Source organism: Zingiber officinale, chromosome 4B, assembly GCF_018446385.1.
Source record: "Zingiber officinale cultivar Zhangliang chromosome 4B, Zo_v1.1, whole genome shotgun sequence".
NCBI classification, from domain to species: Eukaryota; Viridiplantae; Streptophyta; class Magnoliopsida; order Zingiberales; family Zingiberaceae; genus Zingiber; species Zingiber officinale.
The window spans coordinates 91,827,600-91,898,543 of record NC_055993.1 but is presented as its reverse complement, the minus strand read 5'-3'; the positions used below and the strand labels follow the sequence as shown (position 1 = coordinate 91,898,543).

General features: G+C 41.0%; 6 protein-coding genes across 9 annotated transcripts in view; all 6 read right to left on the bottom strand.

The window, feature by feature from the left end:
* Positions 1 to 458, bottom strand: part of LOC121975515 (treacle protein-like) — a 10,586-nt gene extending 10,128 nt beyond the window's left edge. The window contains exons 1-2 of one of the 2 annotated variants that reach the window (XM_042527214.1): positions 284 to 458; positions 51 to 181 (exon numbers count right to left, since the gene is read on the bottom strand). In XM_042527214.1, coding sequence (XP_042383148.1) covers positions 51 to 149 — 99 coding nt within the window. In that variant the 5' untranslated portion in view covers positions 150 to 181; positions 284 to 458. The remainder of the gene's footprint in view (positions 1 to 50; positions 182 to 283) is intronic. The other variant, XM_042527213.1, reaches the window with a different exon arrangement.
* A 22,639-nt stretch (positions 459 to 23,097) lies between these two features.
* Positions 23,098 to 25,928, bottom strand: LOC121975514 (temperature-induced lipocalin-1-like). The gene is made up of 2 exons (XM_042527212.1): positions 25,442 to 25,928; positions 23,098 to 23,447 (listed from the first exon to the last, which is right to left on the bottom strand). Exons 1-2 carry the CDS (start codon positions 25,814 to 25,816, stop codon positions 23,262 to 23,264), a joined length of 561 nt encoding a protein of 186 aa, XP_042383146.1. The 5' UTR covers positions 25,817 to 25,928; the 3' UTR covers positions 23,098 to 23,261.
* A 199-nt stretch (positions 25,929 to 26,127) lies between these two features.
* On the bottom strand, positions 26,128 to 27,594 carry LOC121975512 (class V chitinase CHIT5-like). The gene is made up of 2 exons (XM_042527207.1): positions 26,438 to 27,594; positions 26,128 to 26,360 (listed from the first exon to the last, which is right to left on the bottom strand). The coding sequence occupies exons 1-2, from the start codon at positions 27,582 to 27,584 to the stop codon at positions 26,341 to 26,343; spliced, it is 1,167 nt and encodes a 388-aa protein (XP_042383141.1). The 5' UTR covers positions 27,585 to 27,594; the 3' UTR covers positions 26,128 to 26,340.
* Positions 27,595 to 28,216: 622 nt separating this feature from the next.
* On the bottom strand, positions 28,217 to 34,755 carry LOC121975513 (transcription factor TGA4-like). Of its 3 annotated transcripts, none has more exons than XM_042527209.1 (10): positions 34,604 to 34,755; positions 34,313 to 34,392; positions 31,676 to 31,844; positions 31,520 to 31,594; positions 30,677 to 30,736; positions 30,514 to 30,591; positions 30,381 to 30,444; positions 29,637 to 29,908; positions 29,163 to 29,399; positions 28,217 to 28,675 (listed from the first exon to the last, which is right to left on the bottom strand). In XM_042527209.1, the coding sequence occupies exons 2-10, from the start codon at positions 34,363 to 34,365 to the stop codon at positions 28,523 to 28,525; spliced, it is 1,161 nt and encodes a 386-aa protein (XP_042383143.1). In that variant the 5' UTR covers positions 34,366 to 34,392; positions 34,604 to 34,755; the 3' UTR covers positions 28,217 to 28,522. The 3 variants fall into 3 exon arrangements, with proteins under 3 accessions (XP_042383143.1, XP_042383144.1, XP_042383145.1); XM_042527210.1 differs by having other exon boundaries at positions 34,616 to 34,665; XM_042527211.1 differs by lacking the exons at positions 34,313 to 34,392; positions 34,604 to 34,755 and adding an exon at positions 33,426 to 33,707.
* Positions 34,756 to 35,848: 1,093 nt separating this feature from the next.
* LOC121975510 (elongation factor 1-alpha-like) lies at positions 35,849 to 39,253 on the bottom strand. Its single transcript, XM_042527205.1, has 3 exons — positions 39,160 to 39,253; positions 37,101 to 37,576; positions 35,849 to 37,014 (listed from the first exon to the last, which is right to left on the bottom strand). Exons 2-3 carry the CDS (start codon positions 37,560 to 37,562, stop codon positions 36,133 to 36,135), a joined length of 1,344 nt encoding a protein of 447 aa, XP_042383139.1. The 5' UTR covers positions 37,563 to 37,576; positions 39,160 to 39,253; the 3' UTR covers positions 35,849 to 36,132.
* Positions 39,254 to 39,604: 351 nt separating this feature from the next.
* Positions 39,605 to 42,560, bottom strand: LOC121975511 (TLD domain-containing protein 2-like). Its single transcript, XM_042527206.1, has 8 exons — positions 42,355 to 42,560; positions 40,882 to 41,390; positions 40,709 to 40,781; positions 40,398 to 40,478; positions 40,237 to 40,300; positions 40,062 to 40,149; positions 39,879 to 39,963; positions 39,605 to 39,785 (listed from the first exon to the last, which is right to left on the bottom strand). The coding sequence occupies exons 1-8, from the start codon at positions 42,463 to 42,465 to the stop codon at positions 39,702 to 39,704; spliced, it is 1,095 nt and encodes a 364-aa protein (XP_042383140.1). The 5' UTR covers positions 42,466 to 42,560; the 3' UTR covers positions 39,605 to 39,701.
* Between the last annotated feature and the right edge of the window lie 28,384 nt (positions 42,561 to 70,944).

Genomic DNA, 70,944 nt, shown 5'->3' with positions numbered 1-70,944 from the left:
GGCAACTTCATTGTTATTTTTTAAATGAGAAGGAGGCATCTAGGGCTTACGTCAAGAAGCGGTAGGAGCTCATCCACGGCGGAGGGAGGAGAGGTTAGCCTGTTCCCAACATCACGAAGACGATCCTCCAGCTCCTTGTTATCCATCATTCTAAGCCTCAGATCCCAGTGCCCTCGAAACCCTAACAGATCCAACCAAAAACATAAATGTCGAGAGGATGATGCCAGTAACAGGTTGGATGGATCGGATGACCAAAAACAGGAGGTGGGATTCGGATTTTTGCCTCTATCGTCCGGCTAACGGGAAGGCGGGGGCCTGTTTCGCGTCGGTGCGTTCGCCTCGCAAAGAAGCGACGGGTGAGTCGAAGCGGCTCGAGTGCTGGAGCGAGCGCGAAAGATATAGTGTCAGATGCAAGAGAGAGGAGCGACCGTGATGCGTGGAGAGAGAGAGAGACGCAATAAACGATCGATACGTTTTCAACCGGTTCATTTTACGGTGTGACGGACCGATTTTATTTTATCCGTGTGGATTGGCACCTGTTTACTCAGAAGGAAAATAATGAAGAAGCCCTAGGGCTTGGTGCGAGATTTACCCGGACGGAATGTGAGGTCGGTCCAAAATTAATCGGGTACTGAAATCTGAATATATATATATATATATATATATATATATATATAGTTTATTTTCTAACTTGTTTGCTTTTAGGACCCGTGCTCCATTATTTGTGTTTGGGATTTCATACTTATATATATTTAGTTTATTTTCTAACTTGTTTGTTTTTAGGATCCGTGCTCCATTATTTGTGCTTGGGATTTCACAGTATGAAAGCGGTTTTTAGCCCTAAATTTTCACAAGAAACCATGCAAAAGCAATGGATATTCATAGAAAATAAACTGTAAAGACTACAACAAGTGAACATTAAAGCGGAGAGGTAAGTTATACAACAAATCTAACAATTTAGCAAGTAAAAAGAGGAAAAGGAAGAGCAGGCCACGAGTTTTGGCTTAGCTAGAGAGCGGTGGTAGGCTAGGTGAAAAGTCAAGGAATTGTATACAGTGAAGGAAAAAGGATAAGCGTAGCTCATCGTCATCGCTGGGCCAAAGCGAGATGAAGGAAGTCGAGCACTTGTATACAGGTTGATATGCAAACTTGAAGTAATTATGTGAGGTCAGCAAGTAAATGATCCAAATTCTTATGGGAAGAAACAATAGGGGGTGGATCTTCTGGACCAGGAATTCTTGGTCTCTCCCTGGACCACATAGCAAGTATAAAACTCTCCCTCACATACAAAGCGCGCGCACGCGCCAACGCCCAAAAGCCCTAGCCGCTCGAACTCTCCTCCCTCCAACGTCGCCTGCGGCATCCCTCCGACGTTGTGTCCCTCCCGCATCGCCAACCTTCCGCGGCCTCCCTCCAACATTGTCGCGGTCCCGCAGCCTCCACCACCCGCGGCGACCTCCCTCCCGCGGCCTCCCTCCAGCAGCTCCCCTCCGGCGGCCTCCAGCATCGCGGCGACCTCCCTCCTGCGACCTCAAGTGACCTCCGCGACCTCCCTCTTGCGACCTCCAGTGACCTCCGCGACCTCCAACGTCCGCGACGACCTCCAGCAGCCCCTCCTGCGACCTCCCTCTCGTTGCCTCCAGCAACCTCCCTCCAGCGACTTCTAGCCGCCTCCCTCCCGTGGCCTCCAGCGACTTCCCTCACCTCCAACCGCCTTCCTTCCTGGATTAGGTAATAGTGGTTGAAAACTTCCCATATCAGTTAGTTGCAAACCTAAATTTTGTTTGCTTGGAACATTATTTAGTAGCACAACAATAATTCTATTTTACCTAAATTGTCTATATTTAAAATTTGATTTTGTATATACAAAATGTCACCCACCAGTATGAGTATTGTCGAATTCAAACCCCTGAGAGTTATTTGGGGGAATTGGTAGAACAATGGTGGAGTTAAAATGTAATTGGGACGACCATGAGTTAAGAATCTCCTGCTTCATTTTATGATCAAGAGACTTTTGTACACTATAGTGCTTTGTTTTCTTTCAAGGTCCACTCAAAATACAACTAGTTGCAATTTGTGTGTTAATTATTTAGGAAACACTGTCTGGTTTTCTGCTACCAAAAGTTAAATGTAGCAATATATATTCTGTAAAATACCGGAAAAAAATGACGAATAATGATGAGGGAATTTTCCAGAATTTTTGGAATTTTACGGAGCTCGTATGGACGAGTTAATGGGGATAAAAACGGGACCCGGGAAAGCCTGTTTAGGTTACCCCATTTAAGTGAGGAAAAGTTGAATTTACTTATTTATTTTCCTATTTTCTTCAATTTCTTTCTCCCTCGCCGAACCACCCTCACCGATCCCTCCTCGCGCCGAGTTTTCTTTCCCCCACCGAACCCGTGCCCTAACCGCACGGGGCGGTTTTCTTCTCCTTCTTCCCCTCTGCCTCATCGCCTCCTCGCCACAGAGATCTGCCTCCGTCGCTGAGATCAGGATGCGCCGTTCATCCTTGTGAGCCGACGTCGACCGTCGGCCCTACTCCTTATCCCCGACGCCTTCTTTGCCCGAGGGTATCTCGGGCGATCCACCTTATCTGTGCCTAACTTCCTTCGGTGCCGACCCTACTCCGCCCGACGCCGTTGCCTCCTCTGTACTCGCTCACTCCGACTTTTTCAGTACGAGCAGTGGGGTTGGGAGCTAGTGTTGGTGGTTGTCGAAGATTGTGATGCTGCAAATAGTTTCAACTCTGTTGCCACTGCCAACCTCCGCCAACCTTTTCTTTCTCTCTCGCGGTTCCACAGCCGCCGCTGCCGACAACCTCAAACAGGCTGACTTTGTTGCCTCCGTCGGCCACAAGACTCTGGCAGCAATTTACTCCGACAGAGAGAAAATAGCTAGCAAGGTGAGCAGTTCTATTTCTGTGTGATTTTCGGCCTTGGTACTCAATAGATCTTTATATGGATAACAAAATCCAATCTATAGTACTATAGTCTCGTTGAATTCTATATAGCATATGCTGATTTAGGGGTTCTCGACCTAGAAGGAAGTAGCTCCAATTGATACCGGCCAGAACTTTTGACAGCAACTCCTCCGGCCGAGAGTCTACAGAGATGACACTAGTTTGGGGTAAGTGGGGTTGTGAATCTATATGATGCTTGGATTTGCTTAGTAGATGATGGAATTAATTAATTTATGATTTATGAATAAACCTAAGTGATCCGGATATGAAGGTGGCATGGGAGGAATTAAGGGGAGGTAAAAGGGCATTTGGGTAAAAGGGGGGGATGTTGAGGGTTAGGAGGGGGGAGGGGCGCCGCCAGGGAAGGAGGGGGCTTCATCTCCCATCTTTCGCCGCCATCCTCGAGCATCGCGTGCATAGCCCGCCACTGGTAGCTTCCTCACGAGCTGCGCCGCCGCTTCACGCACGCAGCCGCTCCGGGCGTAGCCTTCCTTCTCCTCTCCCTCCGGCCGCAAGCACCTCCTCTTCTCCTCCTCGTGGTGCCGCCACCGGACGGGCACGACGCCGCCTCTCGCGGCCATCGCCGCCTCCAGCGGCCGGCGCCGCCTCCAACGGCCGGCGCCGCCTCCTGCGGCCTTCGCCTCCTTTCCTAGCCGCTGTCACCTTCTCTCCCAGCCACTGCCGCTGCCTCCGGCAGGCGCTACTACCTCCGGCGGGTGCTACCGCCCCCGGCGGCCATCACCGCTGCCTCACGCCGCCTCCTGCGGCTACGGATGCCACTGCCGAGGCCCCCAGTGGACAGCAACATTTCTTCCAGCAGCACCTCGGATCCTAGTCATCGACGCCCCTAGTGGGCACCGCCTCTGGCGGTTCTCGCTGTCCCAGCGGCAGTAGCCGCCGTTGGCGGCAATCTCCGCCCTTAGCGACCTCCGTCGCCTCCAGCAGCCATTCGCTGCCTTCGGCAGCCACTGCCCTAGCCGCCTTGGGCGGTCAGCGCCTCTGGCGCCCAGCGCTGCCACCTCTGGATGCCACTGTCGCAGTCGCCTCCGGCGACCAGCATCCCCCACAGCTAGTTATGGCATTCCGACATTCCGCATCGACGGCTGTACATTTGTTGTCTCCACTGCTTTTGGCGTAGATCCGTCCCTCCGTGGTGATATGGACATCCATTGGGTTTTATTCTGCATCTTTATTATGATTATTAGCTATCTGTGCTATCCGGCCTGCGTGCCGCGTATCGGCCTATGAGCCATTATGTCTCGGCTTACATGTCGCCTTGTGGATACATGACACACCGGACTCCACGCCGCTGCTACTACATCCAACTCCGTTACTGATTCATATCCATCCTTCCGGCGGGACCGTGACGACTCGATCAGTAGCTCGACCAGCTCATCCATCCATCCGAGGGCGCCCCCCTGGGCCAGGGTACGTTCTCGTACCTTCTTTGCATTTATTTCAATATTCTATTATTATCCGGATATTTATGCATCTGTGGGATTCGCCTCGAGCACCGAGGTACTAGAGACCGGGGGAACCCGGTCGCTGGATACAGGTACAGTTGACCGGAGGAGGACTTCTGACGATCTGGTCAACGCAGCGGATAGATCACCACCGGGTCAAGAGGATGCGGTCAACCCTCCAGACACGTCACACCGGCAGGTTCGTCTCCTCAGCTTCCAGACAGGATCACTAAGATTAAGGTTAGTTTTGGGGATACTCAGTCATCGTGGTTGATTACAGTCACCCTAATCAGATTAGGGATTTTATTTAGCTTGTAATTAACTAAATACATTATGTGGTTACAGGACTTTGATTCGAGACGGTGTCTCAACGAGGGATCTATTTTGGATTGAACCTTCCTATTGGAGGCGGGTACCTCTTGACTTATCTTTTATGATATTGTCTTTGGATATGCATAGTATTTTATAACTACAAGCAATGAACATGTTTGCCTTTGGTATGTCACTGTTTGATATCCATAGCATGTTAGGTTTATTGCATGTGACGTATCCGTGCTTATATCATGTGATTTATTGCCATGAGTACTGTATTACCATGAGTATCTTAATTTCTAGAATAAGTGACATACCATGTTTTACTGAGGTTAGGACTGGGTTCTGGACTTTTGGTTTCAGTCATGTATATCGAGATTGTCTGATACTTAGGTTTTATGTCATGACTGGCTTGTGTACCTCTATTTGTATATCGTATATGATTCGTGTACCTAGACCTTGATTCTTGATATGTGCATATTGTTGGTACATATGTTATGGAAGGAGATATGTTTAGGATCTAGGTTGCTATACCATAGAGGACCTGTATGTCCTAGATCCGTGGATTGACCTACTGATACTGTGGTACCCATATTATGTATATATGGATTTTTCTATGCTGATCAGGATATTCCATACTTATTATGTTCAGGACATAGGTTTTTGATATTCTATCTGACCTGTGTACTATAGATTTTGGTATGTGACCATCGCTTTTACAGTACCCATTTTGTATATATGGATATGGTTATGTTGATCAGTTTTTGTTATGTATAGTGACATGCATCATGATTGCATCTTTGTGCGATTATCGGCTCCACTATGGTTGAGCCCATCGCCATTTACCACACACCCCACTCATGGTTTAGTGGTATATCGGGCGTGTGGCGGTGACTCTCTTTGGCTCCGTTGGTCATATGACCCAGCGTGGTAGCCGTGATCGCTTCTGCTTGGCGGCATTTAGTGTAGCAGTAGTAGCCAGACGGTGGACTCTGTTGGCTCCGTTGGTCGGTGACTCGGCGTGGTAGCCAGAGATACTCTCCGTCGTGTACCGGAGTTGAGAGCATTAATCTCCCCATTTATGATTTGGGGTCACGGGACAGGAGTACCGACAGCATCCCGTCCACTCGGTCACTCATCGGGAGTAGTGACGACAGAGTGCAGTCCTACCCACTCGGCCTCACCATTTGTGTGTGAGATGGCTGACTGGGGGTGACCAGGACGCATCATTAGCATCATATGCATTGATGCATTTATATTCTTATGATTGTGTTTGCTGCATTTGGTTGCTGCATTTTGGTTGGATGCATACTTGTGACCTGCATACAGGATTATTGACACTTTTGGTTTGACGACCCTTTTGTCTGGATAGGAGTTCCTGGTGAGTACAGCTTCCTCAGTTACCTTTCAGTTTTATATATTCCCTATATATGATTAGGAAGCTGTATTCCATGTTTGTTGCTGTTAGATATATCTTACTACTCATGACCATTGGTATTCGCTGAGTTGTTGAACTCACCCCCGTTGACACTATCTTTTTCAGGTATCAGGTTATTTATGGTGTCGCTTGGAGCATCCTGTCTGCTGGTCCCCACGTCACATCAGAAGACTTATCGGTTTCACGTATGTTTTATTTGTTTTATGTATCAGTTTGTTTAGCTCTGTACTCTGATTTTATTTTTGGAGTGTTGACGTTGTTATATGGTATTTTGTATTTATGTTATTGGTTGTGTAAGTCTAGGCCTAGCTTTTGTGTTTTGGTTTTGTAGTGGGTGCTTTATTTTTAATCGTGGTTGTGTCGAGGTGAATTTGATATTAATGCGTGGTGTTTGTTTTCTTTATTGTTATTATTCCAGCATGTGGCCGAGGTATATAGTGCTTGTAGAAAGTTTCAGATTGTGCTGCCGAAAATTTCTTCGGACAGAGACTCCTCCGGGCGTGACAATTAGTGGTATCAGAGGTATTCGATACTTGCTATGTGTTTTGGATTTTCGAGATTTATCTGATATCAATTTATTTGGTATCGGATCGCCTGAGTCTTATTTTCCCGGTGTTTCGGATATTCTGTTTTGGTCTTCTCGATGTGACTTTTCGGGTTTTGGGACCTGGCAGCAGCAGGACATCTCCAAGCTATAGGAGGTATGTTGGTATATACTGTTGTCCTACCTCTCTGTTAGTATATGCCCTATATTACAGTTTATCATCTGTATTAGCATTCTTTATTAGTATCTGTCTGGTTGATGTAGCACGTATTATATGTGATGTGATAGCCACTGATCTTTACCGACCTTAATAGAGATTAAGGAATATAGTCTCTGCAGATCTTTCATATCATACCATTAGTAGTATTAACTTCTGTTACTACTAATTGGTTAGGAGATGGAGGCATATACCAGCCTCTGTTATTATTAGTGTGTAGTAGATAGTACCTTCATATTCATGTTGACTAGTCAGTAGAATACCGATATACTTTAGTTAGTTTTCGTCGGTAGATGATTATTGTACTCTGGTTAGATCGGTCAATAGAAAACTGATTTACACATATTGACTTGGGGTAGTCGTGGGTTGATTTACCTTAGACGTTTGTAGAGGCTTTATTTGTTCTTGATTAGTTAGTAGATGATTTATTTAGTTTTGTTGGTTTGATCAGTAGAGGACAGTTATACTCTATTTTAGAGGTTCGAATCGCTGGATTATTTGTGCTTAGTATGGTATTTAGAGCACATTTGAGTACATGTTTTGTACTGACGTGGAAAAGATTGAATTGACAGTATACCATTGTCGATTTAGGTCAGTTTATAGAGGATCGATGTATCCTATTCCATGTGGACTTTAATTTTTGACTGTATGTACCTAGTGGGATAACTTAGATGGTAACCCTACCGTTTCAGAATGTCAGGTTGATTGGGTCAAATATGTTGATTATCCCTAGCTTTGTTTCGTGTACATATGATTGTAATGAGTTATAGGAGTTCTCTGATGGTTAGTTCATTTGCAGGAAGTGTGAGTATTCACATCTAGATATGGTTATTGTATATTCCTTGTGGATTATAGCTTCTTAGTTAGCTGTACGTGTCTGATTGACATATTGGAGGTATCTTGTTGATTATGTGTGATTTGTGAATGCACCTGGTTTTTAGTATGCCTTATTGGAAGTATATGTTGATTATACTCTTGGCATATGTGTATATTTGTCATGTGAGTGTTGTTTGAGGGGTATTGTTGATTTTACCTACGATGATATATGCACACGGGTTCGGTATACATTGTTGGAGGTATCACGGTGATTTGTACCTATGATGTGAGTATTTTTGGTGTGTACCAATTGGAGGATTATGTCGATCATACATATGTTGTGTGTGCATGTGTGTCAGATGTATGGTTGGTAGCATCATGATGATTCTACCTATGTTAAATGTAGAATATTAAATGTCTACATTATAATATTGGTTGTTTTACCCTGTCAACTAATTCTCCCATTAGTGGGTGACCGACCCACTAGGAGGATGATAAAGTTGACTATGGCTTTGATTTGCTTACTGGGTGGTTATACCCTAGGCTAACCACATTGATCTGTGGTAGAGAGATCTTGTGCAGTCTTTAGTTAGATAGTTAGGTGCTTTGGACACTTATGTATAGTTGTGGTATGTTATAGATCGTTTGTGGTAGAGCGTAACTTCCACATATTCTGGATTCCCACATATTTAGGGATTGTTTGTAGTGGAGCGTTGCTCCTACATATTGCGGATTGTTTGTAGCGGAGCATTGCTCCCATATTTATATTTTGGATTATTTGTAGTGGAGCGTTGCTCCCACCTATGGAGGATTTCTTGTGGTAGAGCGTTGCTCCCACATATGTGGTATTCCGTGTGATAGATCATTGCTCTCACACCGTAGGTTCTATTCTTTAGTGATTATATATCGTTGGTGATTAGATCTGTTTATTGTTGGGGATCTTATTGTTAGGAATGTCTGTGATACGGACATTATGTGTCTTGGTTTTACCATTAGTGCTTGCGGTGCCCTAGATGTTAGCATGGACTCGATGATTTGGGTATCCCTAGAATGTTTGGATTGGTTTCCATTGTCTTTGTTGACGATGTTGTGATTTATTTCGGATCCGCGGTGAGTCACGTACACCACCTTTGCTTAGATCTAGAGATGTTTCGACGAGAACATTTATATGTGATGATCAGTAGTGCTTATTTGGATTGTCTTATGTGACGATGATTAGGACACACGGTCACCAGTAGGAGTATACCGTGGTTCCACAGGAGATCGAGGTTGTTACCGTTGGGAGTAGACGGAGTCGATATAAGAGGCTCGCAACTTCTTTTGTTTGGCTCGATATTTCCAGAGATACGTTGAGGGTTTCTCACGGATTGTTATGCTACTTACACGCCTGATCAGGAAAGGCGTGAAGTTTACTTGGACTGTGGAATGCAAGACCAGCTTCTAGGAGCTGAAGTGGAGACTAGTGTCGGCTTCGATTTTTTGGTTTTACCTTCTGGAGAGGACGGATATGTCCTCTACATCGACACAACTATTCAGGGTTTGAGCACTGTTCTGATGCAGCACGATAGAGTAGTCTCCTATGCTTCTCGACAGTTGTAGGAGCATGAGTAGAACTACCCAGTATATGACTTGTGGCTGGCCGTTATTATTTTGTGCCTTGAAGATTTGGCAGCCTTATCTATACGGTGTTACATTTGAGATTTTCACGGACCATAAGAGTCTCAAATATTTGTTCACTTAGAAAGGAATCTAATCTTCGACAGGGAAGATGGATGGAGTTCCTGAAGGATTTTGATTGTACCATTAGCTATCATTTGGGGAAAAGCTAATGTGGTTGTCATTGTACTTAGACGGAAGTCTAAAGGGACTTTAGCTTGCCACCGAGTTGTGGTCACAGACTTGATTCAAGGTTTCTCCGATTTGGGCCTTGAGGGTAAGGACAGACAGAGCAGGGTACTCTGGTTACCATGGTTGCTCAGTCGTCGATCAGGACGAGGATCCGAGAGCCCTAGGCTGTTGATCAGTATTTGCAGTTTATTTGCAGTAAGATAGCTTCCGGGCAGTAGACCGAGTTCACACGAGACGAGGAGGGTATTATATACTTCCGAGGCAGTTTATGCGTACCTCAGTCTCATCCGGTCTTACAGGAGCTACTTCAGGAGGCTCATCGCTATCGATTTGTGGTCCACCCAGGCGGGACCCGCATGCATCGAGATTTGAGACGTTCCTACTGGCGGAACGGTATGAAGAAGGACATCGTGGAATTTGTAGCTGGATGTCTTGTTTGTTAGCAGGTGAAGTATGATCACCAGAGACCTGCCGATTTAATTCAGCAGATTCCTATTCTTGAGTGGAAATGGGAACTTATTACCATGGACTTTGTGGTGGGTTTGCCGAGGACACGACGAGGGCATGACGCGATTTGGGTAGTCGTTAATCGATTAACCAAATCTACACACTTTTTAGCGATCCGGAAGACTGATTCTCTGGATCGATTGACAGATCTGCATTGCCGAGAGATCATCGGATTACATGGTGTTCCTTTGAGTATTATTTCGGATAGAGACCCCCAGTTCACGACTCGTTTCTATCAGAGTCTGCAGCCGGTGGTAGGTTTTGTCGGACACCCACCCTCTGGGATGAGGTTGGGAAGGCCCAGTTGTTGGGACCTCATAGAGCCCAGCATGAGGCAGAGTTGGTCCGTACTATTAGATGGAGGATGGCAGAGGCGTAGGACCGCCAGAAGGGTTATGCAGACCGGAGTCGGAGACTCTTAGAGTTCTCTGCAAGTAACCATGTATTTCTGCGAGTTTCACCCACGAAAGGGGTGAAGAGATTGACCTCAGAGGTAAGCCAGCTCTGCGGTACGTTGGACCTTTCCAAATCTTGGAGAGGATTGGAGCGGTAGCTTACTGGCTAACATTACCACCGTCCTTGGTAGGCGTGTACGACGAGATCTACGTGTCTATGTTGAGGAGATACTTATCCGACACGACGCATGTGCTGACAGATATCTCAGTTTCCGTACAGCCTGACGTGACCTACAAGGAGGTTCCGGTACGGATTTTTGACCGGAAAGAGTATTAGTTGCGGAACAAGACTATCCGACTGGTTAAAGTCGGATGACAGTATCATTTGGACGAGGAGGTTATTTGGGAGCTCGAGGATACTATCCGAGCTCAATACCCATTTTTTTCATTTGAGATATGTGATTTTATTTACCGTTCAGCATTTATACTCGTTACCTGTTGTTGGTATTTGCTGATGGTAGATAACGAAATTTGGGGACCAAATTTTTATAAGTGGGGGAGAATGTAAAATACCGGAAAAAAATGACGAATAATGATGAGGGAATTTTCCAGAAATTTTAGAAATTTTTCTGGAATTTTACGGAGCTCGTATGGACGAGTTAATGGGGATAAAAACGGGACCCGGGAAAGCCTGTTTAGGTTACCCCATTTAAGTGAGGAAAAGTTGAATTTACTTATTTATTTTCCTATTTTCTTCAATTTCTTTCTCCCTCGCCGAACCACCCTCACCGATCCCTCCTCGCGCCGAGTTTTCTTTCCCCCACCGAACCCGTGCCCTAACCGCACGGGGCGATTTTCTTCTCCTTCTTCCCCTCTGCCTCATCGCCTCCTCGCCACAGAGATCTGCCTCCGCCGCTGAGATCAGGATGCGCCGTTCATCCTTGTGAGCCGACCGTCGGCCCTACTCCTTATCCCCGACGCCTTCTTTGCCCGAGGGTATCTCCGGCGATCCACCTTATCTGTGCCTAACTTCCTTCGGTGCCGACCCTACTCCGCCCGACGCCGCTGCCTCCTCTGTACTCGCTCACTCCGACTTTTTCAGTACGAGCAGTGGGGTTGGGAGCTAGTGTTGGTGGTTGTCGAAGATTGTGATGCTGCAAATAGTTTCAACTCTGTTGCCACTGCCAACCTCCGCCAACCTTTTCTTTCTCTCTCGCGGTTCCACAGCCGCCGCTGCCGACAACCTCAAACAGGCTAACTTTGTTGCCTCCGTCGGCCACAAGACTCTGGCAGCAATTTACTCCGACAGAGAGAAAATAGCTAGCAAGGTGAGCAGTTCTATTTCTGTGTGATTTTCGGCCTTGGTACTCAATAGATCTTTATATGGATAACAAAATCCAATCTATAGTACTATAGTCTCGTTGAATTCTATATAGCATATGCTGATTTAGGGGTTCTCGACCTAGAAGGAAGTAGCTTCAATTGATACCGGCCAGAACTTTTGACAGCAACTCCTCCGGCCGAGAGTCTACAGAGATGACACTAGTTTGGGGTAAGTGGGGTTGTGAATCTATATGATGCTTGGATTTGCTTAGTAGATGATGGAATTAATTAATTTATGATTTATGAATAAACCTAAGATTAAGGTTAGTTTTGGGGATACTCAGTCATCGTGGTTGATTACAGTCACCCTAATCAGATTAGGGATTTTATTTAGCTTGTAATTAACTAAATACATTATGTGGTTACAGGACTTTGATTCGAGACGGTGTCTCAACGAGGGATCTATTTTGGATTGAACCTTCATATTGGAGGCGGGTACCTCTTGACTTATCTTTTATGATATTGTCTTTGGATATGCATAGTATTTTATAACTACAAGCAATGAACATGTTTGCCTTTGGTATGTCACTGTTTGATATCCATAGCATGTTAGGTTTATTGCCTGTGACGTATCCGTGCTTATATCATGTGATTTATTGCCATGAGTACTGTATTACCATGAGTATCTTAATTTCTAGAATAAGTGACATACCATGTTTTACTGAGGTTAGGACTGGGTTCTGGACTTTTGGTTTCAGTCATGTATATCGAGATTGTCTGATACTTAGGTTTTATGTCATGACTGGCTTGTGTACCTCTATTTGTATATCGTATATGATTCGTGTACCTAGACCTTGATTCTTGATATGTGCATATTGTTGGTACATATGTTATGGAAGGAGATATGTTTAGGATCTAGGTTGTTATACCATAGAGGACCTGTATGTCATAGATCCGTGGATTGACCTACTGATACTGTGGTACCCATATTATGTATATATGGATTTTTCTATGCTGATCAGGATATTCCATACTTATTATGTTCAGGACATAGATTTTTGATATTCTATCTGACCTGTGTACTATAGATTTTGGTATGTGACCATCGCTTTTACAGTACCCATTTTGTATATATGAATATGGTTATGTTGATCAGTTTTTGTTATGTATAGTGACATGCATCATGATTGCATGCTGTGGGATTGTCGGCTCCACTATGGTTGAGCCCATCGCCAGTTACATGTACTGCACACACCCCCACTCATGGTTTAGTGGTATATCAGGCAGGTGTGTGGCGGTTCTACTGTTTGGCTCCGTTGGTCATATGACCCAGCGTGGTAGCCGGCAGTCAGTTCCGCTCTGTTTGGCTCCGCTGACATTTAGTGTAGTAGCGTAGTAGCCGGCAGACGGTGGACTCTGTTTGGCTCCGTTGGTCAGGTGACTCAGCGTGGTAGCCGGCAGAGATACCTCTCCGTCATCGTGTACCGGGAGTTGAGAGCATTGATCTCCCCCATTTATGATTTGGGGTCACAGGACAGGAGTACTCCGACAGCATCCTGTCCACTCGGTCACTCATCAGGAGTAGTGACGACAGAGTGCACGGTTGTCACAGCCCTACCCACTCGGTCTCACCATTTGTGTGTGAGATGACTGACTAGCGTCAGGGGTGACCAGGACGCATCATTAGCATCATATGCATTGATGCATTTATATTCTTATGACTGTGTTTGCTGCATTTGGTTGCTGCATTTTGGTTGGATGCATACTTGTGACCTGCATACAGGATTATTGACACTTTTGGTTTGACGACCCTTTTGTCTGGATAGGAGTTCCTGGTGAGTACAGCTTCCTCAGTTACCTTTCAGTTTTGTATATTCCCTATATATGATTAGGAAGCTGTATTCCATGTTTGTTGCTGTTAGATATATCTTACTACTCATGTCCATTGGTATTCGCTGAGTTGTTGAACTCACCCCCGTTGACACTATCTTTTTCAGGTACCAGGTGTCGCTTGGAGCATCCTGTCTGCTGGTCCCCACGTCACATCAGAAGACTTATCGGTTTCACGTATGTTTTGTTTGTTTTATGTATCAGTTGTTTAGCTCTGTACTCTGGTTTTATTTTTGGAGTGTTGACGTTGTTATGTGGTATTTTGTATTTATGTTATTGGTTGTGTAAGTCTAGCCGGCTAGCAGTTTTGTGTTTTGGTTTTGGTACAGCCGAGTGAGCTGCTTTATTTTTAACTGCGTGGTTGTGTCAGCCAGAGGCTGAATTTGATATTAACTGCGTGGTGTTTGTTTTCTTTTATTGTTATTATTCCAGCCGCATGTGGCTGAGGTATATAGTGCTTGTAGAAAAGTTTCAGATTGTCCGCCGTACAGGGGAGATGCTGCCGAAATTTCTTCGGACAGAGACTCCTCCGGGGCGTGACATATTCTTTTAATTTTCATGTACTGTTGGTGCTTATAATTCCAAGCTGTGCGTGAAATAATTTGTGTATTTCTTGTATACTTGTTGAACTAAAGAGTTCAAAAATAAGAAGTTCTTGAGGATTTTTGATAGGATTTTTGTGCATTAGGATTTTTCATCAATAAAGAGAGTTCTATCAAATGGTTTGGGTGATTATGAGTTATTGAGTTTAACACTTGAACTTGAAAGCCATTGTTAGCTTTTTTTTGTCGAAAATTACATACCTTAATCTAATTTATGTCTTTTGTCCATGTTGGTATTGTTCAGGTACAAGAAAAAAAAATCATGGCATCTGGCTCTTCATCAGTATCATCTTTCATTCGACGACGTATGAACGATGAGCAATCTGAAGCTCCCCACATATTATGTAATTGTGGGTTACGAGCTATTCTCCAAACATCATGGATAGAATCTAATCCAGGAAGGTGATTTTTTCATGTCCAAAATATAGAGTACGTTTTTGTTATATCAACACGGTATTGTGAAATTTTTTAATTATTGGGTTTTGATTAAGTTTATTTGAAATTCAGCAAAGGAGTTGTGACTTCTTCTTATGGTATGACCCAGAACCATCAGAGAGAAGTAAGATAATTATTAATGAGTTTAAGAAGAATAACAACAAATTAAAGTTGGATATTAGTGAATTGAAGAAATGTACTAGTTACGAGAGTAGAGTTGAATACAAGGATGTTATGGATGATGGGAACAACAATCATGTAATAATGCAGTTGAGTGATGAAATATGTTTATTTAATAGGAAATTTAGAGTTGTTATCGTTGTAGTTGTATGCACTTGGATTGTGATGATGAATATGTGGTTGATGTAACTTTTTTTTTTTTTTGATGTAATTTGATATTGTGATGTAATTCTAAATGGTATGACGCTTATGTGACACTTGTGACATTGTATTAATGGCATTGACTTCGTGGAATGGCCATGGTTCTATTAATTGATCTCGAAACCTATGTTACTCAGACCCATGTACGACTGTCCAACACAGATATGGATTCAAGTATTTGACAGTAGTTAATCATTTTTATCATCTAACTTATGTTTTGCTAACATTTGATGGTATTGAAATATGATGGCTTATTTTTCCAGAAGCACTTTTTGACAGAGTGTTGGATTATGATGAGAAAGTTCGAAAACAAGTTGTTGCTGTAGTTTATGATGTGGCTTGTCATTCTTTCAAAGTAATTCCAATGGAGATAGCTAGTTTTGTGGCTGAGCGTCTGTGAGATAAATTTGTTTGTATTTCATTTCTTTTAATGCTTATTTACTTATTTTTAATGTTGATTTCCTGATTTGAACTCTTTGTTTTGTAATCATCCCTTAGTTGACTCTAAAGAAGTATACAATGGAGAGGCTTGTTGATCTACATCAATTGTATTGCTTGAAGAGCTCTGATAGTTCAACAAATTTGGATGATTGCAAATGGATAACAGGGAAGAAAATCTTGTTTGAGTCATCATCCACATCGTCGTTTCCTCCACATTGTACCTCTCCTGCACAAGAATTGAAGTTACTAGGAAAGAGGGAGTTGGGGTTGATCATGAGAAACTACAGGGAAATAATCAAAGAAGGCACGTGGATGGATTGAAGTTTCCAATCCAAATTTGTGTAACTACTTAATTAAGCTCACCAGATTTGCTTCGAGGAAGCATGTAATTACAATCCATCTGAATTTACAATCAAGATTTAAAGATAGTGAACACATTGATCAATAATTACAAACATTATTAAGACAAAATGATAAATTCTATAGCTTGATAATTTATATCAAGACAAAATGATAATTCCAACTTTAAATCGGCCAGCTCAAAACCAAAAAAAATGATAAACATAACTTGATAAGCCACTTCTGTAACTTTAAATCAGTCAACAAAACAAATCTTAAAATTTTGAGGCTAAATTTTGTAACTTGATAAGCGTCACAATCTTCAAAATTTTGCAGGTTGTTTGTCCAACCAAGCAGCTCAAAACAAAAGAACAGACAAAATCACAGGATGAAAAGGTTTTTCTGCTAATCAAATTTCTCTTGTGCAAAACATAGTTGAACCATCCGCAGGGAATTTGCTAGCTGAGTAAATTAAACCATTCGTTGAGACATGAAAGGATAATTTTATAGCTTCTCAAAAGTGGACAAATCCAGCCGAATGTCATCCAAATACCAGCCATATATCACCTATTACCAACTGAGCAAAACCAGCCGAACTTTAGTTTAACACTAAAGAAGTAAACTCAAATCAACATGAACTTTAGTTTACCACTAAAGAAGTAAACTCAAACTAGCTCCACCACAATTTTGATTCTTCATCCATAAGTTTTCACAAAATCCAGCCCATCAAAAATTACACTGGTTCCAAATTTTACAAAAACCTTAAAATGCACAATACTTGAAATTATAGCATTACATACACACTTTAATTACCAAACCGAAGGAAAAAAGTCACCATACCTTTTGTAGCATTATTCCAGGTAATTTGTCGGAAAATAACCAAGATGAGATGGTTGATGCACCTATGACATAATAGTATCAAGTGTATACTCAACTGTAAACTATTTAAAAAAACCAAGCTAAATTACTAAATGGTGTAATCAGCTAACTATAGCATCAGTGAAAGCAATTCAAGTTGCAATCAGTGCAGCAATGGGAAATGCAGCTAACTATAGCATTAGTGAAAGCAATTCAAGTTGCAATCAGTGCAGCAATGGGAAATGCAGCTAAATATAGCATCAGTGAAAGCAATTCAAGTTGCAATCAGTGCAGCAATGGGAAATGCAGTTAACTATAGCATCAGTGAAAACATTTCAACTTGCAATTAATGCAGCAATGGGAAAGATTATGAACTTGTATTAAAAATAAATACCTAAGAAAGTTGTGATGCTAATAATGGTGGGAATTGAGTCTCAGTCATACTAACACTATCAACGAAGCTACCAATTGTTGGCACGGAATTTATAGGCTAAAACAAAAAAAATACAGTTTTAGATAGTTATAACATAAATTTTCTTAGATTAACATAAGTCAAACAAATACCAACTTGTTGATTGATCCGGTCACATTGTATGATGACCATGTTGGAAATAATTTGATCTACACCATGTGTATACAAAAAAAGGGACTGATTTAAGTTGTTCAAATTTAACAACAAATAATACCAAATAAATAAAAATTTGGAAGTTATGGAGTATAAACCATTACAATCGTTGAAGCTTGATTTGTTTTACTCGATGCTTTTCTTTTCCTTGAAGTCTTCTCTAACCCACCTTTCAACCTTTTACATGAGATTGTTTTCTTCTTGGTTTTAATTCCTTTCACTCCAGTAGAGTTCCCTTCACCGTAATCAAATTTCTAAAATTCTTGGCTCACTTTTGATTGTTGGATATTAGATTCATTAACTTGTAACTTATCATCTACCATCTTACACAAGCTCAACATAACATCTTTAACAACTTTGTAAGTGTCATCTCTTTCTACTGCATTGGTAACCAACTGAACATTCAACCCACACAAATCTTTGTATCGCAGATTTTGAAGTACTTTTGGATCCAAACTAGCATTGTTGGTCATTTAATCATTAACTCCAAAATATCCAATTTTTACTTTCCTTGTCCACCTTTTCAGTATATACTGACTTGGAATCTTCATGATATTATTCCACGTAAATATTTTCAGAATATAAGAACACAAAATTCCAATAAATTCATATTTTCTGCAACTACACTCCATTTTTTCAGACTTCTTATCATGTGTAACTATATGATGGTTTTTCTTTTTGTGAGGAGTAACTTTATATTTTGTAAATGTATCAACATCCTCCCAAATTCAAGACTAGAATCATGATATAAGCACCACTCTTGTTGAAAACACTTATATACATCAAGAGTATAAATTTCACTAGCGTGCTTTAAAATCTCAATTAGAAACATTAAATATGGAACAGTTGTACTTGATCTGAAATCAACTTTTAATTCCTCATATCGACAATCATCAAGGAGTCTTTGGAAGTGATTGAAGAAGTCTAAAAACTTGTGTTTATAAGTGACATATTTTTTCACAATACTATTCATGCTCTCACTTCTTTGGGTTGTAGTCATATCTGCACAAAACATTTACCGTCCATATACAAAAGCCCATTTTTCTTTTATGTTGTACATGCGCCTCAACCAATCATTGTCTTCAAGTGCATACTTGGCCAACATCATGTTCCATGCTGAAATAAAATTTTCATCAAAATCATATACACATGAGGTAAAATCTTTAACAACGTCTCTAAACTGAGAAAAAACTCCACTCAAATGTATGACGACATTTTGATAAATGTGTCAAATGCACAAATGATGATGGGTTTCAGACCATCTAGAAGGTAATGCCTTTGCCATTTGTTGCATCTTGATTTGTAAGAATAATAGTTGATTTTTTCTCACCCATAGCTTTAGTTAATGTATTAAACAACCACTCAAAAGTCAAATTAGTTTCATCATATAATAAAACAGTGCCAAAAAGTATCGATTGTTTATGATGGTTAACACCCACAAACAACGCAATTGGCCGACTTTTATTATTGTTTCTATAGGTTGTGTCAAAGCAAACAACATCTCCAAAATTAGCATAATCAGTTCTTATCTTAGCATCAGACCAAAAAATATTAGTAATCAAATCATCTTCATCAACTTGAATATCATAAAAAAAATTAGGATCATCAAACACATTTTCTGCAAATACTCCAATACACTCCCTGAATCCCCAACTCTCATATTTATTGTTCTTTTTGATCGTAAGTAGTTTTTGTAATCCTCAGGAATAAATCCTAAATTCTCCTTCTCATATACTTGTCTCATCATAAGATCATGAGATGTTTTTGGGAGGATTCCCACATCACTTGCAATCTCAATCTTTTTCGTTGCAGAAAAAGATATATTTCTATGACTTCTATAGAGGTGAGTTTTGTTTGGACTTGAGAGATAATGATTATGCTCTTTAACAAATTACACCACAGTAAACTTGCTATTTTTCCGATTACTAATCTTCATTTTAGCCTCACAACCAAACCTAGTTTCATCACGACTTGCTTTGACATAAAGATCTCGTTTGTCTTTTCCTCTTTTTCCTTAGGCACAACAATAAAAAACTCCATCAAGTAATTTACCCGATTTATCATTGTGGATTTACCTCTCCTTACACCAAATCTAACTTTTTTAGCATATGCCAAATAAAATTGATATGCATCTTCTTCTGTATCAATTCCAACCCCATTTGTGGTATATCCAAATCTGTTTCAATGTTTAAGCCTATAAAATCAAACAAACAAAGAAAAATATATAAAAAGTAAAATTCGATATATTGAAACTCCATACATTCCCAATATGAATCTTATTACTTTCATCAATAACAGCAAAGTCACCTTCCCGAGTAGCTTCATTTTCTTCAAAATTCAAATGACGACAACTTGTAGATTCACCCTACATGATAATTAATTTGATTCGGCTGAAAAAAAACAATGAATTTTGGTCTAAAAAATGGCGACAAAAGAAGCATCTAAAAATAACAAATTTATGTACTTCTATCAAGTATGCCCATCTTGGGCTGTCAAGAAAGAAAAATATATATAACATCAAAGAAAAGGTATGGAGGAGTAGCAGCACTAAGAAATACACAAATTGTTTCATGCACAGCTTGGAATTATAAGCACCAATAGTACATGAAAATTAAAAGAGTATATATTGCTATATTTAACTTTCGGTAGCAGAAAACCAGGCAGTGTTTCTTGAATAATTAGCACACAAATTGTAACTAGTTGTATTTTGAGTAGACCTTGAAAGAAAACAAAGCACTATAGTGTACAAAAGTCTCTTGACCATAAAATGAAGCAGGAGATTCTTAACTCATGGTCGTCCTAATTACATTTTAACTCCACCATTGTTATACCAATTCCCCCAAATAACTCTCAGGGGTTTGAATTCGACAATACTCATGCTGGTGGGCGACATTTTGTATATACAAAATCAAATTTTAAATATAGACAATTTAGGTAAAATAGAATTATTGTCGTGCTACTAAATAATGTTCCAAGCAAACAAAATTTAGGTTTGCAACTAACTGATATGAGAAGTTTTCAACCATTATTACCTAATCCAGGGAGGAAGGCGGCTGGAGGTGAGGGAAGTCGCTGGAGGCCACGGGAGGGAGGTTGCTGGAGGCTATGGGAGGGAGGGAGGTCGCAGGAGGGGGCCGCTGGAGGCCGTCGCGGACGCTGGAGGTCGCGGAGGTCACTGGAGGTCGCAGGAGGGAGGTCACGGAGGTCACTGGAGGTCGCAGGAGGGAGGACACCGTGATGCTGGAGGCCGCGGGAGGGGAGCCACTGGATGGAGGCCGCAACAGGGAGGTCATCGCGGGCTGTGGAGGTCGCTGGACCGGGACAATGTTGGAGGGAGGCCGCGGAAGGTTGGCGATGCGGGAGGGACACAACGTTGGAGGGATGCCGCAGGCGACGATGGAGGAGACGCTGGAGGGAGGAGAGTTCGAGCGGCTAGGGCTTTTGGGACTTTAGGGCGTTGGCGCGTGCATGCGCTTTGCACGTGAGAGAGAGTTTTATACTTGCTATGTGGTCAGGGAGGGACCAGGAATTCCTGGTCCAAAAGATCCGCCCCCGAAACAATATGTTGTCGGAAATTTATGGGATATTAGTTAAATTTAAATTATACTGAATTAAATTCAACTGACAGTCGAGATGACCTGAGCGGATAATCTTAGACGGTCAGCAGAGGCTGGTTTATGCTAATTACTGAGTGTAGATTGAGCTTCGAGTCCGAGCAACAAAATCCGAGCGGACTTAATGGCCGGGCGGACAAGTAGTAGATTGGCCGAGCAGACATGCCGAGCGGTCAGAGAGGTCGGTCGAGTGAAGCAGATAAGTTGAGCGAGTTGATGCCGGTCGGGTGAAGTAGAAATGCAACCCGAGCGAGAAGTGTCGATCGGTCAAGTTGAGTCGGTCGAGCAAAGTTGCCGAGTGGGCGAGCGGAGAGGCTGACTGGGCAAGTGGCCGATCGGAAGAAGCAAACATGTCGAGTGACTGAAGAAGCAGAGGAGCCCGAGCGAGCGAAAACCTCCTGAGCGGGAAAAAGGACCGAGGTCTGCGAGAGTCGTAGTTTCCTTGAAACAGATTCACTCACCTCCGGCTATACTTTGAGGCTCACTAGGGTCTTCTGTTTCACAGGATACAATGGTTGACCGTGATTCCCACCAAACACTGATGGTCACGACAAACTGAGTGACACCCAATTGCTATCTGCTGAGCAGGAGTTGCACGACAGATGAGGAGAGCTTATGTTGCTGTGTGTCCTCTGCCTGTGATCACAGCCTCCTTATCCGTTTCATCCATTATCACTCGATCGTTTTGATTTTGTATTAATCTCACAGCAAAAGATTTACGTGGCAAAATGTTAGTTGTTCTACTTGGACAAATTTTGCCCCGATCGGTCCGACATTCGACGCACATAAGTCATGCCCGCACACGAGTCAACATGATTCAATACAATCCGAGCCCTGAATTTGTAATCCCCTGCTCACCTACACATGAGAAAGAGTTTCTCCCTATATATTTGTTCATATTCTCAATGCATATGAATTAATATAAACCAACCAACATATCATGAAGCTTTCAATGTGAAAATATATATATATATATATATATATATATAATATTTTCTCTTTCTTAATTTTTTTCTTCTTCTCGTTGTAACGAAGCAATCGCGCCTCGTCGTCGTTGCCACCCGCCTGTCTGCCGCCCGCCTGACCCGCTGCCCTCCGGACGCTCCGGAATCCGGCAATGATCCCGCCGGAATCCGGCCGCGATCCCACCGGAATCTGGGGCGATTGCGGCCGGACTCCAGACGCTATCGCGACTGGACGCTCGCCACTGGACGCTCGCGACTGGACGCTCGCGACTGGACGCGATCGTGCCAGATTCCGGCGAGATCGCGGCCGGATTCTGGCGTGATCGTGGCCGGAATTTGGCGCGATCGCGGCCGGATTCCGGACGCGCTCGCGACTGGACGCGATCGCGCCAAATTCCGGCCACGATCGCGCCGGAATCCGGCCGCGATCTCGCCGGAATTTGGCACGACTAGATCCCCTCTCAACTCGACGGTGTGCAGCGACAGCAACCGCGATCTCCGACGGGTTCACCCCTTGGCCTATAGTATGGGTGGGTCCAGGCGGCCGGAGGCCGCCGGCGGTGGCCAGATGGCCGGTGGCAGGGCAGTGGCCAGATGGCCGGTGGCAGGTGGCGCGGTGAACTGGTTCTCGGCGAAACGAGAACGAATGAAGCAGAAGAAAAAAACAAAAGAAAGAAATTTTTTTTTATAAAAAATTAATAAAATAATGATATGACATTTAGTCCGTAGCAATCCGTAAATAATAGTCCGAAGTATAACATTTTTCTCTCTCTCTATATATATATATATATCGTCGCATAACCATGCAAGATATGATGATACTAAGTACATGAGATCCAATAATACTCGGTGATTGTGAAGTATTATGCAAACAAGATTCTTAGACATGGACAAGTGACTAAGGTTCAACGTTATCAAGTGAGACTATAAAAGAAAGAGAATGATGATTATGTAGGAATTCTATTGCTTTTTAATGCTTTATTTTATTTTCCTTCTTTTTTGAGAGGTAAAGAATTTTTTTACATGTAAAGAAAAGGCAGTATAAATCACCATCCGCAAGTTGTCAGTCACAATCATTTGACGTCACTCCATGATCGCCAACAAATACACAAAACAACAAACTTTCAACAAAGATACCAATATTACTTCGATTGTACATAATATCCAACACATCTCACGCAGTGACTAGTTCAGTATATATTGATAGGATCATACAGACCAAGGATGTGACGGTCGACTCCAAACTGGGGCGGTAGACACTCCATTAAAAGGGAAAAATGAAGATTTCATCTGCCAAAGAGGGATTTGATCCACCAAATGCCTTTGGTATCCCTGGGAGCTGTGTCGGCTTCCGGAGGAGGATCGGTTTGGGGCGTCTTGTGCAGTTTCTGGACGTCATAACCCACTTCTTTAGCTTTCTCCACCAACATGTTGTATACTTCCTCATCCAGGTGGGTTTGTCTGCACAGAATCTGAAGTAACGCATGATAAATCAACTATGTGAATGTAAATAAATCATAATGATATTTCACAGTAGAGTTGACTTTGATATTCATTTCCTATAAAATGTTGAGCAACTAAATACAGCACCATAGACTACGTGCCCAAAGAGCGAAACTAAATCGGGTAAACTGCAAGATCAAATATTCAAATACTGCAACCAAACATTGTCCTAGTATTAAATTGGACAAATGTTTATTTAAGCAGCAATGTAGTCATGAAGAGTTGCTGAATTTAAGTGTTAGTTTCACATTCAGTTAAGCCTTACTGAATTGTGGTGGTAAATTTAAAATGTGAAACTAACATTAAGTGCTGATTGTTGTAAAGTAAAACAAGAACCACAACAATTAGAATTTGAAACGTGTAATAGACATGTAAATTGGTACGCAGTATTTCAAAAAATATCTTTATCTGCAGATAAAACAACATGCTTGATATTCAAACTGACAATGTAATAGCAAGAATTCCATCAAATTGAAGATTAATTGCTTCCTCTCTGAGCAAAGTAATGGATCATCATCTTCCATATTTTGTGCATTGATTTGTTCTAGTCACTTGACAACACTGAGGTGTCAATGGACTCAGAATCAATAGCCAACTCAAAAAAAACCCACAGATCATCCCATTTTCTTTCTCAAATTTGAATTTCTCAACCTGGAATTGCATTTCCAATAGAAAGGCATTCCACATAGCAGGTTACATTCATCCATGAGTTAATTGACTTTGCTAATGGTCTGGGATCCAAGAATTGAGACATTAGACCATTAGACTATAAGAAACCCATGGATGAAGTGTGTTGATTTTACATGAACCATGAATTCACAGAACGTTGGCACCCTCAAACTTGATACTTTTTTCAAGAAAAGTTAAGAGTGAAAAGAGTAAGTACACCTGCTTTCCCACCTTCAAAGTAGCAAGTGTTGAGAAGATATCAGAAAGCAGATGTACAATATGGTCCACTATCTTGCTAAGAAGGGTACCATTGTATTATCTTTAATAAACAAGCAGGGGTCATGCAAGTTCAACTTTCTCAATCTCAACCTACATATTGATCTATCTTTGCGAAACACATGTGACAAACCCGAGCAAAAAATTTTCAACAGCATGGAATTGAATCCTACTTTATATCTTATAACTTTGTTAAACACTTATTTTGCAAGTGATAAATATTTCAGTTATCAATATAAATAGTTTCAGTATTTTAGTACTAACTCTTTTAAACCTTGTTCAAAATAACTATGAATCCTCGAACATATTTGTGCAACATGTGAAATGCTGCTTGTGAGGTAAAGGCAATATAATCCTTTCTATAAGTTAGAACTTGTTTAAGAAATTAGTGGCATTTATTGATTGCATGCTAATCTTTTTTTTTTTTTAAAAAAAAAATAGATTTTAAGTACTCTTGGCCTATGCTTATTCTCTTTTCATTATTATCTTGCTGGAATTTATTTATTTTCGGCATTGGGCATATGTTAGCTAACTTATCTCAACTCTCCTAGTCTCCTCCCTTCCTAGTTGTATAGTCAACTACTCAACTGACATTACCATGCTTTCCCTTGTCAATCTTCATGGTTAAATTGCCTGATCCACTAACGAGATAAGTAGATCACGAGTGGAATGTTAGACAAGCTAAATGTGAGAAAGACAGCGATGATAAGGCCGTAACTATTTCCATAGAAACGCAGGCACAAGATACCTTCGGCTTACTTAGGATCAAACTATTCTTTCTAATCCACAGCATTTGTCAGCCGAAGCCATACAAATGTTGCATAGCAAGTTTGCACATAGGAGTATAGGACCACACTCTCAGTCTACCATAAAAAAAAAATATGATCTCTCTCAAACTGAAAAAATCTCTCTTTTTTTTTTTGATAAAATAATTCAACAACATAAAGAAATAGGGTTTCTGCCAGATCCTCACTTCCAAATTGAAAAATGCATATAGAAAGGCGAGCGAGCTGCATACCCAGAGGTAACTGCGGGAGGGCTGGCCGATGAGCGCGTACTGGTAGTCGTCGTCGATGTAGAGCACCCAGTAATCTCCGACGACAGGGAAGATGGGAAGGAAGGGTGGCACGTAGAATTTGACCTTGAGCTTGGCCTCGTCGCTGGAGGGGTCGGCCTTATAGGCCGTGCCCTCAATGGATCCGCGCCTTCCGCCGCTCCAAGTCTCGTTGAGGACGTTCACGGTGCCGTCGGACCGCAGAGTGTACGTAGCCCGCGTGTCCTGGCCGTCCCGCGGCTGGAAGCGGGAGGGGAAGGAGGCGATCTCGTACCACCTCCCCATGTAGCGCTCCAAGTCCAACCCTTTCATCACGGTCATCTCCTCCTGCTTCGCCATTGCTGATTCTACTTGAATCGTCGCCGAGCTGGGGTTTGATTTATAGCGGCGACGGCAGAGCGGGGCGACGTGGCGGCACCAGGACGGCAGGTTCGGAGGAACACCGTCTTATGGGTACTTCTGGTTGGTTCGAGATGTGGTTTGCCGATGAATCACGACCGCCCATGGGGTAGTTTCTTGGGCACGAAGGCTCCTGTCCTTTTCTTGAATTATTATTTTGTCGGTTAATTACGATAAAAATGCATTTTACTTACTCATGATTATCGGATACGCTCATAGTTTTTTTTGCTTTATTGTTTATCGAGCGGATATTGATTTTAAAACCATTAACTTCCACCAACGGTTTTTATTGTAGCAATTAAACAAGATTCTGGCCAGATTCCAATTTAGCCGATTCAACATAGAGATCTGGTCCGTTCCAGATTTAATTATTATCGAGTTCAAGCATAACTTATTAAATAATCAAAACAGAATTCAGGATAACGCCAGCGATATCCACGATCTGAAGACTTGCCCGTCGTCATTCATGCCCACGCAGCCCGAGCTGCCAATAAAGATCGTATTGAGAATTATTGCAAAAAATTTCATGAGTATATACGGATTGATAATTCAATCGATTACCTGCTCTTGTGACGCTCCAGCGGCTGTCGTCGTATCCGATCGACCAAAAGAAGTATCCCCCGAGGCGGCGGCGGCGCGCGAATCTGACCTTCCTAGCCGCTGACCAACTGTCGTCGTAGCCTATCCAGCTAGTGCCGGCGTAGGAGTAGGCCGCCGTCATCACCCGGTCATGCACCACCGTCGCGCTGTTGTTCCGGTTGAAGTCCTCCACCGCCGAGTACACCAGCACGCCGAGGTCACCCGGCCCCACCCCCACCGCCGGCGCGCCAACTCCGTGCTCCGCCGCGTCCCGCAGCTCCCATGTCCGACCGTAGAGCGGCATCCCCAGCACCACCTGCCTCGTCGGCATTCCCGCCGCCACCCAGGAATCGACCCCGTAGCTGCCGCTGATGTTGCTGTTTGGATCGTACCACGCCGCGTGCTCTCCCGTCGCCGACGTGTCCCACGACCCATGGAAGTCGTAGCACATCAAGTTCACCCAGTCGAGCGTCGCCGCCATCTGGGACACCGGGTACGACCTGCCGTCGCCGAGGAAGAACCGCGAGGCGAAGTAGACAGCCGCCGTGAGCAGCAGCCGCGGCCGCCCCGTGGAATCAGCCTCCCGCTCCGCCGCGGCGCGCCACTCGAGGAGGAGCGTCGCCAGGTTGGCCATCGCCCCTGCGTCTTGCGGGAACTCCCAGTCGAGGTCGAGCCCGTCGAGATCGTAGCGGCGGGCCACGGCGATGGTGGAGTCGATGAAGGCGGCGCGCGCGGAGGCGCTAGCGGACAGAGTAGAGAAGGCGGAGTTGCTTCCGCCGCCGCCGATGGAGAGCAGGGCTTTGACCGGCGGCTGGCGGCGGCGCCGGCCAGCGCAGGAGTGCGCAGCGGCGGAAAAGTTCCGGAGCATGAGGTCGTCGTCGGCGGTGACATCGAGGCGGAAGGTGGAAGAATCGACTTGGACGAAAGCGTAGAAGAGGTGGGTGAAGAGGGAACGGTCAATGGAAGAGGGCGGCGAGTAGGAGAAGGTCCACGTGGGCCAGTAGCCGGCCCTGATCGACGGATCCGGAGTACGATATGCGATAACTGAAGGAGAGAAGAAGAGGAGGAGAAGAAAGAAGACAATGTGTTCTTTCCAAGTCACCATGGTTGGAAGCCCGATCTCAAACATAATAGAGTGAGCTAGCAATTGATATAAACCGCATCACTCGAAGGCGAATGGGAAGTCAAATTCGTTCACTAAATTCTAGTTGACCAACGCATTATTATTGATCAAATGAAATGCTAAAGCATCAATACAGATCCACTAGTTGTTTGATTTAATATTAAGAGAGTTTTTTTTATATCGAGATATTTCCTGATTAAGACTGAGTTAATATATAATTTATTATCATGACAGGCAGGAAGTAGGAAAACGATGCAGGTCAAAGTCAGCTGTGATCCATGGCCAAAAGGAAGAGCACGAGAGAGCGCATGATTAACGGGATGGCCACCATATAATAAGAGTCGTCTAGTTGTCACTAACGCGAGCATGTGTTGCTCACAAATTTTTAAAGTCAAAGCAACGCTAGTGGATGGTTGCTGTAGTGAATAATGGATTGTGTTATTATCCAACTCCAATCCGGCGGCCCACCACCCCACGAGCCGCCTCCCGGCCGGTCGGACAAGGAGGGGCGCCACCGCCCGGCAGTGCCGTTCCTCCACCTCCTGTCCAGTTGCGCCGCCCTTGACATGATCTGTTGTCTCTCTAATGCGATGCGTTTGACTGTAATCTGTAATACAGCTCGTGAAGAACAAATCTACTAGTTCACAATTCAATGTATTCTAAAAGGGTGTTCCAACTACAATAGTACGATATACATCATAAAAACAGCTGCCTGAAGAAGCAATTTTGCAGGCAATGCCCCAGAGTGGTCATAAATATTTACAGATCAACTCATCTTGATCTATATGCTTCAAATTTAGTTGTTACTTTATGTTTACAAAAATACTCCTGGTAGATACTAGAATCAGCCCTGCTACAATTACATTCCCGTGGCAGGTTGTTGTGAGCCCGCAGCAAGCTAAGGGCATGAACACCATGTTACGATGAATCACTTTGATAGAGCACTAAGCTGGTTCGCGTGGACGAGCAGTCCATAGCGAGCTAAGGGCACGAAGGCGTTGGCAGTAGTCACCAAGAGCAAGTAGACCTCGTGCAGCTTGTCGAACTGTGAGAATCTTGTACATCTGCTGCAAGGCTTGTTGCCGAAGGTTATCCGCCTGTACCGAACATGTAGCATTAGGTGATTATTCTACTGGAGCGACACCTTGCAAATAAACTATTAACTTCGTAACAATCTAATCTTAGTTGATACTATAGATAGCCATTCCTAGGAAACCTATATATTCATAATTTACTGATCATAGTGAAGACCTCAAGATGCAAAACAATTAAAATGATTAGTAGAAGAGCATGGGAGAAGGCATGCCGAATTAAACAGGTATAATAGTGTGTTATATATATTTATTTCATATTTCTAACCACCTCACTTATGCACCTCAACCTTCTCATCTCTATGTTATTTTCTAAATAGTTTGGTCGTAGAAAGGAAGGGTATGCAATATATATATAGTACCCCTCCATGTATATACCTAGTGGTATGACAGATTAACATGAGCTCTATTAGCTTCGAATCTCTTGTCTAGAAAAATTACAATCATAGCCAAAATGAAACTTTAGAAAAGGTTCATACGAGGGACTTATTACCTGGTTCACAAAATTCACAAAAGCCTCTAGTTTCCCCATTGCATTCACCATCTGTCCCATGTAATTCGCAACACCATTGGAACCAGAGGCATCAGATGCCAGAGACTCAGCTAGAGTTTGTTGAAGTTTATCCATTCCTTGTGAAAGTGCATCCTCAGCTTGGGCTGAAGATTGTTGCAAGTTACATACAGCAAGAACTTGTTGCTCTGTCAGAGGATCTAGCTGTGGTAAGAGAACCTAAAACCAAGAATACATGTGTGTTAAACTCCACTATATCATTGAATTTGTGAATGCTGCAACACCAATGAAATGGCTGGTCTACTGATGCTTGTGTTTCAATAATAATGGAATGATAAGTTTTGAAACCTCCTTTTTCGTTGGAGAAAATAAACCGACGCTTTTCATATGCTAGATTATATCGTTGATACAGCTTTAAATGCCATACAGGACAACTAATTAATTACTCCTACATACCTTTAGAAGTTCTGAAGGCCGAAAACCTCCAATCCATAGGAAAAATCGTTCAGCAGCTGTCTTCCACATGCCAGACATGATATAGAAGACATCAGATTTCCCAGCAATTGCTTTAATTCGAAAGAGATTTTCATAGTGATTCAATCCATTCTCTACAAGCATACGAAGCTCTATATCAGATACATGTGCTTGTAGAGCAGCTCTAAGTTCATTGGTTTGTCGGTTCTGTTCTTCTACCCAGTGTGCATATTCCATCTCAAATGCAGTAACACCTAATACATAAGAGGATCATTTAGGTGTACATTAAACTACATCTCTGAGACAAAAACCAAAGGCTATCAGGGAAAGCGGCATATAATGGTAGAACAGAGCCCAAGCAGCAAGTTTCTAAAAGCAAAGCAGTTGATCAATTTAAGAATTAACATGTTTTTTCCTATTCCATGTTCGTGCTAGACAGTTCAATAGTGAAATGCATTATTTACTTATTATCTAACTTGCGCCATATATTTGAGTTTGCTATTTCATTTGTAGAAAATTTCACAAGGTAAAAGAAAAAGGGTAAATTATCTACCCTGGTATGGTTAAGTTCATTTCCATTTTTCCCACAAATGAATATTCTCTCAGGTCCTTGATATTTGAAATAAGTCTGATTGAAACTCTGGCTATGGCACTATGTTACAAAAAATATTTCAACATTAATAAAGCTATTAGATAGGCGAAAGAAAAAAATAATATGCACTTCACCTGAGTTTACACTGCCTGATAGGCCAAGAGTTGACTCTCCTGAATTCCCACCTATGTATACACCCTGCAGTTCAACAGTACTAAATTGGTTTTTTTGGAGTAAACATTTGTTTCTTGTAGGACATCCTTATACCTGCTGCCTAGCCCGACCAAGTTCCTGCTCCATCTGAGCTAGTTTTACACGACTTGATTCCAACTGTTGAACATAAGCCTATGAAAGAGCATAATATAAGTTGGCATATAGGTACCACCATGTGAGCTTTTAGTAATCAATCAATTATAAAATTAAAAAACACCTTTTTTCTTAGACGACTTTTTCGAGCAGCCTCTCTGTTCTGTGCCAGTCGTCTTAATACCTATACAAATATTTCATGAAATGGAATTTACTACTTCTGCAACATAACAGTTCTACATGCTCAATATTTCATAGTTCAAACAGGTTGAAAATTGGAATTTATTACTTCTGCAACATGCTTGCAAGTTTTACTTTCCAGAAAATATTCAGTTCATTATTTACAATCTCAGTTCACATCTCTATAGTCAAACATTGTCCAAGCTATTGATCATAGGTAGGGTTGCACATTTATGACATAGGTGATAACAACTAGGAGAGATTACAGTTTAGGAATCAAGAACTAAAAACACAAGCTGTAGAAGCAACCTCCTTAGCAGAAAAGGTAACAACTCAAAATTGGATGCCATTTCAGGTATAGACCTCAAACTTAAGAAAAACTTAATGTCCACTTAACTGAATGAGGAAAAAGGTTGTGGGTGTATAGAATCTTACTCTACTAAATGAAGATGTATGTATCCATTGGTTTGAAATTGAACATTCTCTTTCAGAGTCAATCATAAAACTTAATTACAAGAAACATACATAAATGATAATGAAAGACTGCAAAAAAATCTTGATTTGTTGCTTTCTTTGAATCATGTTAGTTTACAACCTAATTTTCTACGCTCATTTATAAGTTGTTATGCTGATAAAATAAGAACCCGATGGTATTCCAAATCACTGAATCAATGAATGATTTTCTTCATTAGAAGAACACAGTGTATTAAAAAATAGAAATGATTAATCATCATATTGTAGGTATCTGTCTCATACAGAGTGGTAAGTGCTAATGCAAATTTGATACCTTCTCTGCAGGCTTGTTGGCTTCCTGGTCATATTTTTTCGAATGCCGTGCTGTGGTATGAGGACCATCTTCTAACTGTAATTCCAATATAAAGTTCAAGTAAATCAACTAACAGAGGTGCCACCAGATAAAAAAAACTGATTTGATATCTCTTACCCTACCACCGTGGTGGACATTGCCGTCCACCATTGCTGATGATGCTGTATTTTGGCTGCTGTCAGCATTTAAGGAATTTCCCCACATGCCTATCTGGTGATTTGTTTCATATATTCCCATCTTTCTAGGGGAAGCAAATTGAGATGATGTAGAGCTCATGCTACTTGAACTGCGAGTGAAATAAATGTCAGTTTACCCAAAAAGATGAAAATGCTATGGAAAATTAAAAAGAAATAAAACGCCATGAAACCATAAACTAAATGTAGAACATCTCTAAAATGGATGATTTAGGAAGTAATGCAACCACTGATTACAGCAAGGCCCAGGTATTTCACAAAATTGTACCTAGATGTGCACTCCAAAAAACTTGATTGACAATAAGCTACAATATATTTGATTGAACAAATATATAAATTAACATGAACTCAATATGAACCACAAGCAAAGCCAATGCTAAACATAAGATTTTTCCTCCTGGTAATCTTGTCAAAATCTAATTTGCTAAATCAAGGATTTTTCTATAAAGAAGCATCGGAGTCCATTATCCAGAAGAGAGGTTACAATATGTAGACGCCATTAATTCAGTACAAACTGGCTTTCAGTTTAGTTTAAATACTCATCCTTATATGAAATGTAATTTTTGTAAAAAGAAAATAATTGATGGAATAATTAGGAAGGATGAAAATGAATTCTTGTAAGAGTTTTAGATATGTTATTCAACGACTCGCAAGGAGATACCGATGAAGATATCATAAAAGGGATAAGAAGGGATGGTAAAAATGGAAAGAATTTTTCCGAGTCTTGTATGATTGTCATCTTCTTCTTATGCTAAAAAGAATTGGACTATAAGGAAACATCACATATAACAACATTAAATCAGCATATAAGAATGCTAAGGTGAACTTGTGAGTTATTATAAGATAGAATAAAAAATACTAATTTGTAGAGTAATTTGGTAAAGAAAATATCCAAAGATGACTAGTAAATTACTAAAAGTAAAAAAAGTTAAATTTATTAGAATGGAACGTGTAATTGGTACTTGAAAACCAAAGAAAATATTTGTATGATAAAAAAAATATTTAATTAATTTGAATATTGTTAGCTATATAAGTAATTAAAGGATAAAACCACTTGTCAAAGAAAATAATGTCATCTATCCCCTTCTTTCTATCTGCGCATGAAATTACCATGCAAACAAACTAACTATGAGTTGGGCTCCCAACAATTCGCGGTCAACTACATATGTTATGCCGCTAATGAGCCAGAAACCTCAAAATTGTCTAAGCCAATTTCTCAGTCTCTCTACGTTTGACATGGGAACCCTGCTAAGATTCCTACTTTTGGCCCGGGTGACGAATCAAGATCATCTAGTTGGCATTAAACACCATCCCGAGACAAATCAGTTAAAAAATTACTCTCAGAGCAAAGACAAAAGGAATCCAATGTTGCAATAAGTGAGAATGATCTGCTAAACCCAAAGACCCTAGCTTTGTTAGAATCGGTAACCCAAAAGGCAAGTACGAAGCGAAATAATACATAAAAATCTTTCCAAACAAACTAAAACCACCGTCCACCATTAAATCCAATCCAGAAAATAGAAAAGATGCAAATAATCTATACTCATCAACAAACCTACTATTGCAAAACATCAACGACTATCTTTCTGCCATAAATGTTCAAAGTTCCAAGACAAAGAGACAAGAACATGAAACCAAAGACCGAAAGGGGGGAAAAGGAACGACTTTGGAACCTCAATGCTGCGCGAGCTTCTCCCAGCTGGGTTAGAGGCATCGAAGCAGAAGTCGGCACATGAACACGTGGAACCCTATCTCCCAGCACTCATCGCCATCCCTATCGACATCCCCATCCCTCGCCCGCCGACCGGGATTGCTTGCTCGCGCGAGCAGGAGAACGAGATAAAAGGAAGGAGACGAGAGGGCGGACAACGGAACGAGCTCGAAGAAATCCACGAAAACGACCGGCGCCTCTTTTGTCAAGCTGCTCTCCGTTTCCCCCATTTATTTTATTTGACAAAATTATGACACAATAATCAATCCTCCACCTTGGCGTGCAAGCCGTCGTTACTCGTTACTTAGCGACGGTGGAGACGTCAGGACTGACGTGGCGGCGGGAATACAATAGCAAACGCTTCCTTTAAGCCGCTCCGTCGGTGCACGCTAGACTGCCACCTCATCGTGACGTCATCGTTCGTCACCATTGTTAGGTAGGTCTGGTTCGACCGGCCAGTCCCCACCTCACCGCTCCGATAAGCACTCCAGAAAAGTTTCATTTTGGCCCCAAAATTTTCGATTTTACATAACTAGTTTCTAGAGAATGTTATTTACCCCTTGAAAATTTTAAATTCATTACGTCAGCTTCACAGGGCGTTTGGTATGTGTACCGAATTAGAGCACAACTTGGGTCACGACAAGTTATGAAACATGGGCTGGGCTTTCAGGTTCCTCGTGTATCAGCTATGTCTTCTCGAAATTGAATGAGAAGAGTAGACCAAGTTTATCCACTTAATTATTTGTTGCTTTTAAAGTAATAATACAATATGATTTATGAAAGTATTCCTAAACTGAAGAACATGTATCATCATCATTCATCACCATCAATTAAAAGCATAACTCTTACCGAAGAGTAGGATGATGTAAGGTGTCTTCAAGACAATCTCGGTAAAGCTCCATTACGCTCCAGTTTGTTTTCTACTTCATCTGTTGTTTTACAAAGCAAATAATTGCCACCCCAAGTTTTCTAAGTTGATGAAGAATAATCAAATTGTTAAACTAATGCTACACTAATTATCTTCTGCTAAACTACATGTGTAAGTTTGACAAACATTGAAAGGAAAATTTGGAACTTTCAGAAATGGATGGTATCTTTAATATCCGAGGAAAAAAAGAATGCAAAAGTAAAGAAATTTACTTGAGCTATTACTTTCGACTACATCATCTAAGAGTGTTGTGCAGGAAGAAGAGATGGACACTGAAGCTTATGAGAAGAAGGCTACTTTTGCAGAATTGCCAGGCAATTTTTGTAGTCTGTATAGAATCGAGAATAAATAATGGGGAAGGGAAAGACAAAAGACAAAAACAAAAGGGAAAAAAAAAGTCTGCTTTCATTCTGTGAATCAGTACTGTATTGTTCGGTACTCGTAAAATCTTTCATTATTTTAGGATTAAGAAAAGTTTTTTTGTTCAGATATTAAAAGAGTCGGTTCATGGGCGAATTCGTTGTTTTTTATTTTTATTTTGCATTTTCATCTTTGGCTTTTGTGAGTGCCAAGGAAATTGCACCACCTTTACAACCCTTTCCAATTGCGTACCGACTAAGTGTGCTTACTTTAATGAAAAAGGTGAACCTTTGTGAAATTAAAGATACCACACATGAATATATAATACTAATTAATCGACAGAAGATAAGATTAATTACACTATTATTTAAGTAATCATTAGAATACCATACAAGGTATCCAACCTAAGAAACAAGCAGATTCGTACTTATCTCAGACTTAGCTTTTTTTTCCCCCAATCAATTGTTCTACAGACTTTCAGTATTTTCATTAAAATAGCATTGATAAGGAATAGCAAATATCTGGGCTTTACAGAAGTTCTGAAACTTATCTTCTTGAGATGGTTGTAAAGAACATGAATCACAGTTTATAGCACCTGACACAGAACAGCGGGCACCATTGATTATAATGACCTACACTACTAGAGACATCTTTTGACAGTTTTCTTAGGTCTGCTCAGAAGCTAGTGCTTGAATCCATTTAAAACACGCAATCTGGCATTTGGTGGTGGGTCGGTATCATGCCCGAGTATAACAAAGATCAATCGATTCTGCTCGACCCTTTTTCTCATTAGTGTTTTGCCTTTTTGAGCAAATTAATTGTTGGCTATAAAATGTCTTACATGTAGGTCAAGCAGAGGCTCAATAGATTCTGCTTTGCAGTGCCTTACTGGAATGACTGCCATGATAGGTCAAGCAGGCCCACCACCTTGATGTTTATGGACCAAGGTGATCGGCACAATTCCTCAGAGAGGTTTGATCCCATTCATCGCTTATCTCCTTTCCTCACCTCTCTGCTATGTAAATCTTCAGGATAATTCACACATGAAAATTACCTGGGCAACTTTGCGAAAATATATAACAGAATAACAATAAGCATATATAAATATATATTTACTCATGCAGGAAAAACGACCAGTACAGTTTAATACAATACAAGTAACAACAGAGGGCACTCAACAGCACATAGACTTGTAAAAATCCGAATGGTTTTTACTATGGAAAACATAAATAGACCTTAAAGCCTGCCATCGCCTGTCGAGCACCCAGTTCTGCATCCAGACTCCAGATAACATACACGCGAACTTGTAAAGGCAATGAAACAGACGGACAACACAACAGCTAACGACGACTCCAGACAACCCTGACTTGCAATCCTCAGTTCATTTCTTCTTCTGGGCAGCTTTGGTGATCTTGGCACCAGTTGGATCCTTCTTCTCCACGCTCTTGATAACACCGACTGCTACAGTCTGCCTCATGTCCCTGACGGCAAACCTACCAAGAGGTGGATACTCAGAGAATGTTTCCACCACCATTGGCTTGGTGGGAATCATCCTAACTAAACCTGCGTCACCATTCTTGAGGAACTTGGGCTCCTTCTCAAGCTCCTTGCCAGATCGCCTGTCAATCTTGGTAAGCAATTCCGCAAATTTGACAGCAATATGAGATGTGTGGCAATCCAAGACAGGAGCATAACCGTTGCCAATCTGACCAGGGTGGTTCATGATGATGACTTGCGAGATGAAATTGGCAGCCTCCTTTGCAGGATCATCCTTGGAGTTTGAGGCAACAAAACCTCGCTTTAGATCCTTAACAGCAACATTCTTTACGTTGAAGCCCACATTATCACCTGGGAGAGCCTCCTGGAGGGCCTCATGGTGCATCTCCACAGACTTGACTTCAGTTGTCAGTCCTGTGGGGGCAAACGTGACAACCATACCTGGCTTCAACATTCCAGTCTCAACACGACCAACAGGGACAGTTCCAATGCCACCAATCTTGTAAACATCCTGAAGAGGAAGGCGGAGTGGCTTATCAGATGGACGCTTGGGTTCATTGATCAAATCAAGGGCTTCAAGAAGTGTTGGACCCTTGTACCAGTCAAGATTTGTGGATCTCTCAATCATGTTATCCCCTTCAAAACCAGAGATTGGAACAAAAGGAATCTTATCAGGGTTGTAACCAACTTTCTTCAAATAGGAAGAGACTTCCTTTACAATTTCATCATATCGTGCCTTGGAGTACTTTGGTGTTGTAGCATCCATCTATTAAACAAGAACAAGAGACATCCTCAGTAACTAACAAACAAAATATTTCTCTATGTATATATAAAATAGCATCGCAACATTACCTTATTGCAGCAACAAATCATTTGCCTAACACCAAGAGTGAAAGCAAGGAGTGCGTGCTCACGAGTCTGCCCATCCTTTGAGATACCAGCCTCAAAACCACCAGTTGTTGAATCAATAATGAGAACAGCACAGTCAGCCTGAGATGTTCCAGTAATCATGTTCTTGATGAAATCGCGATGGCCGGGGGCATCAATGACTGTGCAGTAGTATTTTGTTGTTTCAAATTTCCACAAAGCAATATCAATGGTAATACCACGCTCTCTCTCAGCCTTCAGCTTGTCAAGCACCCAAGCATACTTGAAAGAACGCTTGTTCATCTCAGCAGCTTCCTTCTCAAATCTCTCAATAACACGCTTATCAATACCTCCCAACTTGTAAATAAGATGGCCTGTTGTGGTAGATTTTCCAGAGTCGACATGGCCAATGACCACAATGTTGATATGAACCTTCTCCTTACCCATGACTAATTTTCTAGCTGAATAACAAAAAAAATGCAATGATTGATCAATTCATTTGCATCAATATGCACATCTAAATTTTACAATATATATATATATACATTTTTAAACTATGGCATTGAACAGTCATCCAATTCAAACTATACCTACAAAACCATATAATAAAATAACAAAATAAATCATCCATCCAGTCAACGACCAAGACCTAAGCAACATCAACCAACAGTAATGAATTAAGCTGTTAATAAAGAGTCAAAAAAAAAAAATAGAAGTTAGCCAAAGATATTATAAACAAATGATTTTCTTAAGCTTTTCAACCTTCTTCTAGCGTACTCACAGGATTCTCAATTACAAATTCTAAATCTAGCTGTTTGAAGAAGCAATTAGAAGTACAAAAGTCCATTAATAAAAAAATATAAAGCAAGCACTTAATTCATAATACTTCACAAGACATACGAAAAACACTAATGTCAAAAATAAAAAGATGACACAAAAGAATTATACTAAATAGTTCACGAGCTTACAAACTTTAGAAAACAATTAGGCTAAATTTTTCTATACATATTCAGAATTTATGTAATTGCTACAAAATGAATTTAAAGCACAGAACAAAGCAGCCAATAACTAACACCATTATGACAACTCTAAGACAAAATCACCCGAACTAAACATTACAATTAAATTTTTTTATAAGATAGAATTATTTTTTGAATTACCAAGATGCCCTTAAAGCCTAACCCTCACCGTGTTAACATTCTTAAAGTGAAAACAGCTGCAAAAGATCAAAGATAACAAAAAAAATTACCTAGGTTGAAAAAAACACTAAAATCTGCCAAACATAAATTTCAGGTCAAACATCCAAGGAGCTTTTTAGCTTTGCGCATAAGTGGTAAACAAAATCAATTGAAAAAAAAATCATACCAATCAAAATTGTTTATTATCATATACCAAACATAAGATTTTTCTGATTCAAAATATTGAAAGAAATTAGATTTTTATTTCTTCTTGATGCAGACAGCTAATGTCAACTCCTAAAATAAAATAATAAAAATCAAATGATCATGGACAAAAAAGCAATTTTAATAGTCAGCGACACAGAAAAAAAGACAATGTCACAAGGTATGACGTTCTCAGCAAGGTCGGGTATTGAGAATTATACTTCAAAATTACAAATAGAATTTATAAGAACGTTACAAGTTTCCATTAAATTTTTACATAGCATGGCACCCAAAAGCATCCGAGTGTACGGGCATCAAAAACAGGTTCGACAGCATAAATATAGATCAAATCAATAATCTGAAGATAAGAGGATTACCAGTCCATTTATCCAAATGATCCGACCAAATTCTAACATACATAAAACAACCGATCTAGCTTCGACAGTCATAAAACAAACAATCGAAGCAACTCCATAAATCATGAGGCAAATTAAGAACCAGCAACACAAAATCAAACTAATTATCTAAGCTAATAGTTACAGATCGAACGACAAACTAATTATCTAAGCTAATTTCGCAGATCGAAGAATACAGAACGCATACATAAAACGGGAAGAAAAATTTCTTCGTAAAACCGATCGACAAGATAAGAAATCTCGTACCAAAAATAGGAAAACCAAGGAGAGCGGCGGGAGCGACCTCTTTCGCGCGATAAAGAGAGAGCGAGAGCCCTAGCGCAACAATTTATAGAGATTTCTTTACTATTATAACCTTAGGGTTCACGCGATGATGAGGGTAAAATAGTCATTTCGTGTATCTTGCAACCTCACCTGATGAATTGAAGGCGTTGATGTGGGTAAATCTTTTGGGATTCTTCCCTAGTTCCTTTAACGAGTTAGGACTTCGTGGGACCGGATTTAGTGTTCTTTCCAAAGCGGGTTTGGGATTATACCAATAAGGATATCCAACTAATGGGCGAAACAGATACCGCTCATTTCCAATCGGAAGGTTGTGAATGGATTTAAACTTTTTATGCCTGAGCAATCTAGAACGAGTGTGTAACAGATTATTCGAGTTTTGTACTTGCATTAAAAGCCATCCATCTGGTTTGAAGGTAATATTTGCATGGTAAACACTCAATTGATGTAATCAACAAAAACAACAACCTTTGTGGCAGTTCTTTTCGACACACAACAATTTAAGTTCACCACCTGAGGACTCCAGGCTTTTCGGTTCGACACAAGTCCAGCATCTCATCATACTTGGAAGCATAGGCAAAGCCCCACAACTGCAAAATGGTATACAGGAATTGAATGTTTCAGTTAGAATTGCCGGCAGCAAAAATCCTGTTCATCTAAGAAGAGATGAGTTCATCAGATACCTCAATCTCCTTCACCTCAAACTCTTCGCTGTGGGCAAGACAGGAGTTGCCGAAAGTATCTGAAGAAGAACTGGATCCATTCAACCTTCATAAGTGAGTCAAAAAAAAAAAATCAGTTCTAATGTTTGACACTTTAACGAGCGTATGATATTAACATAGAATATTCTGAAGGGAAGAATTTACAGGTCTCCATCCAAGTATAGTGCGAAGTGACCACCCCCGCCCAATGCCAAGGAATCAGAGGAACAAAGTGTGAAATAGTGATTTGTGCCTGCAGAATTTATGAAGGCAGAATAAGTACACTTGATATAAAGAAGGATATTGCAGAAAGTTGACATTGAAGAGTTATTCATGGTACCGGTAGTCCGAAATATTACAGGATTTCCAGATACATCAGTGAAAACAAAGCTGCTATTTGTTCCCTGAAACAATGTAAATGGAAAAAAAAAATATGCAAGCCAACAAAATGAGTACATTGTCAAATGGAAGTGACTGGTGAGAATCCTTCAACTTGTATACCTGATATTTTCTTTGATTGGTTGGTTGTAGTGGTGCTTCAACTAAGCCACCGAAAACAGCACCGGTTTTATCCCCAACCACCTGAAAGAGAAGATGGTTATAGACTTTACTCTCGTTAGGAGATTGATATTCCATCAGCTACAAGCCATCTCTAATATCTCAGAGCATTTTGTTGGACAACCAATCAGCATTGCAAAGAATAATTGAAATGGTTTTCATATATGCAAAGTCCAGAGTAGCGGAGATTAATGCTTTGGTTACACAAAGTTTAGAGAATAACATTTTTATTCCTAGAAAACTAGATAATTTACCAAGAGAGAATAACCAGGACAAAGTGCACTTCTCCTGTAAAGAGTCGATAAAGAAATCCCATGTCTCCATGTGCTGCATAAATGGAAAACAAGATGAACAAAAGTTATATAACATTCTTATAATAGTTACAAAAATGCATTGTCAGATCAGAGTATCAAAAAACTTTCTGCACCTGTAAAGAAGTAGCCAATTTGACCCTTTAGTTAATGTTGGCAATGAGAAGTATAGGGCAGCACGCATATTATCTGAGAGAAGCATCGATGGTTCGGACATGTCTGGTAGATCAAAGTGCGAAGTATCATCCCTTGTCACTGTAACTGGTGTTAAGTTGCTTCTAGTCAACTCTGGCTCAATAGCTGCTCTATTCTCAACTTTTGGTTCTGAAATCTGACTCAATCCACTGATTTTGACTGCCTTGTTTATAGCTTTTCCAAGTGTTCTCCTGCCTCTAGTGAATAAAGACTTCCTTCCACTATTTTCAGTGGGTGCAGATGTTGATGCCATCTCTTCTGCTACTGCATAATGGTCATTTCGATCTCCAGTAGGATGATTACTTGGGTTTGAAGATGACAACAAAGAGACTAAGAAAGCAGAAAACGATGATGTATCAGGTCCATCTGGAGCTTCAGATTTATGCTCGGTCTCTTCCTTCTCAGGATTTATAGTTTCCAGATCCTCTTCCTAAAAAGTGAAAATAATTTTATCCAAACAGAAACATTATGCAGGATGCACACTGAAAATATACTCAAAACCAGAAAGAAAGGAGAATACATTCCCAAAGTTTCTATATTTCAAGGACATTCCAAAAATTACAATCATTCGACACATTAGGTTCAGATCAGGATTGCCTACAAGAAGAATACATAAACTATGACCAGTTAACTATTGTATAAAATCTCCTAGTTCATATTTCCCACAGTATAAACATTCATTTCCTTACTTCCATTAAACACTGACAACTTGGAAAGCAACCAGGGGAACAATATATTGATAATCGCAGTTAACAAACATAGAAAAGAAATATGTAGATGAGGTGGTATCACAACGAATCAAAAATAACTCCATGTTCTTGAAACTATCCAATAAGAAAAAAAAAAGACCAATCTTTTATGATGTCAACGGAATCTTTAGCGCTTATGAATGAACTTCTAGCAATCATGAAGCAATCTCTCATATCTATAACATATTATTCACCTAATTCGCATCCCCACAACTCTCTCGAGACAGCTACTATTTAACCAAAGAAACTCAATTTTTGAAGACCCCTAAAATCAGACGAAGATTTCACGGAAAAGTAGCATCTTGTCCACAGAGAAAAAAGAAAAATCCTAATGAGCATTATTCCAATTCTGTTTCTCAGTAGAGTAGATTTGATTGATAAAGCAAGGAGCCCCAATTCCAAGCCCTATGCTTAACCCTAAATTCAAGGATCTCTAAATAAAACAGCAGCGATCAAAGGATTTAAAAAAAACGCAGAATTAACAAACACGAGCCGAAATCAGGGTAAAATTGAACAAAGAACAAGCCAAAGATGAAACATTTGACCTCAAAAAAGGGTCTTCCCGACAGAAAAAGGGGAAAACTAATCGGATTTTGGAGGAAAACGAACGGGCGATTAGATGGGCAAGGCAGTTCTAATGCTTACAGATTGGGTTTGGGATCTGGAAGAATCAGCGGAGAGGGGATTGAGGAGGACGGTGGTGATGTCGGAGACCAAGTGCACCGCTTTGCTGCCAAGTGAAGGCAGGTACCCCATCGATCCGACGGAAGCGGCGCGAGGAGAGCAGGTGGTGGGCGGCGGTTGTTTGATTTTCTCTTATTTCGCCTTATGGATTTGACGTGTTCCTGGCGTTGCTCATTGCACTTGTATTTTAGTGTTTCGTTTTCCCCTTTTTTAGTTTTTATTTATGGCAAAAACACATTAGATTTTCTATTCAAAATTTAAAATTTAAAGTAAAAAACTTATTTTATTAAATTTAAATATCTATTTTCTACTATTCAATATATCTTTCCAATAATTTATCATATCTTTATTTTTTTTATTATTTTTTCTCTTTTATTCTGTTCGAAAATCGAAGAGATAGAAAGTTAGGAATATGACACTTCCACTGACTTCTTGTAGGTTCCGCTCTGACCTGCAACACAGATGACTGCCAGGAAAAGAGTCCCCAGTGTTCGCCCTCCAACGCTCAAGTCAGTCACCGCCGATGAAGTATAAGACGAAGCAACAAGAAGACTATAGCGCAAATAGTGAATATCACATACATCCGTCGATGTTTAGACACCCCTTTATATAAAGCTCCTATAGCATGTGTACACGATTCCCTAAGTTTTCTCTGAAAAAACTTGTCAGTAAAGTGTCATTGACACGGTACCTTAGTAAGCCGAGCATATCTCTGAAGTGATAGTGAAAGCTTTTGTCGTACGATCTTCTAGCTATCCATGCCCGGTGTCGACGACACTAACTCCCAAAGGGATGTCGATGGATACCAGAGTATGCTGCTAAGCCGAGCGGGCTAGCCGCTCGACTGGAACTTCGCTGTTCCTGTATCTCACCCCGCTCGTTCGGGACTTCGTTGCACGTGTCCGCTCATCCGGAACTCCTCTGTGCTCTTGATACATTTGCTCGGCTAAAACAACAGTGTGCCAGTGTCATGCCCGCTCGGTCGTGGCTCCATTGTGCCAATGTCGAATCCTGCTACTTGTCGGAGCGGGGTAGCCGCTCGGCCTGGATTCTACATGTCATCTCCTCTAGCGTCCTCCCTTATTGAGCGTCGGCTATTCGGCGTATTACCCGAGTCAGAGGTGGGGTTGGGTCGGACCCTTTTCCTCTCGGTCGAGGCATGATCGCCCCGATCGGGCGATGACCTCTGAGCATTGACCACCTTGACTTTGACCTCCACCGCGGTAACTATCCCCCGCAGGATGGGCCCCGCCTTATCACCGTATCACATGCCTTCCCCTTAAGTCTAGTCGAAGAAGACTGCAAGTCTGACTGACTGAACAAAGTTGTTTGTGAAGCTTTTCACTTGATCGGCTTTGACACTTCTTGGCCTCTGATCGGACTAACGTGACCCAACAGTCGGCTATGTGACCGCTCTTTGTTGATCGACCTATTAAAGATTGTCGATCAGCCATAGTTTTGCCCCCTTAAGTCGATCGGCATAACGAGCAATCACACTTGGCAATCCTTTCTTGGGCTTCTTTAGGTGAGTGCGATCCTGGCTTACGTCACCCAGATTTCTAGGAAATTGTACAAATCTCTTCGCATTAAGGCTGAGCACACCCCCATGCCTTTTAATTTCCCTCATTAAATGTCGGCCCGTGGCAATACGCCACGTGTCACGTCCGCTGCCGCCGCACGCCTGACGTGATAGGATATCGATATGAAGTTTGACGGTTTAAATTCAATGGTCTGATCTCTGGCTAGGTTTCTACTACCTAGATCGGATGGCTCCGGTCGGCCAACCCCGGGATTTATAAGCATTGCCTACCTACGTCTTCTCCACTCTTCGTCGTCGTCCTCGCCGTCTTTGTCGCGCTTTCCTCCATCGCCCTTTCTCCGGCAATCTCTGCGATCTCTCGTAAGCCCTCATCTTCCTTCGATTGAAGCTGCTCATTGCTTGTAGAGTCATTTTTTCCCAGTCACCTTTCTTCCCTATTTTTCGTTGAACTTTAGTTTCGATGGCAAGCTCTTCACAACCACTTGTCAGCGTCCCTAGGCTCTGGTATACCTCTATTGAGTCCAGGTTTGACGTCGGCGACGCTGAGAGTTTGACAATCGCATTCGAGTTTCTTCCTGGCTACAAAGTTGTCTTCCCTTTTCCTTCCGGTCGGCCAAATTCTCCGCCACCCGACTGCATTTGTTTCTTTAGGGATCAATTTACCGCCGGTCTGCAATTTCCTATTCACCCCTTCTTTCCCGCCATATATAAGTACTTTCGTATCTCCCTTCATCAACTAGTGCCGAACTCCTTTCAACTACTGTGCGGGGTAGTGATCCTGTTCCGCCTGCACGACATTCCTCTCACTCCCCGGATTTTTCATTACTTTTATTATCTAAAATTGTCTAAGCCGGGGACTTTTCTTTTCCAAGCTCGAGTGGGCTTAGTTTTCTTCAATAAGATGTCGACCTCCAATAAGCATTGGAGGGAATATTTCTTTTTTATACGTCTTCCCAAGCGGTCGGACTTCCCGATCCACTGACAGCTTGAAGTGGTGACCCAACCTCCCTTGAAATAGTATAAAAGCCGATCAGACTACCTCAACGCAACTTCCATGTTGGTCGATCAGAAGTACGACATCTACAAGTTGCTGCTAGAGGGTGTCTTCTATATCTTCGGCCTAAGTCTGATCTGCACAAGGCTTCCTTTCAGCCTAGGTATACGACTTCTGTATTCCTTCCTTTGATTATAACTGATTTTTCTTCCTCTTTTACAGTCGAAGTCATGCTACGCGCGCGTCTGACCGGCAAGACTAAACTTGCGGACACTGCGATCGATGCGGCTGCTGTTGAAGAATTGGAGAGCCGCGGCCTGCAGCCGGTCGTCTCACAAGAAGAGCCACAAGATGAGAGTGAGGCGACTCCAGTATGTTGATGCAATCAACCTAGGTTTGATCGGTACGATCATTGTTTTGATGTGTGTGTCAAAGAGTTTAAGTTAGACTTTCATATGTGTTTGATATGCGTGTCTGAGTCTTGCAGGACTTGGTGAAACACACATGAGGAACTTGGTGCAACTAAGCTTGGGAAGCTCATCCTAGGGCTCGGATCCTTGAGTCGGTGAAGGATGGTGTGGAAGGCATCCGAGGGACCGCCTGACGAGGAGCAACGGAGTGGAGCCGAGGGAAGTAGACTTCAAGGCAATGTGAAGGATGGCACGGAGAGGAGCCGCGGGCTCGGGTGCATATGAGGGACGAAGGCCGAGGAAGAGGACTTCAAGGGCGACTCCGGAGAGGATGAGTGTGAGTGTGTAACAAGGTGCAGTCCAGTCGGTTGTAACTTTTAGCAGTCAACTGCACCAGTCCACTGCATGTTTTCTCAGCAAATAGCTACCAGTTGACTGCTAGTTTTAGCAGTCGACTGGTAAATGACCGTTGGCAGACCGTTGGTGCTGCAAAGTAGCCGTTGGCTACCTCCAACAATAGCACTAGTCGACTGATGATTTTGTCAGTCGACTAGTGCCGAGATGAGTTGATATGATGATCAACTCTCTCCTCTTATTTATAGGAAGCTTTGGGACTTGAAGGAGGTTACTCATGCTTGTTGAATAACTCATTAGCAATTGTCCAAAGCTTCCAAGTCATTCTCTTCCTCCTAATCTAAGTCTTCATCTTGTAAGATGAAGAGAGCTTTGTGACAGGTTGTACTCCATTGAGAAGGAGTAAGAGCTAGCCGAAGATTGCCGGGGATTGATCCACCGACGGATCAAGGGCTCGTCCACCTCAAGGACACGTCGTGGAGTAAGAGCAAGCAATCTCCGAATCACGTAAAGGATTTGTGTTAGTGTTTGTGCTTTCTTGCTTGTTCTTATTATTTTTGTTTAGTATATTCCGCTGTGCACTAACACCTTGTAGAGAAGAAAGGAAATTGGGGGTGACCTAGCTATCCAACCCCCCTTCTAGCCAGCCATCGGTTCCTTACAAGTGGTATCAGAGCAAGGACGCTCTTCAACGGACTAATCGCCAAGAAGAGCACTTCATCAAAATGGTCGGCTTAAATATTCATTCACCCAAATTCGAAGGAGACTTCTCTTGGTGGAAGAAGAAAATGGAGGTATTTTTCAATACCGATTTTGACATTATGCTAATCATGGAAAGTGGTTTTGAAGAGCCCAAGGATGAACGTAATGAGACAATCGACATAACAAGATGGACCAAAAGGTAAAAAGAAGAGCATCTAGAAAATTTCAAGGCAATGCATCACCTACTACATGTTCTTCCACAACAAGAAGTAACAAGAATTGGAAACTATACAAGTTCCAAAGACTTGTGGGAAAAACTAGTGGAGCTTCATAAAGGGACATCGGAAGCAAAATTGGCAAAAAGAGACCTCCTTCGAACTCAACTCAATAATATCAAGCTTGAGAAAGGAGAAAAGGTATCAATTTTACATTCTAGAATTAAGGAAATTATTAATGGACTAACAAGTGTAGGTGAGACACTTTCAAATCCAGACATGATGATAAAAGCCCTAAATGCTTTCCTAAGAACCACAACTTGGAGCTCGATTGTAGATTCATACTACATATCAAAGGACCTAGAGAAATCCTCTCTAGATGAACTCTTCTTAACAATGGAGCTTCACGAAACAAGAGTTGAAGGATTAGATGGAGAAGCTCATAGATCAAAAGGAGTAGCCCTTGTGACAAACAAGGGAAAGGGAAAGAAGAAGAAATCTTCATCTCCACCATCCTCCGACTCCGAAGAATCAAGCGCTTCAATAGATAGCGACCAAGAGGCGTATATGGTAAGAAAAATGATAAGACCATTTAAAAAGTTTTCAACTAACAAATTTCATGCTAGGAAAAGCTCAAGAAGCAAAAGTAAAATAAGGAGGATCATTTGCTACAATTGCCAAGGAGAAGGATACATAAGAAATGATTGCCCTCTCTTGAAAAAGAAGGAAGAAAAGAAGAAGGAAGAGAAAAAGACAAAAGAAAAGGGGAAGAAAGTCAAAAATCTAAAGGCTACATGGGATGTTGCATCATCATCGAAGAAAGAAGAGCACCATGTAGTCAATTTTGCTCTAATGGGAATTGATGATGTAGCCTCCACCTCATCCGAACAAGAAGAAGGAAGGAGCTCAAGTAAAGATGAAGAAGGGAGCTCAAGGGAAGGGGGAGGACAAACTTCGGATTTGGGCGTCTCGGTAAGTGAGGTATACAATCTTCCTCCTCATGTTTTAATTAAGATCATTAAAAGTACAAATGATGATTTGTTCAAAGCAAAAAGGAAAAATAAAACCTTGAAAAATGACATTTGCATGCTTAAAGAAAAATTAGAATCCATGTCTATTAGGGATGATGATATGCATGCTTCTTCTACTAATTCAAATGATTCATGTTTAGAAGAAGAAAATAAGGCTTTAAGGGAAAAGGTAGAATACCTTACAAATGTCCTTAGAAAATTTGATATTGGATCTAAAACCCTAAACATGATAATTGGGAGCCAAAGGGCAAGTTTTAAGAAAAATGGGTTAGGATACAATGAACCCAACAATGAAAAGACCTATCATTGTCTACTTGCTAGGGGGCAATCAAAAACCAAGACCATTGATAGAAAATGGATCCCCAAGGAATATTTGGTTAACCCAATTAGAAAAAATTTCTATTGGGTGCCAAAATCAATCCTCAAGGGTTAGAGGATTTTAGGTTAAGTCAACCATAGAAATCATAATTCAAATCCTTGAAAAATGATTGACTTGAGATCTTAAGGGGGAACACTTAGCCTTGACAGAAATTCATGATAAAAAGGGCTAAGTAGAGGTTACCTTTATCTCACAATGATTTTCATTATTTTCTAACCATAAATGTGATATGATAGGATGAGACAAATAATTCACTTATGCTTATGACATTTTGATGAGTTATAAAATGTATCAAATTTTAGTGATCATAGGCCAACTATGGGGAAATCAAATGTTTAATTAATGAACATCTTACCCATATATCATAGTTGGACATTTCAGATATTTTGAAAACAATTCTATGCTTTATTTATAGTGGATAGTTATTTTAAAACATATGAATTCAAAACTAGGGTTTAATTTGATACAAATTTAAGTGTTTTTCAAAGTGTTTGAGTTTTTAATCAAAACTTCAGAAATATGATGAATTTTCATGAAAACATATTTGTCCTTGCTAAAGAACATTATAAGAAATATGTGTTCAAAATTTCATGATTTTTCGAATTTTCTAGAATTTTTTATGTATTTCTGAAGTTGGTTTCAGAATGTTGAAAATCGATTTGGGTTTGTGCCAGTCGACTGCGACAGTTAGCAGTCGACTGGTGGCTCTTTTTTAGCATTGTCAAGAGCTAGTTTTGGGAAATTTTAAGTCCACATTGATACCTAGGTATGTGTACATGTTTGCTACAATTTCTGATGGTGTCAAAGGGGGAGAAATGGGAAGGTTTAAGTTAGAAACCTAATTGTGTACAAAACTTGAAAATTAAGGTTGAAGAGCATGTGTTAAGGGGGAGCTTGGGAATTATGCTTCATGTTTACATATTACTTTTAATTTTCATGTTGTTATTAATACCTAATTTAAACATATTACCACACATCAAAAAGGGGGAGATTGTTGATGCAATCGACCTAGGTTTGATCGGTACGATCATTGTTTTGATGTGTGTGTCAAAGAGTTTAAGTTAGGCTTTCATATGTGTTTGATATGCATGTTTGAGTCTTGCAGGACTTGGTGAAACACACATGAGGAGATTGGTGCAACTAAGCTTGGGAAGCTCATCCTAGGGCTCGGATCCTTGAGTTGGTGAAGGATGGTATGGAAGGCATCCGAGGGACCGCCGGACGAGGAGCAACGGAATGGAGCCGAGGGAAGTAGACTTCAAGGCAACGTGAAGGAGGGCACGGAGAGGAGCCGTGGGCTTGGGTGCATCTGAGGGATGAAGGCCGAGGAAGAGGACTTCAAGGGCGACTCCGGAGAGGATGAGTGTGAGTGTGTAACAAAGTGCAGTCTAGACGATTGCAACTTTTAGCAGTTAACTGCACTAGTCGACTACATGTTTTAGCAGTCGACTGCACCAATCGACTGCGCAGTCGACTGGCAGCGAACATAGGCATTCTGTTCGCTCAGCAAATAGCTACCAGTTGACTGCTAGTTTTAGCAGCCAACTGGTAAATGACCGTTGGCAAACCCTTGGTACTGCAAAGTAGCCGTTAGCTACCTCTAACAGTAGCACCAGTCGACTGATGATTTTGCTAGTCGACTAGTGCCGAGATGAGTTGATATGATGATCAACTCTCTCCTCTTATTTATAGGAAGCTTTGGGGCTTGAAGGAGGTTACTCATGCTTGTTGAATAACTCCTGAGTCATTGCCCAAAGTTTCCAAGCCATTCTCTTCTTCCTATTCTTAATCTCCATCTTGTAAAAGAAGAATAGTGATTTGTGAGAGGTTGTACTCCACCGATAAGAAGTAAGCTTTAGCCGGAGATTGTCGGGGATTGATCCACCAAAGGATCAAGGGCTCGTCCACCTCAAGGGCACGTCGTGGAGTATGAGTAAGCAATCTCCGAACCACGTAAAGGATTTGTGTTAGCGTTTGTGCTTTCTTGTTTGTTCTTATTATTTTTGTTTAGTATATTCTGCTGTGCACCAACACCTTATAGAGAAGAAAGGAAATTAGGGGTGACCTAGCTATCCAACCCTCTTCTAGCCGGCCACCGGTCCCTTACACAGTCTTGGCGACTGGTGGAGCGGCTAGTGGATCACACCCTCCCTCCAAATGACAACCGGTCATCCAGGTTGAGGGGGCGTCTGGCTCAGCCTCCTCAGGAGAGCCACTGATCAGGCGCAAGATGCGCCGAGCGGAGACATTGTCGCGCTCCGCTTCCTTAGCGATGGGGTCTGCCGAGCGAGTTGGGACTTCGACCCCCTCTCCAATTCAAGAGACGACAGCTCCTATGCCGTCTGACCGAACTCCCTCCCTGTCCGGTCTGCCCCAAGGAATAGTTTGGGCGCTGCCAGTGGCCTTCATGCCACCAAAATCAAAGGCCAAAAAATCTAGTATTCATCCAATGTCCTCATCTCGGCCGTTCAGGCGAGCAACCTCTACACAATCAGCCCCGAGCGGCCAGCACCATATAACGATGGTACTGCATCTGCCAACTGAGGAGTGGCGTGAATTTGGCGTTGAATCCCGAGCTCCCGAACACCAAATAATCATCCAAGGGATGCTCGCGGACAACCACACCTAGATATCTACTAGGGTAAGAGTTGCATTTTCATAGCTTATATTCGATTGGCGCTTATATTCTCTTTGTTGTTTGTAGTACTGGGTGGAGAGGCTGGCCATGTGCCAAAGGCTCGCATTTTTGGAGGAGGAAGTGTAGAAACTGAAAGCGTCGAGCGGCCAGTCATCCTTCTCTCAGCAGCAGACGAATGTGTTTGTGCGGGAAGCATCAGACAATTGAACCTGTGTTTTGATAATGACAAACGGTTCAAAGTTAAAGTTACTTGTTATCTAACAGGTTTGAATGAGCTTGCAGGAAAAATCCTAAGTGTTCTTAAGCAAAAGTCCTAGTGGATTCTAGGCAAGTGGAAAATCCTAGGGGATGGTAACCCTAGATCATAGGGGGTGGTAACCCTAGGTGAGGAAAAATCCTAGCTGCGATTAGGCAGGTGAAAAATCCTAGGGGGTGGTAACCCTAGGTCCTAAGGGGTGATGACCCTAAGTGAAAAGTCTTGGCGGGTCGAGTGTTTCGGGTAAAATCCTAAATTCGAAGACTCTAGGTTGAAATCCTGGTAGTTGCGGACCAGGTGGAAGTCTGGGTGAGTGATGGAGCGGACGCCCAGCATGAAGATTGGAAGCATCGGGCGCTGAGCAAAAGTCTAGTCGGGCTGGAAGACCGGTCTGGCAATAGGCAAATTCTCCTGAGAGGAGTAGGTGAGGACGTTTTCCCTGTGAGGGAATAGTAAGCGTTAGTTCGACCTAGGGTTTCCGGAGGAAATCTGAAGTCCGAAGGTTGTCAAAGTTATTTATTTACATATTATCTGCTATGTGTTAACTCTGTTTTGAAGACTAATGATTCTGCAGGTTGATGTTCGGCCTGGATCGATCGATCGAACTTGAGGATCGGTAAACCGAACCTCCAAGAAAACAGAGGAGATTTCCAGTGAGCTGATCAGGTTCGACCGAGGGATCGGTCGACCGAACCTAGGATAAGGGGTGATGTGGTCGAGTCGAGTTAATCGGACCAGATGAGCTAGGGATCGGTCGATTGAATGACGGGATCAGTCGATCGAACAAAGGAATTCTATCCGAGCAACAAAATCAGGAGACAGACTGATTCAGGCGGATCGGTAGACCGATCGACGGTGAGTCAAATCTTGATCCTTAGGTAAGCGGATCTGGATCAACCTCAAGACTACTATAAAAAGCAGTCTCGGCTAGCACTTCAGAAGACACCGAACAACGAAAATAGAACAACTTGTGTTGCTCCGAACATTTCAACAACGCTCTGCTGTTCCGACAATCGACGACTACTTCCATCATCTTTTGTATTGTCGGTATAATTTTTTAAGTTCAATACTTGTATTTACTTATTTGTAAAGATTCTCGAGCTTATAGGGATTGCCCATTGAAAGAACTCTCACATGCGAGCCTTGGAGTAGGAGTCGCTACAGGATCCAAACCAAGTAAATCCTTGGTGTTTGTGTTCTTTACTTTTCTGTTGTGTATTTACGAAACAAATGAATTAACCACGAGGGTTATTCACCCCCCTCTAGCACTTTTCTATCCTACAGAATGTTGAAGTGGCTAAGCTAAGGGCTGACCTAGAGAAGAGCAACCAACTACTAGAAGCCGAGCGGGGAAGAAGCGCAGAGCAGGCCACTCTACTGGCTCAACTCAACAAGCAAGTCAACACCTTCAACGCTAAGATCGAGTCGGTCAATATGAGAAAGCTTCAAGCTATCGAAGACTTCGACCTGAAGAATAAGGAGGCCCGACTCTCGCCAAGAAACTCAAGGAAGCTGATGATTTTTTGGTCCCCGAGCGGAACAATCGGTTGACCGAAGAAGCTGACCTTCACAGTCAATTCTCTATAGGATCGAAAAGAATTTAGATATCTCTATAATGGTATGATATTGTCCACTTTGGGCCTAAGCCCTCATGATTTTGCTTTTGGGCTCTACCCAAAAGGTCTCATCCCAATGTAGATATCTTTTCTCTTATAAACCTATGATCTTTCCCATGTGTTTTCAATGTGGGACTATATTTGCAACCTTGCAACCCCAACACTCTCCGCCAATGATAATGCGCTGGCTACCGCGAAGGACAAGCTGGAGGCCTCTCGAGCGGCTTTGAAGACTTACCAAGATGCCGAGGCTGGCCAGTTTGAGACTATGAAGAAGAACTACATCCGCTCGGACACTTTCAACGACAAAGTCGTCGACCGGGCACTTCGCCCGTTCGACCTAGTGATTGACGGGACGATCGACTAGCTCAGAAAGGGAGGCTACATATCGACAACTCTAACCAACAACATCATTAACCGGGATAAACTTACCGTGTCGCTGTCTGATGATGCCTTAGATTACCTCGAGTGAGGTTGAGAATTCCTCCCTGTAAAATTTTTGAAGTTTTAATGAATGCTCGTTCGCCTGGCCAAGCTTTATCTCCTTGTATGTTTTTTCAACTCATCTTTTAAATATTGCAAGAACTCGTGGCCACGTGGCTCCTCCGATCGTCCACGATTAATCTATCCAACCGATCGATCCTTTTTATCTTCAGAGTTCACTATGATTCTGCGACCTTCCGATCGACCTTGGTTGTATTTTGAAAAATAGTCCCGAACGATCATTGTATTTTGAAGAGTACGAGCTTTCGAGTAGTTCGGGTTCATGGTCGGCTATCCATCGACGCTTGCCCGCTCACCGCTAAGGGTTTAAGGTCGTCGCTCGACTGTTGAGGAAGAGTAGGCGAAAACTGGGGTTTAAGGTCGCTGCTCGACTATTGACGTAGACCCGAGTTTAAGGTCGCCGCTCAACCGTTTACGTTGACTAAGCAAAGACTGGGGTTTAAGGACACTGCTCGACCATTGATGTTGATTAGAGTTTAAGGTCGCCGCTCGACCGTTGATGACATCTAGGGTTTAAGGTTGTCGCTCGACCATTGATGACGACAAGGGTTTAAGGTTGTCGCTCGACCGTTGATGACGACAAGGGTTTATGATCATCGCTCGACCGTTGATGACGACAAGGGTTTATGATCGTCGCTCGACCGTTGATAACGACTAAAGTTTAAAGTCGCCGCTCGACCGTTGATGACGACAAGGGTTTAAGGTTGCCGCTCGACCGTTGATGACGACAAGGGTTTAAGATCGCCGCTCGACCATTGGTGAAGACAAGGGTTTAAGGTCACCGCTCGACCGTTGGTGAAGATAAGGGTTTAAGGTCGTCACTCGACCGTTGATGTAGACCTTTCTCAAGAGGCATTCTTCACTTTTATTCATATTTTACCCCGCTTTCAGGAAACATACAAAAATACAAAAATTCACTCGCGTACCTCTCATCTGACCTATAGGGTTGGAGATGATTCACGTTGCACGACCGCTCTGCCTTCTTTTAAGGTTCCCGATCGGCCGTGATTGATATGGTGGCACCATCCGGATTAGGCGAATTTGGACTTCTCCTTTTCTTCATAGACCAACCCCTGTAGCTTCTCGGTGACGACATTCACCTCCAAACGCAGATTCTTCTGAGCGCTCCTTGCTTCGGACTTGACCATCTCAATATAGCATCACCAAGCGACCAGCTGATCACCTCTGACTTCGCCCACCCGCTCGTCCACCAGAAGCTTAATCCTTTGGTAGTAGGTAGACATCACCGCCCGAAATTCGTTGAGGGCCGGTCGACCTAAGATGACATTGTAGGCCGACAGTGCGTCCACCACGATGAAGTTTGTGGTCTTGGTTCTCCTCAGTAGCTCTTCCCCGAGCGAGATGGCCAGTCGGGCCTGTCCGAACGACAATACCTCATTGCTCGTGAGGCCGTAGAGTGGGATCGTCATGGGCAGCAACTCACTTCGATCGATTTGTAATTGATCGAATGCCTTCTTGAAGATGATGTTCACTGAACTCCCTATATCCACAAAAGTTTGATGAATAGTATAATTAGCAATTACTGCTCGAGTGATCAGCGTGTTGTCATGAAAGATCTCAACTCCCTCCAAATCGATGGGGTCGAAGCTGATCTCAGGCCCTTCGGCTTTCTCCCTGTTCCATCCCACGACATGGATCTCCAATCGTCGAGCGTATGACTTCCTGGCTCTGTTGGTGTTGCCATCGGTCGACCCACCAGCGATCATGCCTATTTCTCCTTGGGCGACGTTGCTTCTGTTTTCTTCTTCTCGAGCGGAGAGTCTATTTTGCTCGGACGGGGCTCGGGCAAGGTCAGTGTTATCCCTCCCCTAGTGTCGATTGTGTCGTTCGGGCGCTCTCCTTTCATCCTCTCGTCACCCGGCAGATCGTTGTCTATATCGTCGATCAAGAGTGGGAGATCGGCGGCAGTATCTGTTGGTGCAGTTAGCACTAACGATTTAACCCAGGTTTTGATGAATGACAAATAGGTTAAGTTAGATTTATTGTTGATCTAACACTCTGATTGAGTGTGCAGGATAAGTCCAGACAGGTCGACGGGCTGACCGGATGTCTGGCACGAAGCCCAGCTAGGTCGACGGGCTGATCGGATAGCTGGCACGAAGTCCAAGCGGGTCGACGGACTGACCGGACGCTTAGGCACGAAGCCCAGCTAGGTCAACGGGCTGACCGGATAGCTGGCACGAAGACCAGACGGGTCGACGGGCTGACCGGACGTCTGGCAGGTAAGTGAGGTAAGTCGCTGGAGGGGAGTGACTGCGAGGACGCGTTCCCAGGAAGGGAACATTAGGCGTCGATCCGGCTTAGATCCATTTCGGATATCTAAGTCGAGATCGTGACTAGATTCCGGTCTCGGAAAGACGGAATCTAAGTCATACTCTTTTCTTGTTAAATCATATTACTTTAGTTGTGCTAACAATCTGTTTTGCAGAATATATATTTGCCTCGGACTAACTCTGTTTTGCAGGAAAGGAAGATTCTGGAAATAGGAGGTCCGGGCGCCCGGAAGGGATCCGAGCGCCCCGAGGTGAATTTTATCCAGGCCGAGTCGTCTCCACATAGAGTTCGCTGATTAGACCTACCACATCGTACCAGGCCGCCCGGAAGAGATCCAGGCGCCCGGAGCAGCATATAAAAGATGCCCCAGGGGTGGAGCTTCGAAAATAACTGAGAACTCTTCGACTGCTTGCTCTGCTGCTCTATGCTCCTGCGACGCTAACAAAGCCCCGACAAAGTGCTCCTTCTTCTTTGGTTAATTTTCTTGTCGATATCACTTTATTTCCATTAGCATTTCTGTACCTTAATTTGTAATAGTATTTCGAATTGCTAGTGAATTGCCCAACGAAAGTACTCAAGGAGTACAGGCCTTCGAGTAGGAGTCGTCACAGGCTCCGAACGAAGTAAAAAACACCTTGTTCAGTTTGCCTAAGTTTTTTATTATTCCGCTGCGCTTAACTCTTATTAACGCGATTTTTTCGAATCGATATTCACCCCCCCCCTCTATCGACGTTTCACGATCCAACAAGTGGTATCAGAGCAGGTACCGCTCTGATTTGGTGCAACCACTAATCAGACAGGGGGTGAAAAATTAATCTTTTATTTCGGTTTTCAGTTTTACGTTTAATTTCAAATTGGTATTATTACCTGTTTTGATTTTTTTTTCGTTGCAATTAAATCTAAATTGGTGCAACACCAATTTAGATACTTCTATTATTTTTCTTCTTCTGCACTACTAATCAAAGACCAAGTTTTGGGATTTTTTTTTCTTTTCTTTCTTCTGTGCGCAGGACTAAAATGTCTCAGACAGAAGGATTCAGCACAGTACGACCTCCACTCTTCAACGGGGATGATTTTCCGTACTGGAAGAAGCGCATGGAGGTTTACCTCAAAACAGACTTCGACCAGTGGATGAGCGTTACGAGACCCTATAAAATTCCAATGGACAACTCCGGAATATACTGGATCCTGAAGACTGATTTGAAGAAAAAGGCGTCAACAGAAAATAAAGCGATCAACACTCTACAGTGCGGATTAACAAGAGAAGAACTGAACAGAGTCGGTCCACACAAAAACACTAAAGAGCTGTGGGACAAATTGATCGAGCTGCACGAGGGAACGAGCGACGCCAAGGTAACAAAACGAGACCTGCTTGTAAATAAAATTTTTAATATAAAAATGCAGGAAGGTGAAACGGCGAATCAGCTCCACGCGAGGATTAAGGACATCCTCAACGGGCTTCATGCGATAGGCCACCAGATGGAAAATAGAGACTTAATAAGGTACGCATTAAATGCTTTTCCACGTAATAGTTTGTGGGCATCAATCGTAGATGCCTACAAAATTTCTAAAAATCTTTCTAAGTTAAAATTAGACGAGCTTTTCTGTGAATTAGAATTACATGAACAAACTAATGCTGGAGCCGAGAAAGGTATAGCTTTATTTGCAGGTTCCTCCAAAGAAAAGAAGAGCAAGTCTGAATATGAAGATCAAGACTCCGAAGACGAAGAACACCGTGAACTTGGTAAGAAAAATGTTCACCAGAGAAAAAAGAGCTTCAGAAAAGGACCTTCAAAAGATCGGTTCTCCTCGAACAAAAGAACGTGACTTGCTACGGCTGCACAAAAAGGGACACTACAAGAACGAATGCCCAAAACTGAAGTTCGACAAACCAAAAAGAAGGCCCTCAAAGCAACGTGGGACGACTCCTCGGACGAATCGGAGGAAGAAGAGCAGAAACATCAGAGCCACCTCGCACTGATGGCCCGCGAAGCTGAAACAGAAGACGAGTCGGAAGATGAAGACGAGTCTGAACCCGAAACAAGCCACGAGTCTGTACTCGTTTCCGAAGGCCCAAATGAGGTATATTTTAATTTAAACAATTTTTTTTTAGAATTATTTCCTGTTTAAATAGTAAATTAATTAAAATAGAAAATGAAAACAAATCACTTCTTGAGGAAAACCAAAACCTCAAGGAACAAATCAAAAATTCAAATCCAACTCAAGATCTAACACTTGAGGAGGAGAATTTATCATTAAAAAATGATATTAATAATTTAAAAGAAATGCTAGAAAAATTTACAACAAGATCAAAAAATCTTGACTTAATCCTGAACAATCAAAAAACATGTTATAATAAAACCGGACTCGGATACAAGTCGAACTCAAATAAAACTTTTAAGTCATTAATAACTCAATACAAATCAACTAATCAAGCTTGGGTTCCAAAAGCGTGTCTGACCACGCAAGTAGGACTTAATCAATATTATATACCTAAAGAAAAAGTATATTATATAAACTCGATTAAACCAAATAAAAAACCAAAATACAAACCTAAATCGAAAAATTCAAAATTTAAAACTCAACAAAATATAAACTATCACCAAGTTAATTATAACTATAAAAGAAACAGACACAAACCTAAAACAAAAATTTAAATTAAAGGTCAATAATTCAGGGGGAGGCTCCAGAATAGCTGGCACCTCCAAAATTAACTAACCCGGCAGGGTAATTATGATTAGTTAAAAAGAGACCAAGTTTAACTTGAATCAATAGTTTAACTTGAATCATGATACTGGTGAAATTTTTGGATGATAGTACGTTAGGAAAGCTTGGGCATCGCATGTCTAGAAAGATATGGTTTCGATCTGGTGCATTTGGCCAAGTAGAACTGACCGAAACTACCCTTAAATGAATCCTAACCAGTTAGACCAAGATTTAGTACTAAGCTCCGTGGATAGGACTATTCGGAAAACCTCGAAAGGTTGGTTACTACTAATGACGTCCATGTGACTCACTAAGCTTAGAAGTTTATCCGAAGATTGCCTATTTGTGGAGACCAAAGCTAAATCTGAATCTAACACAAGTTAAACCAAAACTCCATAATTAAAAATCCAATTTCATCTCACAAAATCATATGATTCCCTGATTGATAATATAGATCGGGTGAGATGAATAAGGCTTAAATTTGTTTAATTAAAATTAATTTCAAAATTTTAATTTTAAACTTAAAAATTAATTTCAAAATTTTAATTTTAAACTTAAAAATTAATTTCAAAATTTTAATTTCAAACTTAAAAATTAATCTCAAAATTTTAATTTTAAACTTAAAAATTAATTTCAAAATTTTAATTTTAAACTTAAAAATTAATCTCAAAATTTTAATTTTAAACTTAAAAATTAATCTCAAAATTTTAATTTTAAACTTAAAAATTAATTTCAAAATTTTAATTTCAAACTTAAAAATTAATTTCAAAATTTTAATTTTAAACTTAAAAATTAATTTCAAAATTTTAATTAATTTCAAAATTTTAATTTTAAACTTAAAAATTAATTTCAAAATTTCAATTTCAAAAATTAATGTCAAAACTTTAAACTTAAAATTAACTTAAATAACGCCTGCTCAAAAATAAAAAGACTAACTTTAAATCCTACTTACTGTAGGAAACCAAGTGGATTTTGGACAGTGGTTGCTCCAAACATATGACTGGAGATCACACCAAGTTCACTCAACTCACTTACAAAAGCTTAGGAACAGTTGCCTTTGGAAACAACGACAAACTCAAGGTAATTGGTATAGGTAATATTGAATTAAAAATAGACTTTATAATTACAAATATTTTACTTGTTGAAAATTTTAAATATAATCTTCTGAGTATAAGTCAATTATGTGATACTAGGTATAAGGTTAAATTTCTATCCATAGAGTGTTTAATCAAACATCTAGATAATCCTACCATAAGCCTAAAAGGTTTTAGAAAAGACAACATCTATGCCATCAACTTAACCACTTCTTCCATTAAGTGTTATTTAACACAAAAAAAAGAAACATGGTTATGGCATAGAAGAGTGTCTCACACCAACTTTAGAAATATAAGTAAATTAAATGGACTAGTGAGAGGCTTACCAAAATTACCTAACATAGATTCAACCATATGTAATGCTTGTCAACAAGGTAAACAAACTAAATCCACTCACAAACCAATAAATCAGCCACAAACCAACTCAATATTAGAACTTCTACACTTAGATCTTTTTGACTCCCATGGAGTCAAATCCATAAATGGAAACTTATACTATTTAGTCATAATAGATGATTATTCTAGGTTTACTTGGGTAAAATTCTTAAAACATAAAGACGAAACTTTTGAAATCTTTACAAACTTTTGCAAACAAATTGAAAATGAAAAAGATCTTAAAATTAAAAGAATTAGGAGTGACAATGGGGGAGAATTTAAAAATCATAATTTTAACAAATTCTGTCTTGAAAATGGCTACCATCACGAATTTTCATGTCCTAAAACCCCCCAACAAAATGGAATTGTAGAAAGAAAAAATAGAACTTTACTAGAAGCCTCTAGAACTATGTTAAATGAATATAACCTACCTAAATATTTCTGGACAGAAGCTGTTAGCACAGCCTGCTATGTGCAAAATAGAACAACATTAAATAAAAGACATAATAAAACCTTCTTTGAAATATTTTATAACAAACAACCTAACATAAAATATTTTAAAGTATTTGGGTGTCCAGCCTTCATCCTAAATACTAGAGAACATTTAGGAAAATTCACCTCTAAAGTAGAAAATGGAATTTTTGTAGGATATTCTCTAAACAGTAGGGGTTACAGAATATATAATAAAATTACGCTAAAAATCGAGGAAACCACAAATGTAAAATTTGAAGAAACCCAAGGACAAACTCAACTTCAACCTACTGAAATTAATTCTGAAGAAACCAATCAATCCCTAGACTATGAAGAAGATGAACACACTCAAGAAAATGAACCCCCTAGAACTATAAGAGTAAATCCTAACCATCCAACTGATCAAATAATTGGTGACCCAGACCTAAGGGTTCAAACCAGATCATCTTTTAGGAACCTGAGTCAAATCTCCCTGATTTCAAAAATTAAACCCAAAACTGCAGCTGAATCCCTACTTGATCCAGATTGGATCATCGCTATGCAAGAAGAACTAGCTCAATTTGAGCGTAATGAAGTTTGGGATCTAGTGCCACCACCTAAAGATAAGAAAGTAATAGAAACAAAATGGGTATTTAGAAACAAATTAAGTGAAACTGGAGAAATTACTAGGAATAAGGCTAGGCTAGTTGCCAAAGGGTTCAGTCAAGTTGAAGGACTTGACTACGATGAGACCTATGCCCCAGTAGCCAGACTAGAATCCATTAGAATGTTACTAAGTTATGCAACCCATAAGGGATTCAGACTATATCAAATGGATGTTAAGTCAGCCTTTCTCAATGGACTAATAAAAGAAGAAGTGTATGTAAGTCAACCTCCTGGGTTTGAAAATATAGAACACCCTGATTATGTCTTTAAATTGAAGAAAACATTATATGGACTTAAACAAGCACCCAGGGCATGGTATGAAAGGCTAACATCTTACTTAACATCCAAAGGATTCAACCAAGGTCAAATTGATCCAACCTTGTTTGTTAAATTACTAAATAACGACATATTTATAGCACAAATATATGTAGATGATATAATATTTGGTTCAACTAACTCAGACTTTTTAGAAGAATTTATTAATCTAATGGAACAAGAATTTGAAATGAGCTTAGTAGGAAAATTGACCTATTTCCTAGGATTACAAATCAAACAAACAAATGAAAGAAATTATATTTATCAACACAAATACACTAAAGAATTACTTAAAAAATTCAGAATGGAAAATACAAAAGAAATAAAAACATCCATGGCAGTAAACACAATCTTAGACAATGACCCAAATGGAAAACCAGTAGATCTAAAGTACTATAGAAGTGCAATAGGCAGTCTACTCGACCTGATATCTTATTTGCAGTTAGTATGTGTGCAAGATACCAAACCTGTGCTAAAGAATCCCATTTGACTCAAGTCAAAAGGATTTTTAGATATCTTAAGGGAACAACAAACGTAGGAATCTGGTATCCTAGGACTAGTGAGTTTGAATTAATAGGATATTCTGACTCAGATTATGCTTGGTGCAAATTAGACCGCAAAAACATAAGTGGTGGATGTCAACTACTAGGCCCATCACTTGTTAGCTGGTTTAGTAGAAAGCAACATTGCGTTGCACTATCTACAACTGAGTCAGAATACATAGCCATAGGAGAATGTGTAGCCCAATTATTATGGATGATGCACACCTTAAAAGATTTTAACTTAAAAATCACAAATGTAAAAGTCTTAATTAACAATATTAGCTCAATAAATTTAATAAAAAATCCAGTGCATCATTCAAGAACCAAACACATTGAAATCAGACACCACTTTATCAGGGATCATGTTACTAAGGGTGACATTGAGCTTAAATACGTTGAGTCCAAGTCAAACTTAGCTGACATATTCACTAAACCACTCCCTGAAAATGAATTTAGCCATTTACGTAGAAAACTAGGAATGTGCCTAATAGACTAGGAATTTCGAATTTCAAAATACTTTCAAAATTATTGCTTTCAACTTATAGGTTCAAACATGTGTCAGTTTTTAAAACCTTCCTATTTTTAGATTTTTAAATAAACTTTTAGCCTTAGACTAGTTCAAAATCCTTAGAGAACATGCACCCATAGGACTAGTTTTGAGCATCTCACCAAAACCCTAGGCTTACCTTGCTTGTGTTTGCCAAACAATAGAAAGGGGTGAGATGCATAGGCCACTTGCCTAAGACTTAAGATGCTTATTTCAGTGCATCGACATAAGTCTGGGCATTAAAACAAAATATATATTAATCAAGTTAAGATTGACCTTAACTTGACTAACCAAGTGAAAGCTGCTATCTTTTGATAAGTCAGTCAGTAACTAACTGGTTAGACATTTGATTTGATGTCAGGTCCAGGGGGAGGAATCAATTAAAATTTTTCGGTTTTTCACAACATTTTTATTAAAAATTCTTTTACAAACTTAGTGTTGAAAATTAAACTTCAATCAATCTTGAAATATATTTTAAAACTTAGTTTTGAAATTTTGCTTATGTTTGAAAAGAATTGAAACCTGTTTAAAAAAAAAATTTCTTGAAATTTAGAACTTATTCTTAAACCTTAACCTTAGAAGCTATACTTGAAAAATTAGCTATTTTTCACAAAACTTAGCCTTTAAATCTGGATTTTTTTATACATCTATTTTTGAAATCTAGCTTTAAAACAAATCAAGTCTTTTATGTACTTAAGTCTTGAAAGTTGTATCCTTTACCAACTCAGTTTTAGAAAATCAATTTTACCTAGTTTTGAAAAATAGATCTTTTAAACTTATCTCAAAACTTAGCTCTTTTACAAAAGATAAATTACTAAGTTTAACTCCCCCAGATTAACTTGACATGATTCCTTACTTTGTCTGAAGTCTGTATTTTTAATTACCTTAAGCATGCTTATTTTTGATGAATGCCAAAGGGGGAGGGTTAGGTGGGTTAAGTTAGCCAAACCAATTGAAAATACAAACTAATTTAAAAACCTCCACATAATGATGTTATCTATTTTTTTTGCAAATGTCTTCACTAACTTAACCAGGTTGTCATTCCATCAAAAAGGGGGAGATTGTTGGTGCAGTTAGCACTAACGATTTAACCCAGGTTTTGATGAATGACAAATAGGTTAAGTTAGGTTTATTGTTGATCAAATACTCTGATCGAGTGTGCGAAGTCCAGTCAGTCGACGGGCCGACCGGATGTCCGGCACAAATTAACCAGGTCGACGGGCCGACCGGATAGCCGGCACGAAGTCCAAGCGGTCGACGGGCTGACCGGACGCTTAGGCACGAAGCCCGGCCAGGTCAACGGGCCGACCGGATAGTCGACACGAAGTCCAGACGGGTGACCGGACGTCTGGCCGGTAAGTGAGGTAAGTCACCGGAGGGGAGTGATCTGAGGACGCGTTCCCGTGAAGGGAACATTAGGCGCTGATCCATATCTAAGTCGAGATCGTGACTAGATTCCGGTCTCGGAAAGACGGAATCTAAGTCATATTTTTACTGTTAATTCTATTTCATAAATTGTGCTAACAATCTGTGTTGCAGAATACATATGTACCTCGGACTAACTCTGTTTTGCAGGAAAGGAAGTTTCTGGAAACAGGAGGTCCGGGCGCCCGGAGCTCCAGGCGCCCAGAACGGATCCGGGCGCCCGGAGGTGAAGTTTATCCAGGCCGAGTCGTCGCCACGTGGAGTTCGCTTATTAGACCTGCCACGTCGCACCAGGGCGCCCGGAAGGGATCCAGGCGCCCGGAGCAGCATATAAAAGAAGCCCCAGGGGTGGAGCTTCAATAACAACTGAGAACTCTTTGACTGCTTGCTCTGCTGCTCTACGCTCCTGCAACGCTAACAAAGCTCCGACAAAGTGCTCCTTCTTCTTTGGTTAACTTTCTTGTCGGTATCTCTTTATTTCCATTAGCATTTCTGTACCTTAATTTGTAATAGTATTTCGAATTGCTAGTGAATTGCCGAACGAAAGTACTCAAGGAGTACGGGCCTTCGAGTAGGAGTCGTCACAGGCTCCGAACGAAGTAAAAAACACCTTGTTCAGTTTTCCTAAGTTTTTTATTATTCCGCTGCGCTTAACTCTTATTAACGCGATTTTTTCGAATCGATATTCACCCCCCCCCTCTATCGACGTTTCACGATCCAACAGTATCCTCTTGGCGCCGGTCAGTTGTCGATCAGTGTCAGATTGTAGCAGTCGTGCGTGTTGTACATCACCGACTGGTGAAAGGAATAAAACATTGGCATCTACACTTTGCCTCTTGTCGTCTTCTGTCGACTGGAGGCCACATGCTGCACGACATGTGTCCTAGTCTTCTGGTGTGGCCACGCTCCCTCTGCTCTTGGCCCTCTGGGTGGTTGGTGGCTGCTTGCCGATCATCGCTCAGGTGCCGGCGTGGGCTCGGCTGACGTTTCCTTCTTCCTTGCTGCCTGAGCTTCTTCCACATTTATGTACTCATTGACTTTCCTGAGCAGGTGATCGAAGTCCCTAGGTGGCTTCCGGATGAGTGATCGGAAGAACTCTCCTTCAAATAACCCTTGAGTGAAGGTGTTTATCATTGTCTCGGATGAGATTAAGGAGATATCCATGACCACTTGATTGAAACGTTTGATGTACGCTCGGAGCACTTCCTTGGGCCCCTGCTTTAGGGAGAAGAGGCTGCCACTCATCTTTTGATAGCGTCGGCTGCCAGCGAAATGATGTAAGAATGCAGCTCGGAAGTCCTTGAAGCTGTATATAGATCCGTCCGGCAATCTTCTGAACCAACGCTGCGTCGATCCGGAGAGGGTAGTAAGAAAGACTGGTACTTTACCCCATTTGTATACTGGTGCAGCATGACTTCATTATCGAACCTATCCAAATGATCATCTGGACCGGTCAATCCATTGTATGCCCCGATCGCCAGCGGGGTATAATGTCTGGGCAGAGGGTCTTGTAAGTTCTCCTCGGGGAATTGCTTATTGATCCATTTGGGTGATGTGCTACTTCAGGGTGCCTTGCGTTTTCGTGCATCCCGAACGGGAGCATCATCCGAAGATGATCCCTGTTCTTGATTCGTCTCGGCTATTTTTAAGGGGGTTTGGAACAAGACGCGATGAAAGGGGATCGACATGGGTGACGCTTCCCCTTGTGTGTCGGTCGACCTTCTATTCTACCCCCATACGGAGATTTGCTCCATTCGGTCTTCCTACCCGCTCGTCTCCCGACCGTCGATGTTGCAGGTTGCAGCGCTTGTCGATCGACTAACATTTGTTGTTACTGCTGCTCGATCATCTTTGCAGCTCGACTTGCACGAGCATATCGAGCTCTTCCTGGGTGAGCGTCATGGTGGTGAGTCGTCCAGCGTCCTCTATCTTCTCGGCTCGGATGCAAGTTAAGTTTCCACAGACGACGCCAAATATGATCCTGTCTGAAAGTCGAAGAGATGGAAAGCTAGGGATGTGGCACTCCCGCTGACCGCCTGTAGACTCCGTTCTAACTTGAAACACAGATGACGTAAGTGCTGAGCCAGGGAAGGGGTCCCCAACGTTGGCCCTCCGACACTTAAGTCAGTCACCGTCGATGAAGTATAAGGCGGAGCAACAAGAAGACTGTAGCGCAAACAGTGAATATCGCATACCTCCGCCGATGCTTGGATCTCCTTTATATAGAGCTCTTGTAGCGCACGTGCACGCTTTCCAAGGTGAGCACACTTTTCCAAATTCTCCCTGAAAAGACTTGTCGGTAAAGTGTCCTTGACATAGTACCTTAACAAGCCGAGCATATCTCTGAAGTGACAGTGGAAGCTTTCGTCGTACGATCTTCTGGCTGTCTATGCCCGGTGTCAGCGGCACTAACTCCCAGAGGGATGTCGATGGATACCAGAGTATGCTGCTAGGCTGAGCGGGTTGGCCACTCGGCCGGAACTTCGCTGTTCCTATATCTCGTCCGCTTGTTTGGGACTTCGTTGCGTGCGTCTGCTCGGCCTGAACTCTTTTGTGCTCTTGATACGTCCGCTCGGCCAAAACAACAGTGTGCCAGTGTCACACCCACTCGCCAATGTCGAATCCTGCTGCTTGTCCGAGCGGGGTAGCCGCTCGACCTGGATTCTGCATATCATCTCTTCTGGCATCCTCCTTTATTGAGCGTCGACTGTTCGACGTATTATCCGAGTCAGAGGTGGGGTCGGGTCAGGCCCTTCTCCTCCCGGTCGAGGCATGATCACCCCGATCGGCCGATGACCTCTTAGCGTTGATCATCTTAACTTTGACCTCTACCACGATAGCTATCCCCCGTAGGATGGGCCCCGCCTTATCACCGCATCACTCTCTTTTATATATTTTTTTTATTATTTATGAAATGACAAACATAAAAATGAAAAGTAAGAATTAAAGGTAAATAATATTTTAATATATAGAAAATGCATTTCATTCGTAAATTAAAAAAAGTAGTTTCACTAATAAGATCATATTGCTTATAGATACCATAATGCATTTGGATTAGGCGCATCTCCAATGGGATTAAATTGTCGGCCTTACAAAATAAATCTCTATTGTTAAAGGCAGATCCGCTACCTTAATTCCTCTTCTAGTATCAACTTTATGGATATAGAGAGATAAATATTAATACATAGGCGTTAAGCATATGATGAGATAAATTTTAAGTCGTCAATTCTTGAGAATCAACCATTCACCATTATGCTAGAGATATTGTACCTCCACCATCTGCGCTACGCCTAAGGGTGACCTCTATTTTTAAACCTTTACCATTGGGTGGCTTGGGTTTTTGGTTTAAATAAAAAACTTAATTCTAAAATCAATAACCAGATTTTACCAAATTTTTATACCCCCATTAATACCTAGTCAAGATGTTTAACTCGTATTTTATTTTAATGGGCTAATAATTCTACTTTTTATTGGTGTAATTAGCATTAATGTTCAAACTCAGATTTTGATAAATAATAAATAGATTAAAGTTAGATGTTATACTTATCTAACCTCTTTACCGAGTGTACAGAAATTGACGAATCTAGAAGACTAGAAGACACTAGGCTGAAGTCCATATGTAAGATTCATTCAGGAAGTCCAGTTAAGTCTAGAAGTCCAGTTGGGTCTGGTTTGTGGGACCTGACAGCTGACTAAAGTCCAGTTAGGATGTTAGATTCCAGATGATTGGTCGAAGTCTGAATATGGGATTCCGACAGGAAGACCTGGTGGGTCAAAAGACAAGTCAAATGACTACAAATGGTAAGTGAGGTAAGTCATTGGAAGAGAGTGATCAGTGAGTGTAAGTACCTCGTAGTAGTTTTGATATGATCAACCAAGTCAAGTTAGGTCTTGTTATATTTGATCCTTGTGTCTAAGTATGCAGGAACTTAGGAGCACAAAAAGTTGAGCGAAAGACACAGCTAACGAGAAATATGACACAGGAAAGAGTCGACGGGCTCGGTGCGTCCGAGGGACAAGTTACTGCCGAAGAGTACGCTGGCAAACAAGAAGGAAGCTCGCGACATTTCTGATGGATGAGAAGCTAGAGCGGAAGATTGCTTGAGGAGAAGGCCGGAAGATGAGTTCGGGTAAGCCCAATTTCGGATGGTCAAGATCACCCAAGTGACCTGAGCAAGTGTCAGACGGTCAACACAAGGCTGACTGATTCAATTACCCGGACCATATTGGTGCCGAAAGGGTGCCTCAACATAGTGGATCAACTTTGCGTCTACATCAGCAATGATCAGGTCTGAGCGTCTGGAAGTGGATAAAACTTTATCACTTGGCCATTATACTTCGAATTTCATTATGATTTTTATTTCCAAGCTTTATTTTTGTGTATGAGGCTTCTTTACTTTCGACATTGCATTTGAGAAGGAGATCTTCATAGTGAGCCTACTTTCTTTGGAGTAGCAATATTCTAATTACAAACCAAGTAAACTTGTTTGTCTTGTACTTTTCTTATTTCTATTATCTTTTTGCTAAGTGTGTAATTGTTAAGCCCAATAGTTTGAGAAAGGTGTGAGTTTTCTTTACAAGGCAATTCACCCCTCTTGTCGACCGCACGAGACCTACAATTGGTATCAGAGTCCAACCACTTTAGAAGGACTAACCATTGACCGAAGCACAGAAGAAGATGGTCGGAACAAGTATCTACTCGCCTGAGTTCAAGGGAGACTTCACCTACTGGAAGAAGAAAATGGAGGTATACTTCAAAATAGATTTTGATTTTTTTCTAATTTTGAAAAATAGTTTTGCAGTACTTACCGACAACGACGACGATCTAAAGAAAGAGGACAACTAGACAAAGAAGGAACAAGCCGAATTTATGACCAATGAAAAAGTAAAATTCCATCTACTGAGTACGTTGCCACCACAAGAGGTCAACAGGATTAGAGTATACAAGTCTACAAAAGATCTCTGAAAAAAATTCCTAGAGCTTCACGAAGGATCCTTCAAAGCCAAGCTCACAAGAAGAGATCTACTTCAGAACCAACTGACAAATGTTCAATTGAAGGAAGGTGAAACAATCCCTCAATTGCACGCCAAGATAAAGGAGTTAATCACTGAACTCACGAATTTCGATGAAAAGGTAATCAACCGAGATTCGCTAAGGTATGTGCTTAACGCTTTTCTAAGAACATCAGAATGATCAATCTTAGTAGATGCATACTACATCTATAGGGACTTAGAGGTAAGTAATCTAAAAGAATTATTTTCTACCTTTGAAATTCATGAATCTAGATGTGCAGAACTAAAGAAAGAGTCGAATCAGAATATTACCTTAAAGGTAAAAATGGATGAACCAAATTCTAAAACTTCCATCAATGAAAATGAAGCAACACTAATGGTAAGAAACCTTAGTAAATTTCTTAAAACTAACAAATATCACAAGTTGCAGGCAAAGAAACACCTTCAAAGTAAAAGGGAGGTTTGATGCTACAATTGCCAAGAAGAAGTGCATATCAAGGACGACTGTCCAAAACTAAAAATAAAGGAAAAAAGAAAAAGACAAAGGATCAAGACGGACGAAACACAAGAACTTAAAAGTTATGTGGGATAAATCATCATCCTTCGAGTTTGAGATCGAGGCCTATGCTAAATTGGCACTAGTGGCGAACTATCAGAGGGATGAAGAAAGTACATCAGAGATGAGCATCAACAAAGGGGAGCATCATCAGAAGAAAGCATCGACGAAGGGGGAGCGTTATTAGAAGAAAGCATCGATGAAGAAGGAGCATCAATGCACGAGGTAAGTGAGGTATGTATTTCTGAACAATCATACCAGTTTATTAAAATAATTACTAGAAATATGGTTAAATTAGAAAATATATATATAAAGTTAAAGTTAACATTAGCAAATGCATGTAGACTAGAAGATTTTGACAATTTAAAAATTAAAAATAAAAATTAAAAGAACAATTAGAAAAATTAAAAAAAAAGGATGAATGCTCACATGTTTAACAGGTGAGAAATCATCAAGGACTAAATTGGTATTTTAGATATTATAAAAGCCAAATTAGAAAATTAACAAGAAAATTTATTCCTAGAAAATATTTGATTTATCCAATAGAAAGGAACCTATATTGGTTGCACAATCATACTTAGATTAAAATCTTTATGCTTATTTTAATTTTAATTTGCTTTAATATTTTTTTGCATGTTTAAATTTGTCAAAAATTTCAAATAAATTGTTTTGTATGCGTTTTGTTTGAAATTATTTTTTTTCGTGAAAAAAGGATTTTATTATCTACTTGTAAGAAAATTTTTAAATTTTTTTTACTGATATATTCTTTTTTAAATTTTTCAATAAAAGTCATATCTTTAAATTTAAAATTATTTCATAGAGTTATTTTTGAAAATTTTATTCTTTTGTGATAAAATATCATATTCTCTATTAAATAAAAAAATTGACCTTTATTTAATTTCTATGAATTTTGTATAAAAATATTAATTTTAAATATTAAAAATTCTCAAAAAATTAATCTTTGAAAATTTATTTTTTCTAAAGATACAACTTCTGTTTTACATACTGAGAAAAAGATGCAAGAATTTTTAAGCTAAAACCTACTTGTTAAGCATTTTTTTTAAAAAATATCTTTTTGTAGAAAATAATTTATTACTACTTATATTAATTTCTTTTATTCTTGAAATTTTATCATTGTTTTAGATATTCCTGTTTAACCGTTACAAAAATTTTCAGAATTTTTTGACAATTAAAAATAATTTAAATTTATTTCTACCAAAACTAGTTTATAAATCGTAAAAAATCAAATTTTCTAAATATAAACTTAATAATTTTTCTGAATATTAGTCACTATTTTGTATCCCTTAGAATTTATTTTGAATTTATTTTCAAAGAATACTCCTATTTTTAATATGATCAAAGGAGGAGAATTATAGATTAAGTCTACGGGGAGGTATATTTTTTTTACATTACATAACATGTTTATTAATTATAAATTATTTACCTGTTATTTTACTATGTTTGTTGTATTTTTTCCTAGCTTAACTTGAGTTGCTCTCGTCAAAAAGGGGAAGATTGTAAGTATCTGTAGTAGTTTTAGTGTGATCAACCAAGTCAAATTAGGTCATCTTATGTTTGATCATTATGTCTAAGTATACAAGAACTTAGGAGTACAAGAAGTTGAGCGAAAGACGTAGTCAGCAAGAAGGACGACACAGGAAAGAGTCGATGGGCTTGGTGCATCCAAGGGACGAGTTGCTGTGGAAGAGTATGATGGCGGACGAGAAGGAAGCACACAACATTTCTGAGGGGCGAGAAATTGGAGCCGAAGATTGCTTGAGGAGAAGGTCGTAAGATAGGTTCAGGTGAGCCCAATTCAAGATGGCCGAGATCACCCAAACGACCGAAGAAGATGCCCAGACAAGATGGCCCAGGCGCCCGGACCACTTTAGTGTAGAAAGGGCTCCTCGATGCAGTGGATCAACTTT

Bases quoted from the DNA above. Each gene is read 5' to 3' on its own strand.
- LOC121975514 (XM_042527212.1), bottom strand. From the start codon at position 25,816: ATGGCGAAGCAGGAGGAGATGACCGTGATGAAAGGGTTGGACTTGGAG. The intron at 23,448-25,441 runs GTATGCAGCTCG...GCGTTACTTCAG, and splicing joins CCTCCCGCAGTTACCTCTGG to ATTCTGTGCAGACAAACCCA.
- LOC121975512 (XM_042527207.1), bottom strand. From the start codon at position 27,584: ATGTTTGAGATCGGGCTTCCAACCATGGTGACTTGGAAAGAACACATT. The intron at 26,361-26,437 runs GTAATCGATTGA...CTTTATTGGCAG, and splicing joins CTGGAGCGTCACAAGAGCAG to CTCGGGCTGCGTGGGCATGA.
- LOC121975513 (XM_042527209.1), bottom strand. From the start codon at position 34,365: ATGGAGCTTTACCGAGATTGTCTTGAAGACACCTTACATCATCCTACT. The intron at 31,595-31,675 runs GTAAGAGATATC...TTGGAATTACAG, and splicing joins ATGTCCACCACGGTGGTAGG to TTAGAAGATGGTCCTCATAC. The intron at 30,592-30,676 runs GTGTTTTTTAAT...GCTCTTTCATAG, and splicing joins AAAGTCGTCTAAGAAAAAAG to GCTTATGTTCAACAGTTGGA.
- LOC121975510 (XM_042527205.1), bottom strand. From the start codon at position 37,562: ATGGGTAAGGAGAAGGTTCATATCAACATTGTGGTCATTGGCCATGTC. The intron at 37,015-37,100 runs GTAATGTTGCGA...CTTGTTTAATAG, and splicing joins TGATTTGTTGCTGCAATAAG to ATGGATGCTACAACACCAAA.
- LOC121975511 (XM_042527206.1), bottom strand. From the start codon at position 42,465: ATGGGGTACCTGCCTTCACTTGGCAGCAAAGCGGTGCACTTGGTCTCC. The intron at 40,301-40,397 runs GTATACAAGTTG...ACATTGTTTCAG, and splicing joins CCAATCAAAGAAAATATCAG to GGAACAAATAGCAGCTTTGT. The intron at 39,786-39,878 runs GTATCTGATGAA...ACCATTTTGCAG, and splicing joins TTGAGGTGAAGGAGATTGAG to TTGTGGGGCTTTGCCTATGC.